Source organism: Periplaneta americana, chromosome 17 (genome assembly GCF_040183065.1).
Source record: "Periplaneta americana isolate PAMFEO1 chromosome 17, P.americana_PAMFEO1_priV1, whole genome shotgun sequence".
In the NCBI taxonomy this organism is placed as follows: domain Eukaryota; kingdom Metazoa; phylum Arthropoda; class Insecta; order Blattodea; family Blattidae; genus Periplaneta; species Periplaneta americana.
The window spans coordinates 122,344,590-122,416,678 of NC_091133.1; the positions used below are offsets into that span (position 1 = coordinate 122,344,590).

General features: G+C 35.0%; 2 non-coding genes across 2 annotated transcripts; both read right to left on the reverse strand.

The window, feature by feature from the left end:
• Positions 1-3,756: 3,756 nt before the first annotated feature.
• Positions 3,757-3,838, reverse strand: TRNAS-CGA (transfer RNA serine (anticodon CGA)). The gene has a single exon. It is a non-coding gene; the product is annotated as a tRNA-Ser (tRNA).
• Positions 3,839-9,602: 5,764 nt separating this feature from the next.
• On the reverse strand, positions 9,603-9,684 carry TRNAS-UGA (transfer RNA serine (anticodon UGA)). Its single transcript has one exon. It is a non-coding gene; the product is annotated as a tRNA-Ser (tRNA).
• Positions 9,685-72,089: the final 62,405 nt, after the last annotated feature.

Genomic DNA, 72,089 nt, shown 5'->3' on the forward strand with positions numbered 1-72,089 from the left:
TTCATTCATTCGTTCATTCATTCATTCCTTTTCGTTCAATCACTCGAGTAGCTCATTCACTTCCATTCATTTACTCATTCTTATTTTCAGTATCTCGCTCGCACTTTGAATTGTTTAATAAATTGTATTTTCATTCCTTCATGCATTCTGTCCTCCTGTCGGTAGTAGTAGTAGTAGTAGTAGCAGTAGCAGTAGTAGTAGTAGTAGTAGCAGTAGTAGTAGTAGTAGTAGCAGTAGCAGTAGTAGTAGTAGTAGTAGTAGTAGCAGTAGCAGCAGCAGCAGCAGCAGCAGTAGCAGCAGTAGCAGTAGCAGTAGTAGTAGTAGCAGTAGCAGCAGCAGCACTAGCAGTAGCAGCAGTAGCAGTAGCAGTAGCAGCAGCAGTAGCAGTAGTAGTAGTAGTAGTAGTAGCAGTAGTAGTAGTAGTAGCAGTAGCAGCAGCAGCAGTAGCAGTAGCAGTAGCAGCAGCAGTAGCAGTAGCAGTAGCAGCAGTAGCAGTAGCAGTAGCAGCAGCAGCAGCAGTAGCAGTAGCAGCAGTAGCAGTAGCAGTAGCAGTAGCAGTAGCAGCAGCAGCAGTAGCAGTAGCAGTAGCAGCAGTAGCAGCAGTAGCAGCAGCAGTAGCAGTAGCAGTAGCAGCAGTAGCAGTAGCAGTAGCAGTAGCAGCAGCAGCAGCAGCAGTAGCAGTAGCAGCAGTAGCAGTAGCAGTAGCAGTAGCAGTAGCAGTAGTATTAGTAGTAGTAGTAGCAGTAGTAGTAGTAGTAGCAGTAGCAGCAGCAGCAGTAGCAGTAGCAGTAGCAGTAGCAGCAGCAGTAGCAGTAGTAGTAGTAGTAGCAGTAGCAGCAGCAGCAGTAGCAGTAGCAGCAGTAGCAGTAGCAGTAGTAGTAGTAGTAGCAGTAGCAGTAGCAGTAGCAGTAGCAGTAGCAGTAGTAGCAGTAGCAGTAGCAGTAGCAGTAGCAGTATCAGTAGCAGCAGTAGCAGTAGCAGTAGCAGTAGCATTAGTAGCAGTAGTAGTAGTAGTAGTAGTAGTAGTAGTAGTAGTAGTGATTCACTCACTCACTCACTCACTCATATACTTGCTCAATCCCTTTTTATTATGCTCATCTGTCGTTGATTAATTAGTTTATTCGGTCATCTACACATTTAAGAATGGTTCAGTTTTTTCGTTTTCTATCTTTCACTACATAAGCTATTTATCCACTAATTCGTACTTACTTACAAATGGCTTTTAAGGAACCCGGAGGTTCATTGCCGCCCTCACATAAGCCCGCCATCGGTCCCTATCCTGAGCAAGATTAATCCAGTCTCTATCATCACATCCCACCATCCTTAAATCCATTTTAATATTATCCTCCCATCTACGTCTCGGCCTCCCAAAAGGTCTTTTTCCCTAACACTCTATATGCATTTCTGGATTCGCCCATACGTGCTACATGCCCTGCCCATCTCAAACGTCTGGATTTAATGTTCCTAATTATGTCAGGTGAAGAATACAATGCGTGCAGTTCTGTGTTGTGTAACTTTCTCTATTCTCCTGTAATTTCATCCCTCTTAGCCCCAAATAACCAATTAACTCGTTCGATTATTAAATTCACCAATCTACTAACTCATCCATTAATCCGTTCTCTCACTTAAGAGATCGCGTGTATTTGAATTTCTGTACATCTTCTTGTGAAGCAAAGCGATAGCGAAGAGTGACGCGTGTCAGGTGTCGATCGACGGGTCCTAGCGGCACACAGCAGACATGTTGTTGAGCAAGAGTGTGGCGCGGCACTAAACTTGACAAATATTGACGATGCATTAAGCAGAGCTGCCGTGTCACGTGACAGAGGCAGTGCGGATTACTAGTGTTTGTCACGAACACGATCTTGAGAATAAGTTCCCATCTATCCTTAGATTCCAGCATTCGTTTGTCAGGTCTGCGTTACACCAATAGGATGGCGGGACAGGAATTGGTTATTGACATATCTTCATCTAACTGCTTTTAAAGTTCAGATACGGTAACACAATAACTGATAAATTTAAGGCTGGTTCACAATAAATCGGGAACGAGAACCAGAATGAAAACGAGAAGCAGAGGACTGACCATGAAAATTTTTGATTCACAATAAACCGAGAACGTAGACGATTATGCATATCGATATGCATGTCAATAACGATATGTAAAGTCGATATTACGCATTCTGATGTTATTTGTGTATAATTGACCAATGGCGTTCTCTCATGAGTACAAGGCAGCCAACATAAACACAGGTTAACCAACTTCGACATTTCAACTGAAACAGTTCATTATAGTCCCGTCGCCCTAATTTCCGGCAGCCAATCGCGTTGCAGGTCGGCTACATTTAAACGTGTCCGTCTTGTGATTCGCTGATTCATTTCTTAAGGCTCGATAAATACTTAATATAATCGCCAGCCATTTTAGCTCTTTTTTTGGCGTTCGCAGAAAGCACACGAAGACGTTATTTGCCGCTCAATTATTTGCTGAATTACAATGCGTTTGATTTATTATCATAGGAGCTACGACATGATAATGTTTAACGGTGTGGCAAATAGATTCCTCGTATGGTAGCTCGGCAATGTGAGAACAAAAATGGCGAACGATACTACCTACCTACTACTACTAGTAGACTTTATAGAGTCTTTACTTTCTAAGACGTAAGCAAAGGGGCGGAGTCACGCCGGAAATAACAGCGTCGGGACTATAGGTACAGTACTATAAATATGTCCATGCATCTTTATTATCACAACCTATTTTAAGTCTACCATAACGTAAAATAATTAGGGAAGAAACTTTTGTAATAGAGCAAAAATGAACACAACAGTAGTTATTGAATTGAAGCATGAATATGTAGTGTGTAATACAACCAATACAGTAATAAAATCTAATTCTCTTAGGATCGGTGTTCAAAGATGCAGCTATCGAAAGCCACGTATTCTCCTTTATTTTCTCATCTTTATACGAGGCGCGCCGCTTATCGTAAACGTGAGGATTTTCCTCAACACTCAATATTAGAATCTCATCAAATAAAACTTGCTCCATGATGCACAGCACAGAACAAAATAATGCATAGGTTATGTCACGGTCTTCTTGCTACAAAATATACGACGACAAAATAGCTTTTAGATGGCAATAGAATGAATCTAATGGGCTGTGATCGGAAACGTGAACGCCAAAGTTGAAACTTGGCCAACTCTTCGTTCCCGATCCCGGGCTCCGGCAAGCTTTTCGTTAATTGTGAATGCTCACATTTAAATGTACACATTTTAACAATTTTAGCGTTTTCGTTTTCGTTCCGATTCTCGTTTCCGGTTTATTGTAAACCAGCTTTTATACTAATTTCTGTTAGAAGCCATAGCACAGCACAGTAAAAATCCATAATTTCATCGGAAATCAAACCCGTGACCTTCGGATTTGTAGGCTAACGCCTTAAAAAGTACGTTACTATGTACTTCCATTGCGTATTTGTAATATTTGAAATTCTTGTTTAACTATTAATTGATAATACTAGTGATGATCGACGATTATGATGATATTTGTTTATCTCTAGAAAACTTCAGCTTCAACAACCAGATGGTGTGTGTGATTGTATTTACATGACGTCGCAGCAGCAGCAGAATCAATAACGAAAAGCATTTGCTTTACCTGCAAAGCAATACATCTTAAATACACTTTATTTCTGTCATACGTAACAAATCATATAACTTGAGAGCTATATTACGTCATAAATAGGTTATTTAGAGACAATAAAATTTCACCATCGCTGCGGACAGGATTCGAACCTGTGCGGGCAGAGCCCATTGGATTTCGAGTCCAACTCCTTAACCACTCGGACACCGCAGCTCGTACTCAAAGCGCCTCATATACTGGTTTCCGTTACCGTAGAAATACATGGAATGATATTTCAAACGTCAACTGTTTCATGAATATTTCTTTAAGCAGTAGGCCCTATATAGTTATGTTGTCGTCAATTAATCATATTATTACATCTAAATTACATTCTGTGATGTTCCATCTCCAAAAAAGAGTAATATTACAAAAAAGAGTAATTAGAATAATAGTAGGTGCCAAATCTAGGGAATCTTGTAGGACTATTTTCAAAAAACTACAAATAATGCCCATGGCTTGTCAGTATATCTTTTCATTAATAGTCTTCCTCGTATGTAATCGTGAAAACTTTGTAACTAATTCAACAGTTCATAGCATAAATATACGTCAAAAAAATAACTTTCATACTCCATCGGGAAGTCTATCGTGCTATCAAAAAGGAGTGCGTTATATGGCAGTAACAATTTTTAATAGCCTCCCTATAGATATAAAAAATGAAACTCAAAACATAAGATTATTTAGGGCCAAATTAAAGAAGTACCTAATTTCTCACGCCTTCTATTCTGTAGGTGAATTCATGACATTCAATAACACTTCATGAAATTGATACTAAAACTTTGTGTTGTACTAGTAGACTATATTGTAAATCTCTTCTGTATATATTTCATCTAGACTGTGACTATAAATTAAGATTTTATAATAGTATTAAGTTTTTTGACTTGTTCCATATTCTAGCTGTAAAGCAATGTATGAATATCATGGAATGTTAATAAATACAATACAATACAATACAATCCTGTTTCGCCTATCCGATTCCCATCTTATCCAGTTCCATCCCATTCCTTCTTAAGCAGCGCTAACCCCTACGTCCTCATATTCGCCTCATCTTACTTTTCCCGTCCCGCAAGTTTTGTCCCATTAGTCAAATTCCATCATGTTTCGTTCTATTATTTGAATCTTATTGAATCACGTCCAGTCAGTCCTGTCCCATTCGTCCCATCTCTTCAAGTTTCGTCACATTACTTTCATTTTAATTAGTCCTGTCCCATTCCTGCCATCCCATCATGTTTCCTCCTATTCTTTACAATTCTATCTCGTCCAGTTAGTCCTATCTCACTCGTCCCACGCCATCACATTTCGTCACATTCCTTCCATCTCTGTAAATTCCGACCAAATAGTTCTGTCCCCTTCGTCCTATCCCATCACTTTCTATCCAATCAATCAAATTATATTCTGACTTACTTACTTACTTACAAATGGCTTTTAAGGAATCCGAAGGTTCATTGTCGCCCTCACATAAGCCCAACATCGGTCCCTATCCTGTGCAAGATTAATCCAGTCTCTATCATCATACCCCACCTCCCTCAAATCCATTTAATATTATCCTCCCATCTACGTCTCGGCCTCCCTAAAGGTCTTTTTCCCTCCGGTCTCCCAACTAACACTCTATATGCATTTCTTGATTCGCCCATACGTGCTACATGCCCTGTCCATCTCAAACGTCTGGATTTTAAGTTCCTAATTATGTTAGGTGAAGAATACAATGCGTGCAGTTCTGTGTTATGTAACTTTCTCCATTCTCCTGTAACTTCATCCCGCTTAGCAATTATATTCTGACTAATAACAAATATTGTAATCCTATTAACATGAATTGGAGCACCGTCAGTATTAGATCCTTATATTATTACTGGACAAATCTTAACAGTACTATATTTTTTACATTATCCACCCAACAACAATAAAGCTTTCTTTCCAACTCTATCCCGTCCAGTTAGTCATGTCTCACTCGTTCCACGACATCACGTTTCCTTCCATTATTTTCATATCACTCAATACCATCCAGTCAGTCCTGTTCCATTTGTCCCACTTCATTACGTTTCGTCACGTTAATCAGTCACGTTAATCAGTCATATCCCATTCGTCCCTTCTAACTCTTTCACCCGTCTCATCTCGTCCCATCAATCCTGTCCCATTAATTCCATCCAACTTTGTTCGGTCCCGTCAATCGTGTCCCATTCGTCCTATTTCTCCCATCACACTCCGCCCCGTCCAGGTCCTGTCCCATTCGTCCCATCCAATCACTATTGTCCCATTCTTTCAATCTCAATTAATTCCGTCCATTCATTCCATCTCATCAAGTTCTGTCACATTTCACCTCAATCAGTCCTGTACCATTCGTCTCTTCTCACTCTCCAGTCCCGTCTCGTCCCGTCCCATTAGTCCTGCACCATTCATCCCAACCAACTTTGTTCGGTCCCGTCAATCCTGCCCAATTCATTCCATCCCACTCCTCCTCGTCCCGTACGTCCAGCCCATTAGTCCCATCTCATCACGTTTCGTCCCATTCCTCCCATCGCATTCCGTCTCGTCCAATCAATCATGTCCCTTCCATTCCGTCCTGTCTTGTCCCGTCCCGTCCCGGATTGTCACATGCACCATGCTTTCAAATTCAAGGTCTTCAGTTTTCTTCGTAGCTTACGTTTCATGAACAATTTCAGCTATTTTACTGAAGCTGAAAATAATTTTCGTAAATTTTATTTAGTCACGTGAAACGACTTAGTCGATGTTTAAATCGAATAAATACAAATAAAAATGTAATAATGGCTCACCGGAACAGAGTTGTAACTGACATTTTTCGTAAATGTGAAATAAATAGGAACACCGTTGTACTTTCTATGGCGGATGTGTTGGCGAAGTTTTGACTTCTGAGTCACGTATTGGTAACACTGTTTTAAGTTGAAAGTAACGCTCGGAAGTACAACAAAGTAGCCTATAAAATGTTTTTTTGCACGATCGTTTTTTTTTTACAGTTATTGTTGTTAGGCTTTGGAAGTTAGAATTCTTACACAGAAACTTGTTGCTAGGGAAACCATTCTTCACAACATAAAACTATAGGCCTACTGAAATAGATTTATTTCAGTGCACTTATTGTTACTTAGCTACCATAACAGTGCAGTTTTGCGAAGATTTCGGAATAATATTGCTCTAAATTTTCAATGCAAAATATATTGTATTTACAATTTTAAAAATATAATCGTGCAAAAATGTTGTACAATATACGTTTGTGAAGTGCATTACAAATCTCGAAAATTGGAAAACTCTCTCTGTAAAAAGCATTTCCCAACCTTGTATCGTAATATAATATTATTGCATCTCCTGTAAACGTTTCCTTTTATTGATTACGACGTTGTTTGCGTGAATCATTATTATGAAACAAAAAAAAAAAATAAGTTACGTAACTGGAGTGATATTTATTTATTTCTTTATTTAATAATGACTTTATTTATTAATTCAGTACGTTTGTGCTGTAACTTCTTTTATATTGTAGCGATGGAATTAAAAAAAAGAAGAGCTTAATATTCTCGGGGCCAGTGGCGTTCGATAGTCAATATTCTTAAGAAATTCTTACAAAAATCGTACTTTAAAATGTTCCTTATAGATCTCGAACATTATGAGAAGTATTCTTTACCTGCAAATCTAGCTTTCAGGTATAGCTCTCTGTGAAGCTGATTTGAATAATTCAAGGGAAAAATTGTTTCCTGGCCGGGTATCGAACCCGGGACCTTTCGCTAAGCGCACCAACGCATATTATTCATTATTTATCTCTTTGCAATATTCTTCAAATTTCTTGATTGTTGATATATGGGTTAACATTTCAAAATGCCTTTTTTATAACTCTTGTTTTCCAGCAAAACGCATACTAGGGGTCTATTAACCCTAAAAATTGACAAAGTATCCTATAGGATACAATAGGTTAATAGGCTATACCATAATTTTAATAGAACAATAGAAAAAAATTGGTAGGAAAATTAAAATTTCACAATAATATAATACTAGTGGCTTGTGCAGCAAATGCTGCAAATTAAGTTCGTTAGACGTTCAAATAAAAATGTTTCAGATTTATTTTCAGTGAAGAATACTTGTCTTTTTAATAGTTATTTGCTTCCATAATAATGAAACATACTCCCTCTGAATGGATTTTTTTAGGCCAAATACTTTCCCTTGAACCTATCCAACTTCAGTTTTTGAGTTTCAACGCGAAAACGCAAGTATCAATGTCAGGACGATAGCAGTAGCTATTTCAGGTCATTGTGGATTGTAGGCAAAAGTTAAAAAAATGTCAGGTTTGCTAAGCTTTCGAACAATACCATTTTCGTATAGCTGCTGCATGTAGAACTTGAAATGTAGAGCGTAAAATCATTTTATCCTACTAAGAGATCTTGCTGAAATGATATGGAGTCTACAAAATTTTCTAGGCCTCTTATTTTATCAGTAAGTAATACCTTTTGATCTTTCCTTAGGAACTGTAATTTTTGCGCTCTCTCGAGCCAATACTGAAGACAATGACACATATCAATATCTACACTACACCGCCATTAAGTATATGAAAAAGAGCCAACCCCACTGGGTTAATAAGTATAAAAATATTTGATTTTTAATAACAATATAATTATCTTACTTAAGTTTTGTAGTTATATATAGCAGCCACTCAGTAAATTATAGAAATGAAGATCTAAATTAAGATATTCTCTACATTTACTTACATAACCTCAAACGTTTCACTTTCATGTCATCAATATAGCATCAATATTATGTACAATTAATGAAAAATAGATGCATCATGATATTAACTATAATAATATTTAATTTCTAATGATAATAATGTCATCAAACCATCTCAAGTTTCGTAGATTTGAATATCCAGTACACAGCTGTACTCAGAAAATTGTTATTCACTGCAGAATCAGTTTTTAATAACAAATTGAATTGAGCTCTAAATATGTCGGCAATCCTGCAGGTCATGGCCTTCGTGTAATAGCCTATTGTTTATTGTAGTTTGTGTTTTGTTCTGAAATTCAATGAAGTCGGCCGTGATTCGATAAAATTAGTTCTCAAAACTGACAACAGATGGATTTTGGAAAATAGAAAATTATGTAGGAAAATTGACATTTCACTGAAAACTACTATTTTTCCGAAAAACTATGGATTCCAAGCTTCAAAATGAGGGGCCATTTATTAAAATCCGTTCAGCCGTTTTCCCGTAATTTCCATTACCAGTTCAAATTATATATATAGATTGTACAACATATAAAAGTATGGACATTGTGATAGTTGTTTTCTTTACGGTCCGACAAGGTTTAATAAACTAGTGTGAGAAATGAAGTTTTGCCAATTTAAGGGTTAAAAGGAATAGAATAAAATAGTTTTGGATATTTCGGGAAAGAAACAATAGCCTAATCAAAATCGCTTGTAACAGTTGAGCTCTCTTCAGCCACTTTGCCAGCTATTGACTTAAAATGCGTATTCCTTTCCATTTATCCCGCTTTACTCTTGCTTTGTCCACCAAAGGCCTCTGCAATCTCGGGGATGTCATGTTGGCCTTCAGAGACATCTATCCGTAAATCAGGGACAATTTTATTATGAGAAGAGAAGAACTGATATTTTGCCTCGATTGTGGTAATTTTACATCGAGCAAATCTATGTCATAAGTTTTTCGTTTTTTTTTTTTTTTAATTATTATTTCTTGTAAGAGAAGCCGTACTAACGAACAAACATACGACAGACGGACACTAAAAGCGTGTATTTGTGTGAAAACTTGGATATCAGTTTCTTTACCCACGGCAATGCAGCCTCTTTCTTCTTCGTGCTACAAAAATTGAATTCGGATTATGCATACGTATTCTATTTGTGTAATTTAATGCGTTGATCCAACTCACAAATTATTGTTAATATTCCGACTAACTCGTGTAGTTTAGCCAATACCCTAAATAAAAATTTTCGCTGCGGACAGGATTCGAACCTGTGCGGGTAGAACCCATTGGATTTCAAGTCCAACTCCTTAACCACTCGGACACCGCAGCTGATGAAACTCCGAACCTTCATTTGTTATCTTATACAGGTTATGCTGATGGTATTACATTGCTGTATGTTGCATTTGCGTTGAGTGAGCTGCTTTAAAATTCATGTGTTAGATTAATACATATATTAAAATATGGTATCAATTAGCACCAGGCATAAAATTTATGATAACAAGCCCTGGTTTCAAATCCAGCGTGTCCAATTGTCCTTTAATGGTGCGTAATTGCCCGATACATTCCTGATTTCCTTTCCATAATTTTATTGATTTTTAATAATAATAATAATAATAATAATAATAATAATAATAATAATAATAATAATACTAAGGAACAGATGCATTATAGGGCCCACCCTAAAAATAGGCCTAAGAATCTGCAAAGCCACGAAAAATGGTCAACGAAAGTAGCGTTTCGAACAATTAAATTATCGATATATATCGTTTTTATTACGTTGCCAACCAATGAATATTGTTGTAAATTAGTTTGATTTTAATCATGGCTGCAATTTCGAATGCTATAGGCTAGTTAAATATAAAAAAGAAGTGGATAAAATTCTTTCTGTTGGCTTAAAATGTAAGTCTAGAATTGTAAATTATGGAATTATAACGAGAACTTTTAACATGTTTTATCCATGAATACAAATATGTTGTATGGTTTTTTATGTGATTATGGTTTATTTAAGAGTGAAATGTTCTGCGGAACATGTAATTTCGGGATGAGTTTGAAGAAATGTAAAAGTAAACGAGATGCACTTTTGTGGAGATGTCATCGGAAATTACAAGATATTAAATGACAAACACAGGAAAGTCGTATCATAGTACTTTGTGAAATCACTTGGATAACGGAGAAAATGAAACGGAACATCTCCACTGAGGTCCATGGTAAAATGATAATTTTCCAACAATTTTTTATTTAAATTTTTGGTCCAGGGAAAATACTAGTAAAAATGTGTGTTTGGAAAGACTAGTATTTTCCCAGGACTAAAAATGCAGCATAAATGGAGTAAAATTAGTATTTTACGTGGACCGTATTAAATTTCACATAAAATATTTTCAGTTTTAAGTTTAGCTTTGGTTTGTTTGTTTAACTTCATTTTGAATAAAATATAATATATTGCACAACAATGGTGATTAATATGCGCTTGATTTCATTGTTGGTTTTATTAAATGATACATGTTTGTAGTATGCTTTAGTTTTGTTAAGATGGCAGACTTGATATAATAATCGAAATTATACAATATATAATCAATACTATGGTATACTCGGGGTGGGTCCTATAATGCATATGTTCCAATAATATTAATAATAATAATAATAATAATAATAATAATAATAATAATAATAATAATAATAATAATAATAATAATAATAAAACTAACGCTGAGTTTGTTCCTCGTACACCGCTACCACACCTTCAGCTGTCTCCTCTGCAATACCAACTTAACATTGGTGACATTACGAAAGTTTCACACTAGTATACACTCACTCTATCCATTGCATATTATACAAATCTGTGACAGGTTAGGTTAGGTTAGTTTAGGCTTTTATTATTCCTTGCATGTAGGTCTAGGCTGAACAAGGACTGGTGATTTTTTGCCTTCTTATGTTGTCAGTATTAAGATAATGTAATAACGGATTTCCCCTTACGAAATCATCGGAAGAAACTCAGCTCTAGTAGTTTCTGCATAATAATAATAATAATAATAATAATAATAATAATAATAATAATAATAATAATAATAATAATAATAATAATTATTATTATTATTATTATTATTATTATTATTATAATTTGTATTCGACAGATATTGGAGAAAAATGAGAATAAAAGGGTATAGTACATCAGATCTTCATAGATTTAAAAAAGGCATATGATTCGGTTAAGGGAGAAGTTTTATATAATATTCTTATTGAATTAGGTATTCCCTTGAAACTAGTTCGATTAATTAAAACGAGTCACAGTGAAATGTGCAGCAGAATCCGTATTGGCCAGTTTCTATCTGATCCTTTTCCAATTCTCTGTGGGCTAAAGAAAGGAGATGCAATATCAACTTTACTTTTTAACTTCGCTCTAGAATATCCCATTAGGAAAGTACAGGATAACAGAGAGGGTTTGGAATTGAACGGGTTACATGAGCTGCTTGTTTATGCGGATGATGTGAACATGTTAGGAGAAAATCCACAAACTATTAGGGGAAACACGAGAATTTTACTTGAAGCAAGTAAAGAGATAGGTTTGGAAGTAAATCCCGAAAAGACAAAGTATATGATTATGTCTCGTGACTAGAACATAGTACGAAGTGGAAATATAAAAATTGGAAATTTATCCTTTGAAAAGATGGAAAAGTTCAAATATCTTGGAGCAATAGTAATAAATATGTATGACAATAGGGAGGAAATTAAACGCAAAATAAATATGAGCAATCCTTGTTTTTATTCAGTTGAGGAGCTTTTATCATCCAGTCTGCTGTCAAAAAATCTGAAAGTTAGGATTTATAAAACAGTTATATTTTATCGGTTGTTCTGTATGGTTGTCTAACTTAAACTCTCACTTTGAGAGAGGAACAGAGATTAAGAGTGTTCGAGAATAAGGTGTTTAGGAAAAATTGGGGCTGAGAGAGATGAAGTTACAGGAGAATGGAGGAAGTTACACAACGCAGAGCTGTACGCATTTTATTCCTCACAGGAAACCAGCAAAAGTGCATTTAAAAATGTCCTATTTCAGTGGGTCAAAGTAACCCCGGTTTATGGTACAGTTGAAGGCGATCCTCACTTTTGGAATTTGAGAAAAGTTGCGCTAAGAAAATGGTGACAATGACAAATAAAAATTAATCATAACTTACGGCACTAACAATAACTATATCGTGTGGCATATGGAAATCCCGCTTTTGGTGACGGCTGTACCATCAACACCTGCTGCAGAGGAGAATAACCCCTCGCCGTCATAAATCATGAAACTCTGTAATCTTTCCACAGTATATTGCATATACCAGCCAGACTTTCATCAATACTTCGCGATTATATCAAAGCTAACAGTCCTGCGGGTGGCCTATGCGACTTGTTTTCTTCATTTCGCTTCAGTTTCAATGTGAAACGTGCTTCGCAGAACTGGACTGGACGTTTCGACATTCACAGCTCGTTTAAGGGGGACGACGGGTGAAATTTTGTTCTTTTGAGTAAAAAAATTCGCATTTTTATTTTCTTGTAAAAGTGAATCAGCACTCTCTTATTTTTATGTTGAGCAAATTTCAATGCTATGCCGCGGTCGAGAGCATAAAAATTATGCAAAATATAAATGGCTGCACCCTTGCAAATATTTTATAAACTTTTTTCTCACACTTTCTTTTCAGCACATTTCGTCAGGTTGCAAGTGTAAAGGCTCTTACAATTTTGATACCAGGAACATTGAAATTTTTACTGCATGTTCTATAAATAATAATAATAATAATAATAATAATAATAATAATAATAATAATAATAATAATGGTTTATTTTAACTGGCAGAGTTAAGGCCATTCGGCCTTCTCTTCCACTCAACCAGTATGATAGAAAATTACTACAATGCTATGAATATAACATAATACAATACAATACAATTCAAAGCAATACAATACTACAATACATAGCTAATATAATACATAATTAATATAATACAATGACAATTCTTTTCATCTTCACAACACCAATAAAATAATTATGTAATAATAATAATAATAATAATAATAATAATAATAATAATAATAATAATAATAGTAATGATAGTAAACTTGTACTTGCTATTTGGGAAAAGGAAATTGTACCAGAACAATGGAAGGAGTCCATAATTGTACCTATTTTTAAGAAGGGGGACAAAACCAACTGTGGTAACATTCGAGGAATATCACTTTTGTTGACGTCGTACAAAATTTTGTCCAATATTCTTTTGAGAATATTAACTCCGTACGTAGATGAAATTATTGGGGATCATCAGTGCGGTTTTCGGCGTAATAGATCGACTATTGACCAGATTTTTTGTATTCGACAGATAATGGAGAAAAAATGGGAGTATAAGGGTACAGTACATCAGTTATTCATAGATTTCAAAAAGGCATATGACTCGGTTAAGAGGGAAGTATTATATGATATTCTTATTGAATTTGGTATTCCCAAGAAACTAGTTCGATTAATTAAAATGTGTCTCAGTGAAACATACAGCAGAGTCCGTATAGGTCAGTTTCTATCTGATGCTTTTCCAATTCACTGCGGGCTAAAGCAGGGAGATGCACTATCACCTTTACTTTTTAACTTCGCTTTAGAATATCCATTAGGAAAGTTCAGGAATATCCATTAGGAAAGTTCAGGATAACAGACAGGGTTTGAAATTGAACGGGTTACATCAGCTTCTTGTCTATGCGGATGACGTGAATATGTTAGGAGAAAATCCACAAACGATTAGGGAAAACACGGAAATTTTACTTGAAGCAAGTAAAGCGATCGGTTTGGAAGTAAATCCCGAAAACACAAAGAATATGATTATGTCTCGTGACCAGAATATTGTACGAAATGGAAATAAAAAATTGGAGATTTATCCTTCGAAGGGGTGGAAAAATTCAAATATCTTGGAGCGACAGTAACAAATTTAAATGACACTCGGGAAGAAATTAAACGCAGAATAAATATGGGAAACGCGTGTTATTATTCGGTTGAGAAGCTTTTATCATCCAGTGTGCTGTCCAAAAATCTGAAAGTTAGAATTTATAAAACAGTTATATTACCGGTTGTTCTGTATGGTTGTGAAACTTGGACTCTCACTCTGAGAGAAGAACATAGGTTAACGGTGTTTGAGAATAAGGTGCTTAGGAAAATATTTGGGGCTAAGAGGGATGAAGTTACAGGAGAATGGAGAAAGTTACACAACGCAGAACTGCACGCATTGTATTCTTCACCTGACATAATTAGGAACATTAAATCCAGACGTTTGCGATGGGCAGGGCATGTAGCACGTATGGGCGAATCCAGGAATGCATATAAAGCGTTAGTTGGGAGACCGGAGGGAAAAAGACCTTTAGGGAGGCCGAGACGTAGATGGGAGGATAATATTAAAATGGATTTGAGGGAGGTGGGATATGATGATAGGGACTGGATTAATCTTGCACAGGATAGGGACCAATGGCGGGCTTATGTGAGGGCGGCAATGAACCTTCGGGTTCCTTAAAAGCCATTTGTAAGTAAGTAAGTAATGGTAGTCATACCTAAATTAAATTAAATTATTAAACTCGATCACAATTATAACTTCAATTTGACTGCTCCCGTAAGAAATCGTTTAGCCTTTTCTTGAAAGTGGTTATTGTCTGGCAGCCCCTAGTCTTGTGAGGTAGAGAATTCCATTCACGGGGGACTGAGACAGTAAAAGAGGATGAATAGTGGGATGTTCTATGGGCAGGAATTGCTAGGATTTGGCTCTCCTGTGACCTGGTGTTTAGATTGTGATTGCAGGATAAGTAGTTAAACCGGGAACGAAGATAATTTGGAGCAGAAGTGTGGAGAACTCGAAACAGAAGAGAGAGCGAATGAAGTGTTCTACGGTTACTAAGTTGAATATGATTAACAAAATAGCACATGGGTTTTATGGTTGATTAAATAGTTTTGAAATAAAAAATTAAATATTTATAGTGGCAATGGAAAATTTCGTCCCGCGCCGTGGCGTCGTGGTCTAAGGCATCCTGCCTAGAACTCGTGTTACGGAATGCGAGCTGGTTCGAGTCCTCATGGGGGAAGAAGTTTTCTCATGAAATTTCGGCCAGTGTATGGGACTGGTGCCCACCCAGCATCGTGATACACTTGGAGAGCTACGATAGGTAGCGAAATCCGATTGGGAATGCCAGCTATAAAGGCTGGGGGGATCATCGTGCTAATCACACGATACCTCCATTCTGGTTGGATGATCGTCCACCTCTGCTTCAGCATATGGGCGTGAGGCCAGCAGCCGACTGGTCAGTCTAGGCCCTTCATGGGCTGTAGCCCCACGGATTTTTAATGGAAAATTTCTATTTTTAAGGTATGCAGTGGTTATAAAAATGTTTTTCCCCTTTTGTAGACTTAGTAAAGATATAGAAAAACTAATGGGTGATGTTTTTATAAATATCTCACTGGTCTTGCAAAAATTTTGAAACATTTTACTGAAAAAATTGAGCGACAAATTTCATTTTGAGACATGCAAATTTTTCAAAATATTTTTGTTAATAATTCAGAAACTAATTGACTACAGAAACGAAACTTCAGCATATCATTATCTACCACACCGTGATGATATGTACAAAAAATTAAGGATGTAGCTTGAAAAATGTATAAAATAGAAATTTCACTCATCATCCCCTTAATGAACTTAAAAACGCGCACTTCGTACGTATAGAAAAACATGAGCATTGTGCAAAATGTGCGAGTTAGCACGCTATTAGCTCACGAAGGCTTCCATTGTCCACATTGACACGATAATCTTTGGAATTTAGAAGTGATTGCATAATTTTCGTGTTCAATGTTATGTTTTCATCCCATTTGTATATAATAATAATAATAATAATAATAATAATAATAATAATAATAATAATAATAATAATAATAATTACTTACCTACAAATGGCTTTTAAGGAACCCGAAGGTTTATTGCCGCCCTCACAGAAGTCCGCCATCGGTCCCTATCCTGTGCAAGATTAATTCAGTCTCTATCATCATATCCCATCTCCCTCAAATGCATTTTAATATTATCCTCCCATCTACGTCTAGGCCTCTCCAAAGGTCTTTTTCCCTCCGACCTCCCAACTAACACTCTATATGCATTTCTGGATTCACCCATACGTGCTACATGAGCTGCCCGTCTCAAACGTCTGGATTTAATATTCCTAATTACTGTATGTCAGGTGAAGAATACAATGCGTGAAGTTCTGCGTTGTGTAACTTTCTGCATTCTCCTGTAACTTCATCCCTCTTAGTCCCAAATATTTTCCTAAGCATCTTATTCTCAAATACCCTTAATCTCTGTTCCTCTCTCAAAGTAAGATTTCAAGTTTCACAACCATACAGAACAACCGGTAATATAACTGTTTTATAAATTCTAACTTTCAGATTTTTTGACAGCAGACTGGATGATAAAAGTTTCTCAACCGAATAATAACAGACATTTCCCATATTTATTCTGTGTTTAATTTCCTTCCGATTAGCATTTATATTTGTTACTGTTACTCCAAGATATTTGAATTTTTCTACCTCTTCGAAGGATAAATCTCGAATTTTTATATTTCCATTTCGTACAATATTCTGGTCACGAGACATAATCATATAGGCCTACTGTGTCTTTTCGGGATTTACTTCCAAACAAATCGCTTTACTTGCTTCAAGTAAAAAAAAAATAATTTATATAACAAATCAGATTATATCGAATTGCACGATAAAATTATTATGCTCTGTCTTGTAAATTTATATTGGCTCATGTTGTCATTATTCCTAATAAAAGTTTTAAAATACTTTATTTATAGAGCTTAATTTCCGTGTTTTCCCTAATCGTTTGTGGATTTTCTCCTAACATAATAATAATAATAATAATAATAATAATAATAATAATAATAATAATAATAATAATAATACTAACAATATTTTTTTTAGAATAAAGATACCTACATATTGTTTCTTTTAATACCCGAATATTTCCTTAACAACTGAAACTTTGGCAAAAATTGGAGTCTTCATGAAAACCAAGCAAGGTCAGGTAATACAATAAACACAGTTATGATGATGGTGACAAAAGAAAACAGCGCTGTTACCTAGCAACAGGCCGGATTGAGTAATGGCGCCGCTGCACATGTTGCTCGGGCCTTGTCCGCTGCAGTAAATCGTGCGATTCTCAATTTAATTAAAAACCTGCACATTGTGCGTTCCCATGCCAAAATGCATAATATTGAAGTCGACAGATGTTTTATCACGTCCAGCGATTCGTTATTAAATTTCTCGCCAATTAAAAAACCTTTATGAATCGCCAGTGTCCGGCCGGGCTGTTATTATTGATGAATTTGTACGAAAACCAGTAAGAGTAATTCCACAGGCGATTCAATAATGACGGCATGGGTTCGCACCCGATAAACTGCATTTACATTGCACTGGCGATTCTATTTTTTAAACTAAAAATGGGATTTTAAACGCCAGTAGTGAACAGTTGTAACTGTAACACGATGTGATTACGGGCAGGAAATTCATATTCGTTCAGAATTATAGATAACGAAGTTGTGGTCCTCACTTCATGAAATACATTTACATTAGTTTTCTATGTGTACCCTGTCCGGATGCCGCTAAAAGAGCTTTCACTGTCACGTAATGCGAAGTATGGAGGCTTTGTGGTATTAAAAATTATAAAAGTTTTTAGGCAGCCATTCCTAATAGTAATACTTTTAATGCTAGGCAAACGTGTTAAAAATTGACTTTTATTATGTTTTAGTATGCAAAAAAAAAAAAAACTTAAACACTAGGCAAGTGTGTTAAAATTGGACTATTATTATATTGTACCACAAAAAAAAAAATAATATTTGGCAAGCGTGTTAAAATTGACTTTAATTATATTGTAGCGTGCAAAAAAATACTTTTAGCATTAGACAAGCGTGTCAAAAATTGAGTTTTATTGTGTGCAAAAAAATATTTTTAACACTTGACTAGAATGTTAAAATTGACTTTTATTATATTATACCGTACAAAATATAATATTTTAACACTAGGCAAGCATGTTAAAAATTAACTTTTATTATACTTCTTAGGGATTATTATCATACACAAGGACAGATTGAAGTATGTGGACTATTTATTATTTTAATGTACCGAAGTACATATGATATTTCCATGCAGATATTCTGCGTCATCATACGATGAAAGAGTAATGGAACGGAGAAAAATTCTCTCCGGCACCGGGATTTGAACCCGGCGCTTATTCCGTCGGATCCCGGCCAACTAGTCACTCATAACGAGTTTACCTCAGCACATGTGTGGACTTCAGTCCTACGTTCATAGACATCTATGACGTAGTGCAGAGGGCGGCCACTAAAGGGAACCCAAGAGTTGGAACTTAATCTGAGAGACGATTCTGTCCGACGCCGGGGTGGGTATCCGGTGTGGCTTAGGGGATAAAGCATCAGCACGTAGAGCTGAAAACCCGGGTTCAAATCTCGGCGCCGCAGAGAATTTTTCTCCGTTCCATTACTCTTTCATCGTATTTGGACTATTGTTCGGAGCAAGAGGAACAGTTCCAAAATTCTCAGTTGAAAGTTTGGAATTCCTTTAAAAATTTTGAAAATTATTGCTATAGACGTAAAGAAATATTCTGTTCAGATTTTACGTAATCACCTGTACACCTAAATTTTTTTATATTATGATTACTTATTTACTGGCTTTTAAGGAACCCGGAGGTTCATTGCCGCCCTCACATAAGCCCGCCATTGGTCCCTATCCTGAGCAAGATTAATCCAGTCCCTACAATCATATCCCACCTCCCTCAAATCCATTTTAATATTATCTTCTCATCTACGTCTCGGCCTCCTCAAAGGTCTTTTTCTCTCCGGCCTCCCAACTAACTATTCTGATTACTAATTGTTAGTGAATAAAAGTACATTCCCAAGGGTAGCTTCCATTCGAAAATAATAATCATAAATACTGATAACACAAATGTTTATTTTATTTTTACTTATTTAGTATGCTGTCTCTTTTGATAAAACTTACTGACGGGCAGCTACCCTTGTGGGATTTATATTTATACTAGTGGCTTGTGCAGCAAATGCTGCTGCAAACTAAGTTCGTTAGACGTTCAAATAAAAATTTTTCAGATTTATTTTCAATGATGAATAGCCTACTTGTCTTTTTGATAGTTATTTGCTTTCATAATAATGAAAAATTCTCCCTCTGGATGGATTTTTTTAGCCAAATACTTTTTCTTGAACCTACCCAACTTCAGTTTTTGAGTTTCAACGCGAAAACGCGAGTATCAATGTCAGGACGATAGCAGTAGCTATTTCAGGTCATTGTGGATTGTAGGCAAAAGTTAAAAAAATATCAGGTTTGCTAAGCTTTCGAACAATAACATTTTCGTATAGCTGCTGCATGTAGAACCTGAAATGTAGAGCGTAAAATCATTTTATCCTACTAAGAGATCTTGCTGAAATGATCTGGAGACTACAAAATTTTCTAGGCCTCTTATTTTATCAGTAAGTAATACCTTTTGATCTTTCCTTAGGAACTGTAATTTTTGCGCTCTCTCGAGCCAATACTGAAGACAATGACACACATCAATATCTACACTACACCGCCATTAAGTATATGGAAAAAGACCCAACCCCACTGGGTTAATAAGTATAAAAATATTTGATTTTTAATAAAAATATTATTATCTTACTTAAGTTTTGTAGTTATATATAGCAGCCACTTAGTAAATTATAGAAATGAAGATCTAAATTAAGATATTCTCTACATTTACTTACATAACCTCAAAACGTTTCACTTTCATGTCATCAATATAGCATCAATATTATGTACAATTAATGAAAAATAGACGCATCGTGATATTAACTATAATAACATTTAATTTCTAATGGTAACAATGTCATCAAATCACCTCAAGTTTCGTAGATTTGAATATCCAATACACAGCTGTACTTAGAAAATTATACACTGCAGAATCAGTTTTTAATAACAAATTGAATTGAGCTCTAAATATGTCGGCAATCCTGCAGGTCATGGCCTTCGTGTAATAGCCTATTGTTTATTGTAGTGTGTGTTTTGTTCTGAAATTCAATCAAGTCTGCCGTGATTCGATAAAATTAGTTCTCAAAACTGACAACAGATGGATTTTGGAAAATAGGAAAATTATGTAGGAAAATTGACATTTCACTGAAAACTACTACTTTTCCGAAAAATTTTGGGTTCCAAGCTTCAAAATGAGGGGCCATTTATTAAAATCCGTTCGGCCGTTTTCCCGTAATTTCCATTACCAGTTCAAATTATATATATATATATATATATATATATATATATATATATATATATATATATAGATATACTGTGCAAAAAATACTTTTTACATTAATAATTGACTTTCATATTGTAGCGTGCGAAAAATACATTTAACACTAGGATGTGTCAAAAATGAACTTTATTATAGCCTATTGTAGCGTGAAAAAAATACTTTTAGCACTAGAGCGAAAGGTATATTCAACAATGACTTTCAACTGTTCGCGCCGACTGGAAATTGTTTCCCACCAGATGTGCAAAGGCAGTAATCGCAACAGACCAATAAAGCGAATCAAACAATATCAGACTTACTTTAAAAAATGAAACTTTTCGACTGAGTAACAAAAATTAAATAAAGCGCTTATAAAACTGTTTTATCGGTAAATAAATATATGAAACAATAAAAAATTAAATGTTATTTTAAAAAGTTAGGGAACACACGGATTTGAACTGGGATATTTCGATCTGCAAATAAACTTTTGCATGAAAAGATTTCTTTGTATGAGAGTATATTAATGTTTCATCATGTTTCAAAAATCTATAGTGAGGAGAGAGAGGTTAGAGATACTCGCAAGTTCCCATTGGTTGGTAGTACTTTTTGCGGGCTAATGAGTGAAAACAGGCTACTCAGTTTTAAGTTGAAATTATATTTTTCAATTAGGGATTTTTAATTGGAACCTAGGGGAAAAAATAGCATGTAGTTTAGGGATTTTTAGTCTAAACAAGTTGGCAACACTGGTGCACATTTAATATAATAATGACGAATTATGTAACGAAAGATCTCGAAGTCACGATATGTTTTAACACTGTCGCTGATTTTTTCATATCTTTATAAAGTTGTTATAGTAATTTAAATCTTTTGAAATAACAGTGGATACCAACAGCTACTCGCTTTACCGCTAGTTATATACAGCTGTGACCCCCAAAAGAATCGTGACGAAACATTTTGTAATTTTCACATTATCTAACAAAAATAAAATTGTAATAATGTGTAGGCGTATAACCTATCACGATATCATATTTCACATGTCAAACTACACGAGTGCCACAGTTATCAACCCTCAACGGGTATGCTTTCTTCTGCTGGCAACGTAGTCTTTATCTTACCGCATGAAGGTGATCTTGCTCAAATTGCGTCCTTTGCAAAGTCTATAATTATATACAACTTCACAGGCCTGCACGAACGTTTATGTATTGACGTCACTGCGGACAGCTTGCTACAAGCTGACATGAATGAAGTTGGAGTCCTTTGCTCATTTCATCATTGAAGGCAGCGTTTCTCAAACTTTTCTGAAGTGGGGACCACTTTTTTAAGTCAGAACAGTTTCGTGGACCACCTTACTCTTGTTCCCTTCGAAAGCAAATTTATCATTTATGTAGCATATTTTAACATCAATATACTTACATTTTAATGTAGAAATAATTAATTAAAATTAATTTAATTCAATTAATTTTATATTGGTATTAACTAATTAAGTTAAGAGAGAAGTTTTATATGATATTCTTATTGAATTTGGTATTCCCAAGAAACTAGTTCGATTAATTAAAATGTGTCTCAGTGAAACGTACAGCAGAGTTCGTATAGGTCAGTTTCTGTCAGATGCGTTTCCAATTCACTGTGGCCTAAAGCAAGGAGATGCACTATCACCTTTACTTTTTAACTTCGCTCTAGAATATGCCATTAGGAAAGTTCAGGATAATAGACAGGGTTTGGAGTTGAATGGGTTACATCAGCTTCTTGTCTATGCGGATGACGTGAATATGCTAGGAGAAAATCCACAAACGATTAGGGAAAACACGGGAATTTTACTGGAAGCAAGTAAAGAGATAGGTTTGTAAGTAAATCCCGAAAAGACAAAGTATATGATTATGTCTCGTAACCAGAATATTGTACGAAATGGAAATATAAAAATTGGAGATTTATCTTTTGAAGAGGTGGAGAAGTTCAAATATCTGGGAGCAACAGTAACAAATATAAATGATACTCGGGAGGAAATTAAACCCAGAATAAATATGGGAAATGCCTGTTATTATTCGGTTGAGAAACTTTTATCATCCAGTCTGCTGTCGAAAAATCTGAAAGTTAGAATTTATAAAACAGTTATATTACAGGTTGTTCTGTATGGTTGTGAAACTTGGACTCTCACTCTGAGAGAGGAACATAGGTTAAGGGTGTTTGAGAATAAGTTGCTTAGGAAAATATTTGGGGCTAAAAGGGATGAAGTTACAGGAGAATGGAGAAAGTTACACAACACAGAACGGCACGCATTGTATTCTTCACATGACATAATTAGGAACATTAAATCCAGACGTTTGAGATGGGCAGGGCATGTAGCACGTATGGGCGAATCCAGAAATTCATATAGAGTGTTAATTGGGAGACCGGAGGGAAAAAGACCTTTAGGGAGGCCGAGACGTAGATGGGAGGATAATATTAAAATGGATTTGAGGGAGGTGGGATATGATGATAGAGGCTGAATTAATCTTGCACAGGATAGAGACCGATGGCGGGCTTATGTGAGGGTGGCAATGAACCTTCGGGTTCCTTAAAAGCCATTTGTAAGTAAGTAAGTATTAAAACCTTCCCTGGCCATTGCTATCCTCCTTTTGACTTCCTAGCAGCAGCTCATGTTACTGCTTATAGTACACCCCAAGTATTTGAAACTGTCCACTTGCTCCACTGCCTCATTTAGAATTCGCAAGTTTACCTTCTTTACTTTTACCTATGACCATGGTCCTAGTCTTGCTTGCGGAGACAAAGAGGAAAGTAGAAAATAAGAAAGACTGGAGAATGGTGGGTTCGCAGTGAAAGATCTGCCCTTGGGTAGAACACTATGAATGAATGAATATCCACGTGGTCGAAGTGTTCCCTTAGCCGACTCTACATTGGAGAAAACCTGAAACCTACGAAACAAACGGAGATGATTATGAAAGAGGGGAAGTGTAATTATGATGGCAAAATGAGTCTGAAGTCCAAGCCGATTGGTTGAGGGAAAACCTCGGAAGAAACCTCAAGTAGGTAACTTGCCTCATCCAGAATTTGAACCCGGGCCCGCTCGTTCCACGGTCAGACGTGCTAACTGTTACTCCACAGCGGTGGACGGCAGAGTGGTTTAACCTCTTCCCTTACTATATATTTTACCAGTTTTGTGAAAAAAAGTGTCATTTTTTTTTATTTTCGTAAAGAAGTCATTTAATATTACAGAATCACTGTACATCACTAATTTTCTTACATACCTAAAAAATCACTATGAAATAGACATACATTCATACCTGAATTGAGACTCGCAATCCAAGAGGGGCCCAATATTTAATCATTTTCAAAATTTATTTCTCATGCAAAATAATTAGTAGAAGCTTGTTGCCATGGTTATATGAAAAGATGTAATGGAGATGTACTTACGAAACAAAAAATAATTAGTCCGAGGCATTTTGTAGAAACAGCAAACATTTTTTTTCAATTTCCCAAACGTTTGATGTAATGGACTTGGGCCCCTCTTGAATTCCGGGTCTCAATTATTATCCCGAGTTATCTCGTGCACCTTGATTCCAGCTCTGGTAGTTGTCCCACTTTGATTTTCTCCTCAACTATTTACCAACTTATGTTTTTTTATGGATTAACTAGCCGTACCCGTGCGCTCCGCTGCACCAGTTAGATATAAATATATAGTAATTACATAATTGAAATAGGACAATTGATCCAGGGAACATTCGTGTTTGATAGAAGGATAAATCGTTTATTATGTTACTTAATTTATATTGTATTAAAAAAATTAAAATGCGATCATTTTGATCCTGAGACCACTCATTTGGTCATAAAAATTATTTTAGGAAATACAGGAAACGAATGCCTATCAAGTTTTCTGCGCATAAGAAGCTATTTTAATCTTACCTGTCCTCGATTCACTCACAAGTTACTGTAATAACATTATAGCATTATGTCCATCTAGAGAAACTACAGTTTCCAATGGTGAAATAATAATTAATTATACAAATCGGTTAATTTAGCTTCCGATATTACTTCATACAAACACAGAAACATTCTCTGTAGGCTATCTTTAATAGCTTTTGATTGTTGATGTCCAAGGCCCCTTATAGACCAAGTCATTTGTTTTTTATTTCGTTACATGGCCTTAGATGGCAGTTATTTTAATTTTAAAACTCATTTATCTCATTAAATATCAGTCCTATCAAAATTTTTAAAGAATAAAACTTATCGGAAATCATTTTTAAAGAAACTTTTGTTATGTAACATTTTTCACAAAAATCAATAATACGCGAGATATTTCGATTTATTTAATTCAGGCCCCCTTATAATCCCCCTTTTAAATAACGTATTTTGAATGCCATATAGCCTAAAATCTAAGTTACAACGAACTTAATTTATATTCCAATTTTCTTCTAAATCCGTTCAGCCATTATCGCGTGAAAAGGTAACAAACATACAGACAGACAGACAGACATACAAACAAAAATTTCAAAAAAGCGATTTTCGGTTTCAGGGTGGTTAATTATATATGTTAGGATCAATTATTTTTGGAAAATCGAAAATTACCAGAAAAATTTCGGCTACAGATTTATTATTAGTATAGATTTATGAGGTACAATACCAGTGCTGTTATCAAGGCGTTAAATGTTGCTTGTCGTGTGATAGACTCGAAAGCAGGGTATTACGCACAGTGGTACATTGCATTCCGGACAGTAGTATCTGCTCTCCTATATGAGAGCGTTTTGAGAAGAATGGTGTAGCAATCATTTGAATATTTGTATCAGTACATCTGTTCTTCAGGTTTGTGAATAATGTTCTGTAGTATCACTATGCCCAAAAGTACACGTATTTCAGAGTCTGTAGTAGGCCGCTACGAATTATTTTCAGCATTGTGTGAACATTTATTAGCATGCCGAATCGTCTCCTCGAATATAATGTTGATGAGGTCATTATTAAAGAATAATTAAAAAAAAAAGAATTATCGTTATCAGAAAGAATGTTAAAATTACAGGGAATGGGGACCTCGGAGGTGCAGAAGAAAAGGTGCCAGATGTCTTCTATTCAAACCACTGTCGAAAAGACGCGACATCAACTGATCTGAATTTGTTTGTTGGTCAATAACTTCGTCTTCTGATACCGATGTTTCATTTCCTAATCTTCCACAGGAATATATTCCTGATCAAAAGTTTCGGAATCACTAACTTGATCCATCCTTACACAAAACAACACAAAAAACACTAAACACAAACAGAAGACGCCAAAACTAACTAGCATCTACTCACTACTGTGTGTGAATGCTATATGAGCATAGAATTCCACTCGCAAGGAAGAAGTACAAAAAACACCACCAGATATAGCAATATCACTAACTTCTTGCAGCCATCTAGTGAGGAAAAGGTTAATGAAAGAATGGAAACGTATATATTCGGGATACAATCCTTAGCAGCGAAAATGGGATTCAAACGAGTTAACTCGGGTTAATAAATTTTGACACAAGTTAGCAATCCGAGTTAACTCGGGTTAATAAATTTTGACACAAGTTAGCAATCCGAGTTAACTCGGGTTAACCAGGAAAGTGGTTAAAAGAAGAACGTTATTGAAGGTTTGATGTAATTGATTGAAATGTAGTAAATAATTTTCAATTCTTTGAGTGTATCAGTTCCATTCGACTATATCCATCCGAGCACGGGCCGAATGTGACTACAAACTCCATCACATTTCTTTACAGAAAGTACAATGAAGTATAATTAGGTTCAAGATGATGAATGGGACGCATGCAACACGCTGGCTAGACTATCAGCTAATTTGAAGCGGGATGGTAGTCGACAGTAATGACTCACCGCCATATCGTAAGAAAATATGGATCATTACCTCCGCGTCTGCTTCATGTCACAAGACGTACTTCACAATCATGTGGGAGAAATTTTACAGCTAACATGTGTTGGACATGCGAGAAAGAAATGGGCTGTAAATGTTTGAACGTGTAGGAATATACCACGGCGTTTGTTGTTTTCTGGTCGGTTTAAAAAGTCTTTTCTACTTAATTTCTGATATCATTTAGATTAAACAAGATGTCTTCCTTCGCTGTAGTTCAAGTGGTAGGCTCTTTGGCTGCAAATTTGTCGGTCCGAAGTTCAATTCCCAAACAGTACTGTATAGTGGAGAGTTATCTTTGTCCAAAGGCAGGAAGATAAATCCTTAGAATGCATTTTTTTTTTTCGGAAAGAGAGTAATTCTAAGGCTCTCGTATTATAATCATATAGGTCTTTCTTAAAAGATAAAGTCAGCTTTTGACGACTTCCATTACTGATGTGAACAAAATTTTATTAAACCTTTTTGTTTGAAATATCTCAATCAATAACTCTCTGAAATTAATGATATTACATACGGTCCACTCTGTATATATAATATACAGGGTGTTAAAAAGTATCCAATATTTTAGGAGGTGATAGTATGCATCAAAACAAGAAAATAATGTCTTATAAACATGGCTCCTACAAGACGTAGACTACTTTCTGAGATATGAACATTTGTTCATAGGAGGTGCTCAATGTGACGTCCATTTATGGCAATGCATTTTTCTGTCCTACAATACAGCAGATTACCAGATAATCATACCGTAGTTGACACCCCTGGCATGGAATATAGGAAAACAAAAGTTTCGATGCGGATATGAGAGGAGTTCAGCAGAGATTATTATGTGAATTTTCGTAATCAGCATTTGTGGGCTGATGAAAATCTCCATGCAGATGAAGAAATAAGGGATTATCACCGATTCTCGAACAACGTATGGGCAAGCGTTCTTAGCGATAGATTAAGGGCCATACGTGCTACCACTGAGATTAACTGGGGATCGTTATCAGGACTTCCTTATTAACGTATTGTCTACCTTGCTGGAGTATATGCCATGTCAGCAAAGACTACAGATGTGTTCATGCATGATGGCACACCAGTAAATTTTTTTCCGCAATGAGCGTGGATACCTGACGCTGACATTTCAGGACCTCTGGATTGATTGGGGAGGCCCCACACCTTGGCTTGTTCGTTCCACAAACCTAAATCCCCTAGACTTTTGATTATCAAGAACAACCAGGTCAATTTCAAAGAGTGCGTGATTCCTTATGCCGAAGGGCAGAGGAATGCATTGCCATGAATGGACGTCACATTGAGCACCTCCTATGAACAAGTGTTCAGATCTCAGAAAGTTATGTTGTAGGACCCATGTTTATTAGACATTATTTTCTTGTTTTGAGGCATACTAGCACCTCCTAAAATATTGCACCCTTTTTTAAACACCCTGTATATGTCGATGTCGTTGAAGTGAACGAGTCTTAATGTACATTTAGAAATTTAAGGGAGAAAATAATCCTTCAGTTTTTCATCATAATTGCGTAGTCCCATTCAGTTTTAGTATACTCCTACATAGATAACTACAGAAATATAGCACTGCTTAGGGACATTTCTAAAGAGCAAGATTTTTATGAAAAACTTACTATTCAACTGATAATAGTACTGAAGCTATGAGAAATGTATTAATTTTAAGTATGACGTGATGACAGGTACCGGTAATTTTAGAAATTATTTCTAAAGCCTCTTTTATGATCTTATTGAGACCTTAGGCATCAGAAATCTAATTTTTAGAGCCTAATGGCGAAGTGCATCAACATCGGTTAAAAACGCAGTAATCGTAGGTTATAAAATGACGGTTAAACAGTAACCATGGTTAAAATGTAATTTCTGTGCACCATTCATAATCACCGATTACTTAACCCTTTCCAGCCCAATGATTCCATATGGCATCATACACTTTACCTGCTCTGAGAATGCATGTAAAATGCCAAATGACTCCATATGCTATCATAGCCATATTCTTAGTTATATTCAAGATAGCTGGCACCCCTGAAATCCCCAAACAAGATACTATCGAACAAGCATTTCTCCTTCACGTCAAAAATATATATATATATATATAATTTGAACTGGTAATGGAAATTACGGGAAAACGGCCGAATGGATTTTAATGAGTGACCCCTCATTTTCATGCCTGGCATCCAAAGTTTTTCGGAAAAGTAGTAGTTTTCAGTGAAATGTCAATTTTCCTACATAATTTTCCTATTTTCCAAAATCCATCTGTTGTCAGTTTTGAGAAATAATTTTATTCAATCACGGCCGACTTGATTGAATTTCAGAACAAAACACACACTACAACAAACAATAGGCTATTACACGAAGGCCATGACCTGCAGGATTGCCGAGCTCAATTCAATTTGTTATTAAAAACTGATTCTGCAGTGTATAATTTTCTGAGTACAGCTGTGTATTGGATATTCAAATCTACGAAACTTGAGGTGGTTTAATGACATTATTACCATTAGAAATTAAATATTATTATAGTTAACATTCATGATGCGTCTATTTTTCATTAATTGTACATAATATTGATGCTATATTGATGACATGAAAGTGAAACGTTTTGAGGTTATGTACGTAAATGTAGAGAATATCTTAATTTAGATTTTCATTTCTATAATTTACTGAGTGACTGCTATATATAACTACAAAACTTAAGTAAGATAATAATAATATTATTATTAAAAATCAAATATTTTTATACTTATTAACCCAGTGGGGTTGGGTCTTTTTCATATACTTAATGGCGGTGTAATGTAGATATTGATATGTGTCATTGTCTTCAGTATTGGCTCGAGAGAGCGCAAAAATTACAATTCCTAAGGAAAGAGAAAAAGGTATTACTTACTGATAAAATAAGAGGCCTAGAAAATTTTGTAGTCTCCCGATCATTTCAGCAAGATCTCTTAGTAGGATAAAATGATTTAACGCTCTACATTTCAAATTCTACATGCAGCAGCTATACGAAAATGCTATTGTTCGAAAGCTTAGCAAACCTGACATTTTTTTAAACTTTCGTCTACCATCCACAATGACCTGAAATAGCTACTGCTATCGTCCTGACATTGATACTTGCGTTTTCGCGTTGAAACTAAAAAACTGAAGTTGGATAGGTTCAAGAAAAAGTATTTGGCCTGAAAAAATCCATTCAGAGGGAGTATGTTTCATTATTATGGAAGCAAATAACTATCAAAAAGACAAGTAGGCTATTCATCATTGAAAATAAATCTGAAAAATTTTTATTTGAACGTCTAACGAACTTAGTTTGCAGCAGCATTTGCTGCACAAGCCACTAGTATATATATATATATATATATATATATATATATATATATATATATATATATATATATATATATATATAATTTAATTTGGGCTGGAAAGGATTAAACATGATTAGCTGACACCTCACTTAACAGCATATAGTCTATGATGATACACTGTTTCTAAAAAATGATTAAATGAAAGCATCCATTCCTCTGTAAACATAATAATCAACATCTAAAAACCACTACGCTTACTCCATTCTACATGGAAACGATGTGTCCTATATTTTCGCACTGCATTTGTTTGCCTTTGGGCGTTGTTGTTTGCGAGTTGCATTTCTTTGTTTTTCAGCGCTGTTAGGTTAGAATCGTACAAAACTGAAAATTAAATGCCAAAAATGATTATATCCCAAGTGTGTTTGAAGTATTGATAGACTTAATTACTATATTTAAATATATTATATATGAAAAAAATGGAATATCGATAAAGGAAAAGGATGAAGAAGATTAGTACGAATGTGTGTACGATCCAGAACCCCATTCATACCAGGGAACTGTGCATTATCCTAAGATCCATCCATAACCTCTCTTCGTTCAGTCAGGGACGTAGAGAGAGATACTCGAGTGTCCCCTCTTAAAATACAGAAAATATAGAATTGCAATATAAGTAGTCGATCCCTAGGAGAAATAAGACTGTTTCTGTGTTGTTTTAAGTGATCCTTTTGTAGCAGCAAAATGAAACTGTAGATCTTATTCACGAAATACTCCTGAATTTTCTGTCACCTAATTCCTCGTAAGAATTCTCTCTTTCCACTAAAGAAACTTCACGCTCTCCATCATCTCTACCCAAGTAATCCAAGTACTGTACAATAATAATCGCCTTCGAAATAATCACCTGTAGATCTGGCCGCCATTTTGTTTTACTTGGTCTACTAATCACTGGTTATCTCCTTTAACCGCTCGAATATGGCTGGTTAGAGATTACCGTGGTTAACCTCCTATTTAAGTTCTAACCGAGATCGATGCACGGTAAAAATGCTTAACCAGGGCAATTTTAACTGGTGGTTACACTAACCGACGTTGATGCACGTGGGCCTAAATATCCGAAATCTAGCGCAGAGTCCCTTGGAGCCACACTAACGCTGATCTGTGCACTAAGTTGTGAGGCACCGTGTAGTTGGGAGTCACTAAATCACAGCCGGCCCGGCTATTATAACGCCATTGGCACCTGTTTCGGTCACACGCCTGTAAAATATTGCACTGCTATATGGTCTGCAACCTGCAATTGTCCCGCGTCCTTCCCGCGTTTGAATCGTAGACCTCAAGTAACGGGAGAAAGAGTGAGAGAGAGAGAGAGAGAGAGAGAGAGAGAGAGAGAGAGATCAGTCCATATTGGCGACAATTCGCGACCTCTTGTTTTCGCAAAAGAGAAATACTATATTAAATATCTTAATTCATAATTTTCTAAATAGTGCACAGTTCTTACTATATCATAACAGGAGGTAGCCTATACAGAGAAAGTATTGTGACGATGAAAAAAATGTTTCTAGGGAAACAAGGTTTTCATCATCCTTAATGGGAGAGGGTGGTATTTTTCGGTGAAAAATGAGTAATTTTTTCAATTTTTTTTTCTTTAAAATACTGTGTGATATGTATGGAATAACATTCTGTGAGTATTTATGACCTCATCGGATGTTTAGACGTCATTTTTAAACTTCCTGCGCTATGGATTTTAAAATCACATGCCCGTTTTGATTGGTGTTTCCGATAACTTCATTTTTTTTGCTACATTGCCGGACAGAAATCGATATAATTTCTGAACTATTAAAGATATATGCATGAAATTTAGAACACGCATTCTCTAGACTATTAGAAAACGTTTCTCTGCAACAGAATTTTGCTAATTCATTTCATTTTAAAAATATGTCTGTCTGTTTACAAAAAAGGAAACAAAATAGTTTTATTAAATTTTAATTGTTTATTTTACAAATGTAGGGACTAATATCAAAATTTTGTTACAGACAGATTGTAGAACATGCTTTTACAAGTAAATTAAAAAAAACTGTTGGAATCTGTCTTTAAAAATGGCTTAGATATATCTGTTTTAATAAAATCCTGCATTGGATATATATATTTTTAATCTGGAGTAACGGTTAGCGCGTCTGGCCGCGAAACCAGGTGGCCCGGGCTCGATTCCCGGTCGGGGCAAGTTACCACGTTGAGGTTTTTCCCAGTGTTTTCCCTCAACCCAATATGAGCAAATGCTAGGTAACTTTCGGTGCTGGACCCCGGACTCATTTCACCGGCATTATCACCTTCATCCCATTCAGACGCTAAAAAACATAAGATGTTGATAAAGCGTCGTAAAATAACACTGAACAACAAATTTTTACTTTTTGTCTTGCTCCGAAATAAAAATAGGTGAATATTAGCTACTAATATGTGTGCCCTAAATATGAATTTAAAATTCAAATTGCCCCATCACGTACCATTTTCCGGGGAAAGTGAATTGAATTTTTTTATGAAAAAAGTTTTTGTTTTTATTTTCCACTGCTACTAACACAATTACAACAGACTATGGATTCAAAATGCCTCATAATATTTGAAAAATGTGTACTGGATATAAAAATGATGTTACATAGTTTAAAACACAACAATAAAAATATATGTTGTATGATGAGAAAAATCTCGGAATTTGAACTTACCGTTGAAAATATTTTCTGGATGAATTCAGTTTATAACTTACTAGACCCGGGGTTGTCTTTTACAAGGAACAAACAATAATCTGCAAGCATCTTGGATCGTCTTTCCAGTTCAGATATTTATTGATGAAATCTTTCCCCATGCTCGTCGCTTACCGCTCCAAGATTAGGAGGAAAGAAATCCAAATGAGAATGTAAAAAGTGTATTTTGAGAGACATATTACACCTCATTTTCTCATATGCACTTAACATGGTTTCCACAACTGCGATGTAGTTGTCTGCCCTAGAATTTCCAAGGAAATTTGAGCAAACATCTTTGAAAGAGCGCCATGCCATTCTTTCTGTAACGGAAAGTTTTTCCTCGAACAAAGAGTTAGGCATAACTTTGCGAATTTGTGGACCGATGAAAATGCCCTCTTTTAATTTTCCTTCATTGATACTGGTAAAATTTTCTTTTTATACATCTTGATTACACAACTTTTAACACTGTATCACTTCGGAATAGGTATGATAAGACTTTCTTGTTTACATGTTTCGACCTATTTATGGGTCATCTTCAGAACTGGTCGTTGTTGGTCTTGGCGCCCTCCTATGAGGTGCGTTCGTAGTGTAGAGTCAAAGAGTGTAGGTGTGTTTTGAAATATCGTTGGAGTGTGTTATCGTGTGTCTGTATATTTCATATTGTTCTAGTGTGTTGAGTTCCTGTCTGGTTGGCATTTGTGATGTGTTCTGCATATGTGGAGGTGTTTTGTAATTTTGTTATGGCTGTGATGTGTTCTTTGTAACGTGTTTGAAATTATCTGCCTGTCTGTCCTATGTAGAAGTTGTTGCAGGTATTACATTTGTATACGCCTGTGTGATTGTATTTGTTTGTTTGTGTTGTTTGTGTGTTGAGATGTTTTTGTAGAGTGTTATTTGTTCTGTATGCGATGTTGTAATTTAATTTCTTGAATGAGGTTGCAATTTTATATGTGTTTTTGTTTTCGTATGTTAGTGTGATGTATTTTTTGTGTTCTTGTGTTTGTGTTGTATTCTTCTGTTTTTTTTTGTGGTTTTGTTTTGTCTTACATATTATGTTGTCTATTATGTTGGGGTTGTATCCGTTTTCTTGTGCTATGTATTTGATTGTGTTTAGCTCTTCGTTGTAATCCTGTTGGTTCATTGGTATGTTGAGTAGTCTGTGTACCATTGTTCGGAATGCAGCTTGTTTGTGTTGTGTGGGGTGGTTGGATGTGTTTTGTACGTGTGTTGTTGTGGGTTTTCTGTATATTTTTAATCAAATACTGAGTACCACATCCTTGTTTGTTCCTTGCCTAGACCTTACTTTGAACTGTTATGAAATTTACTTAATAGAAGGGACCAATAACTGTTTGTTTATTTATTAGAAGTACAAAAGAACATGCCAACAACCATAAGAAACCGGAAATAGGTCACAAACTCATAAAATGTATCAGCTTTTCTTTTGGTTTATAAACCCCAACCCGCGCCAGATGTTTCCTGGAGAGCGCTTATCGAAAAGTGAAATCATAGTATATCTTAAAAACCTTATGTGATACGAAGAAAGAAGATACATTTTCGGATTCAGCGCACACCAAACCATAAGGGACACATTGTTTTAAGTCGGAGCAAAATTCTTGTCGTTCAGTGTAACCTTACTTACTTACTGGCTTTTAAGGAACCCGGAGGTTCATTGCCGCCCTCACATAAGCCCGCCATTGGTCCCTATCCTGAGCAAGATTAATCCAGTCTCTATCATCATATCCCACCTCCCTCAAATTCATTTCAATATTATCTTCCAATCTATGTCTCGGTCTCCCCAAACGTATTTTTCCCTCCGACCTCCCAACTAACACTCTATATGCATTTCTGGATTCGCCCATACGTGCTACATGCCCTGCCCATCTCAAATGTCTGGATTTAATGTTCCTAATTGTGTCAGGTGAAGAATACAATGCGTGCAGTTCTGTGTTGTGTAACTTTCTCCATTCTCCTGTAACTTCATCCCTCTTAGCCCCAAATATTTTCCTAAGCACCTTATTCTCAAACACCCTTAACCTGTGTTCCTCTCTCAAAGTAGAGTCCAAGTTTTATAACCATAAAGAACAACCGGTAATATAACTGTTTTATAAATTTTAACTTTCAGATTTTTTGACAGCAGACTGGATGAAAAAATCTTCTCAACTGAATAATAACAGGCATTTCCCATATTTATTGTGTGTTTAGTTTCCTCCCGAGTATCATCAATACAGGGTGTTTCAAAAATACGGGGCATAATTTCAGGTATGTATTTCCCACATGTAGACAATCAAAATAGTTCATTACAACATGTGTCCGGAAATGCTTCATTTCCGAGTTATGGCTTTCACAACATTGGAATTCACCGGAACGTTTTTCTTTCCGCAGGTCGTTGCCGTGAAAGGAGACATTAAGTTCATTCCGAGGCGAAGGTTACATTCAGTGTTGTGTAGGCGTTAGACTGTGCGACATGTATTCAAATCAAGAGCTGGCAGAGATACACTTCATGTACGGTAAGGCGGAAGGCAATGCTGCGCTGGCTCGTCGTTTGTACCAGGAGAGGTACCCACAGCGACAATGTCCAGATCGGAAGACATTTGTACGTCTCCATTGCCGTCTGTGCGAGTATGGAAAATTTAACTCTCCTGGTTTGGGAAGGGGACGACCAAGATCTACAATTCCAGAAGTACAGGAGAGATTGGGAATTCTGGAGGCTGTGAACATGACTCCTTCTATCAGCACACGAAGGGTAGCGTTGCAAGTCAATGTTCCTCATACGACTGTCTGGACACTGTTGAAAGAGTATCAATTGTATCCTTATCATATGCAACGTGTACAGGCCCTGTCACCAGCAGATTACCCTGCACGAGTTAGGTTCTGTCAGTGGTTCTTGCAGCAGTGTGGTGTAAATCCGAACTTTCCTGCCTTAGTATTATTTACAGATGAAGCACAGTTCACACGAGACGGCATAACAAATTTCCACAATCAGCATGTATGGGCGTATGAAAACCGACGTGCAACTGTTCCATCTCATCACCAGGTGCGGTTCTCCCTCAACATATGGGCCGGTATCATTGGTGATCGATTAGTTGTACCCCATGTACTAGTAGACAGACTTACGGGGCAGGCGTACACAAACGTCCTGGAAAACACCATACCTCATGTTTTAGAAGACACTCCACTGATCAATCGTCAACACATTCACTTCTTGCAAGATGGCGCTCCTGCACACTTAAGTCGTACGGCTCGTCGGTACTTGGATCGAAGGTTTCCTGATCGATGGATAGGTAGGGGTGGCCCAATTGCTTGGCCTCCACGCTCACCTGATCTGAACCATCTCGATTTCTACTTGGGGCCATTTAAAATCATTGGTTTATTCGTCTCCGGTGCCTGATTTGGAATCCCTTCGGAATCGAATTGTGGCATGTTCTGAGGACATACGCAATACTCCTGGAGTTTGTGGATCGTGTTCGCAGGTCAATGAGACATAGATGTGAGGTCTGTATTCAAGCAGGAGGTGGACATTTTGAACATCTTCTATAATGACAACGACCTGCGGAAAGAAAAATGTTCCGGTGAATTTCAATGTTGTGAAGGCCATAACTCGGAAATGAAGCATTTCCGGACACATGTTGTAATGAACTATTTTGATTGTCTACGTGTGGGAAATACATACCTGAAATTATGCCCCGTATTTTTTAAACACTCTGTATTTGTTACTGTTACTCCTAGATATTTGAACTTCTCCACCTCTTCAAAAGATAAATTTCCAATTTTTATATCCCCATTTCATACAATATTCTCGTCACGAGACATAATAATATACTTTGTCTTTCCGGGATTTACTTCCAAACCTAACTCTTTACTTGCTTCCAGGAAAATTCCCGTGTTTTCCCTAATCGTTTGTGGATTTTCTCCTCATATATCACGTCATCCGCATAGACAAGCAGCTGATGTGTTCCGTGTAACCTAGTAAATTAAAAAATAAATTTTTAAAGCAGGTGGCAACCCTGCTCTGAGCATAGCATCTATCGACGGATATCATACAATAAAATGTTAAAGACAGTCTAACCCCAGAAATATCTTGTATACGAAGTGACAATAAGGAACCCCGACTCGATGGTTGAGGTTTGGAGGCCTTCTCCCCCAGATCCAGCTTGAGAACTGAAGAATTGAGAACAAGAAGGCTGCATTTATGATACAAAAAGTTGCAGTATAGAGTGAGGGGAGTTGATTTCCCAGACACGAGGCAGAAAGACATCTCTGGGTTCTCAGAGACCTGCCATATGGGCTGCAGCCACTTCTCAGTCATCTTGACACTTTGATGAACGAGCGCGCAAATGGCGCGGATTTGTTCCTGCGACGAGGGGTGAGTGTGGTGTGTTGCAGGGGAAGCAAAGGTACAAGGGGGTGTCTCGTGTACCGGGGGAGGGGGAGTTGGGGCGACTTGCTGATTGCCTTGCTTGTAATGACTGCGTGCAATCACACCTGATCGGGATTAAAATTTAATTGAGTGATTCAGAAAGTTACGCAGAAAGTGATTATGAATTAACTTGCGGATCCGTGACGTCATATGAGTATAAATTATTTTACGTAAGTCCCGAAAGAGAATAACAAAGAAGTCAGACAAGGTTTCCGCTACCTTTTAAATTATTAATAACTGCATGAAACGATTAGGGAAAACACGGAAAATCTACTCGAAGCAAGTAAAGCGATCGGTTTGGAAGTAAATCCCGAAAAGACAAAGTATATGATTATGTCTCGTGACCAGAATATTGTACGAAATGGAAATATAAAAATTGGAGATTTATCCTTCGAAGAGGTGGAAAAATTCAAATATCTTGGAGCAACAGTAACAAATATAAATGAGACTCCGGAGGAAATTAAACACAGAATAAATATGGGAAATGCGTGTTATTATTCGGTTGAGGAGCTCTTATCATCCAGTCTGCTGTCCAAAAATCTGAAAGTTAGAATTTATAAAACAGTTATATTACCGGTTCTTCTGTATGGTTGTGAAACTTAGACTCTCACTCTGAGAGAGGAACATAGGTTAAGGGTGTTTGAGAATAAGGTGCTTAGGAAAATATTTGGGGCTAAGCGGGATGAAGTTACAGGAGAATGGAGAAAGTTACACAACGCAGAACTGCACGCATTGTATTCTTCACCTGACATAATTAGGAACATTAAATCCAGACGTTTGAGATGGGTAGGGCATGTAGCACGTATGGGCGAATCCAGAAATGCATATAGAGTGTTAGTTGGGAGACCGGAGGGAAAAAGACCTTTAGGGAGGCCGAGACGTAGATGGGAGGATAATATTAAAATGGATTTGAGGGAGGTGGGGTATGATAATAGAGACTAGATTAATCTTGCACAGGATAGGGACCGATGGCGGGCTTATGTGAGGGCGGCAATGAAACTTCGGGTTCCTTAAAAGCCATTTGTAAGTAAGTAAGTAAGTAAGTAAGTAAGTAATAACTGCATGAATGAAATAACAATTCAACAAGTTTCTTCTTTTTTATACTACAGGGACATCATTTTATTTTGACTTCAATTTGTATTGTACCTGGGTTTATGAATGTACTTCACTCCCACTCCTTCTAGTAGCAAACTTCCACACACAACCAAAGCCGCAAAGTCGTCTTACGGTCATAGTAAACAGTACAGAGTGAGTGATATAGTATGTTCCAGAAATATGATCGCATTTTTCAGTGAAGAAATGCATTGCCATGAATGGACGTCACATTGAGCATCTCCTATGAACAAGTGTTCAGATCTCAGAAAGAATGTGTTGTAGGACCCATGTTTATTAGACATTTTTTCCTTGTTTTGATGCATACTAGCACCTCCTAAAATATTGGATACTTTTTTAACTCTCTGTATAAAAAATTGACTGGAACATGGTAACAGACTATGGGTCTACAGTAAACTAAAAAAATGCTGTTTTTATACCCAAATTACTGTATTACCCACTCTATAGGAGATAGGGACTTAACACTGCCATATGAAATCTATGTAGGCTATGGAAACATTGAATAAATAAGCTAATCTGTGGGCTATGTTTACAAAAAAACTAGCTAGCAGGCTTTGACAAATTTGTAAAACAAGTGAACATCAGCCTTTGACTTAGCAACCATAAATGCTGTTCTCTTATTTTACAAATTGTGTAAGCCTGCTAATTTCTAAACATGGCCACCGATTAAGTTATAAATAATTTATTAAATGGCCATCTTACTCGTGTTAATTATGTAAGCATGTGTGGCTTACAGCTGTTTCGGTGCTACTTGACACCATCCTCAGAGCCTACTAGATCTCGGCGCTATCTCAACTTCGCTGCCTGTTATGTGGGTGCGTTCGTGTGATGAAGAGTTGTGTCAAATAGTGTGTGTGTTCTGAAATTGATAATTAATCAATTATTTATATTCAAGTGTTAAAACTAGTGCACGAAAGATTCAACAGTGATTAACTTATTTCATCATTGCTTTTATATAGATATAGGTTTCTTTAGTAGGTTATTTTACGATGCTTTCTCAACATCTTTGGTTATTTAGCGTCTGAATGAGATGAAAGTGATAATGCCGGTGAAATGAGCCCGTGGTCCAGCACCGAAAATTACCCAGCATTTGCTCATATTGGGTTGAGGGAAAACCCCGGAAAAAACCTCAACCAGATAACTTTTCCCGACCGGGAATCGAACTCGGGCCACTTGGTTTCGCGGCCAGACGCGCTAACCGTTACTCCACAGGTGTTGACTATAGGTTTCTTATGTAGTCTAAATGTTAAATATATTTGTCCTATAAAAAAAGTAAAGGTAAAAGTGAAGGTATCCCTGTAACATGCCATGAAGGCGCTTGGGGGGCATGGAGGTAGAGCCCCATGCTTTCCATGACCTCGGCACTAGAATGAGGTGGTGTGGTCGGCACCACGCTCTGACCGCCTTTTACCTCCGGAAAAGACCCGGTACTCAATTTTATAGGAGGCTGAGTGAACTTCGGGGCCGTTCTGAACTTTGGCAACGAGAAAAAAATCCTGTCACCACCTGGGATCGAACCCCGGACCTTCCAATCCGTAGCCAGCTGCTCTACCAACTGAGCTAAGGAGGTACCTTTGAAAATGTGCGAAAACATCGACCCCGACGTCTAGAATATTAGGTATGTATGCATACATGAATATAAACTTTAAATTTTCCCGTGACCTGTCTCTAAACGCGAGTTAGTAATATGGAATCGTAGAAGTTTTTGTGAAATCAAAGAGCCATATCTCCGTAACCGTTCGAAAATGGACCTATATTCATATGAACTTTTTGACTCAGAATGACTTCAGAATTCACATCCCAAATTTTTTACCTTTCCTCGTGAATCACCCTGTATATATAGATTTCTTATGTAGTCTAAATGTTAAATGTCTTTGTCCTATACAGAAAAACACACTGTATTTCAAATTGTTTTTTTTTCAATCGTCTCTTTATTTATTATACATATTCCATATTCTTTCTCTGCTTTCGAAGTTGAATGTTCTATCTAAATTGTCTAAGTCAATGAATGCCGGATACATATGCTATTGATTTAAACTCAATGAGTGATATGTTATTTGCAACAAATTCTGAAGGATGGAAGCATTGCTTTGTTAATTTATTTTTGAAGCCAGCCCCAGGGAATAAATACACATTTCTTTGCAAGTAGAACAGCCACATAAAAGGAAGTCAACAAATTAACGATTCGCTTATCGTGTAGTCAAATCACTAATGGAGAGAGAGAGCTCTTTAATGAAAAAAAAAAGCACGATATAACATGGACGTCGACAGAAAAAGGCTACATCTATATTAGTGGTGAAAATATGGGTTTGGCCTGCTTGATAACATAATCACAAGCTTGTGACATCCTTGATATATCCCAGGCGGAATAAGCTGATACATGGCCGGCGGGGGTGGGGTGGTGAAGGAGGAGAAAGCCTTGTTAACACGGACAGAACAATTTGTTCCCAGATCATAAACTATATAAAACATGTGTGAAAGACAGATAATAATTCCAGCATTTCCTTGTTAAACACAGCCTTCAATCTCTCCGAGGTGAAATCGGATACCGCGAGGATCCAGATAATTTCAAGCTACGCCCAATGTATCCCCCTTAAAGTCAATCCGTGTGAAATACTACAAGGACGACCGTGTGAAGAGAGAGAGCTAATCCCAAATTCAGAAAGTCTTCAATGGGCACCCTTCCATCTGGTTGGCACTCTCTCTTTGTCTGTCTTAACATCGTGATGCGTCCTTCTCACACGACTTGGGTACAAAAGTGTCTTTAAGCAAAGAAATTATCCGTCAACTGGGGTAACATTGGTCCAGTTGTTTTAGTGTGCCATTCTAAAAGTAAACTTTTGTAATTTATGTGTTTGTTCACTTATTTTAATGAAATATTTTACAAGGAGTTCTGTATGAAATAATAATGGCTCCTAAAGCATTGCAAAATATCTTGCCGTTATCTGTTATCTGAGTTCGTAATTTGTTAATAATGTGCCAATGTTACCTTGACTTTGCCAAAAATTTCCAACTTGCATAGTGCGCTATATTTAGGATCATCTTGGGCCGCTTTAATCCCAAGTGAGTGCTGGTTTACCCTACTTATATGATAAAATGTACATAAATGACACTCACATGGCAATTTCATTAATAGTGAATATTTTATTAGGAAAACATGCAAACTGAAAGTCATATTAGAAATCATATATTATATTATATTATATTATATTATATTATATTATATTACATCATGTTATATTATATTATATCATATTATTTACTTACTTACTGGCTTTCAAGGAACCCGGAGGTTCATTGCCGCCCTCACATAAGCCCGCCATTGGTCCCTATCCTGAGCAAGATTAATCCAGTCTCTACCATCATATCCCACCTCCCTCAAATCTACTTTAATATTATCTTCCAATCTACGTCTCGGCCTCCCCAAAGGTCTTTTGCCCTCTGGCCTCCCAACTAACACTCTATATGCATTTCTGGATTCGCCCATACGTGTTACATCTTCTGCCCATCTGAAACGTCTGGATTTAATGTTCCTAATTATGTCAGGTGAAGAATACAATGTGTGCAGTTCTGTGTTGTGTAACTTTCTCCATTATCCTGTAACTTGATCCCTCTTAGCCCTAAATATTTTCCTAAGAACCTCATTCTCAAACCCCTCAATCTCTGTTCCTCTCTCAAAGTGAGAGTCCAAGTTTCACAACCATACAGAACAACCGGTAATATAACTGTTTTGTAAATTCTAACTTTCAGATTTTTTGACAGAAGACTAGATGACAAAAGCTTCTCAACCAAATAATAACAGGCATTTCCCATATTTATTCTGCGTTTAATTTCCTCCCGAGTGTCATTTATGTTTGTTACTGTTGCTCCAATATTATATTATATTATATTATATTATATTATATTATATTATATTATATTCATTGATAATCGAAAGTCCAGGATAACAGAGAGGGTTTGGACCTGAACGGGTTACATCAGCTGCTTGTCTATGCGGATGACGTGAATATGTTAGGAGAAAATCCACAAACGATTAGGGAAAACACGGGAATTTTATTTGAAGCAATTAAAGAGATAGGTTTGGAAGTACGAGTAAATCCCGAAAAGACAAAGTATATGATTATGTTTCCTGACGAGAATATTGTACGAAATGGAACTACAAAAATTGGAAAATTTTCTTTTGAAGAGGTGGAAAAATTCAAATACGGGAGCAACAGTAACAAATATAAATTCTACACGGGAGGAAATTAAACACAGAATAAATATGGAAAATGCCTATTATTATTCGGTTGAGAAGCTTTTATTATCCACTCTGCTCTCAAAAAATCTGAAAGTTAGAATTTATAAAACAGTTATATTACCGGTTGTTCTTTATGGTTGTGAAACTTGGATTCTCATTTTGAGAGAGGAACAGAGATTAAGGGTGTTTGAGAATAAGGTGCTTAGGAAAATATTTGGGGCTAAGAGGGATGAAGTTACAGGAGAATGGAGAAAGTTACACAACACAGAACTGCACGCATTGTATTCTTCACCTGACATAATTAGGAACATTAAATCCAGACGTTTCAGATGGTCAGGGCATGTAGCACGTATGGGTGAATCCAGAAATGCATATAGAGTGTTAGTTGGGAGACTGGAGGGAAAAAGACCTTTGGGGAGGCCGAGACGTAGATGGGAAGATAATATTAAAATGGTTTTGATGGAGGTGCGATATGATGGTAGGGACTGGATTAATCTTGCTCAGGATAGGAACTGATGGCGGGCTTATACACCATTCCTGACGTCATCTAAGCATTGGTTTAGTTTCCCTTCTGAATAATTTGCATATGGCCTAGTTCCTGGCACATCTATATGTGTTTAGTCTCCCTTATTTTTCGAAATATTATCAATACTACTACTTAGGCCTACTGGCTTTTAAGGAACCCGCAGGTTCATTGATGCCCTCACATAAGCCCGCCATTGTTCCCTATCCTGAGCAAGATAAATCCAGTCTCTATCATCATATCCCACCTCCCTCAAATCCATTTTAATATTATCTTCCCAGCTACGTCTCGGCCTCCCTATAGGTCTTTTTCCCTCCGGCCTCCCAACTAACACTCTATATGCAGTTCTGGATTCCCCCATAGGTGCTACATGCCCTGCTCATCTCATACGTCTGGATTTAATGTTCCTAATTGTGTCAGGTGAAGAATACAATGCGTGCAATTCTGTGTTGTGTAACTTTCTCTATTCTCCTGTAACTTCATCCCTCTTAGCCCCAAATATTTTCCTAAGCACCCTACTCTCAAAAACCTTAATGTATATTCCTCTCTCAAAGTCAGAGTCCAAGTTTCACAACCATAAAGAACAACCGGTACTATAACAGTTTTATAAATTCTAACTTTCAGATTTTTTGACAACAGACTGGATGATAAAAGCTTCTCAACCGATTAATAACAGGCATTTCCCATATTTATTCTGTGTTTAATTTCCTCCCGAGTATCATTTATTTTTGTTACTGTTGCTCCCAGGTAATTGAATTTTTCCACCTCTTCAAAGGATAAATTTCAAATTTATCATAATCATATAGGCCTACTTTGTCTTTCCGGGATTTACTTCCAAACCTATTTCTTTACTTGCTTCAAGTAAAATTCCCGTATTTTCCCTAATAAATATAACCAATACGGCAAATAATGTGTATTATATGTCTTTCTGTTGTTAAATTTTACCGCCTGTTATGAGCCTGAAGTTCTTGAGTTTCTGAAGATGGCCCATAATAAGCCGAAACATGTTAACCAGTTACGGTAAAATTTAACATAGAAAGACATATATTACATATTCCGTGTGATATAGTGTTAAAAGTTGTGTAATCAAGATGCAAATAATGTACTGAATTTCACATTTAAATTACTTTGTCAATCATATTTACCAACTTTCTTAATACATGTCAATTTTTTACTGCTGAAAATATCGTTTCACCACAGAAATTTTCAGAATATTTTCACACTACCAAACAGTTGATCGACTTAAAACAGTGCTGCTGCCTACAGGTAAGTTCTGAAAATACTTGGTTCAACTGTTTCACTGGCTGAAGCTATCATTTACACAGTACAGTTGAAACTACTAAAATATACCACATTTTCTGGGAGACAAAAATTCAAATATAGTCTACATTCTCTGTTGAGCCAAAGTTACCCTTAACGGGTCAACGGGTATCAAAAACTGTGGTACGAGATTTTAGGAAATCCATATTATTTTGATTGCGTGTAATGTATGTACAGGAATCACTACAATGAATTTAAGATAAATAAGTCTTTCATGTCAGGAAGAAAGAGCATGAATCAAAATAACAAGTTTTCAGGACAAAGGTTTGAAGTTTCCAAATTAGTTATACATAAAAAAGCATATTTTTTTTCTTTGAAGTAGTTCTCCACTACAGCTTGAGCAGTAGAGTTTTCAGCTATATTCCTGCTGATCAGATCTCGATTCGGTTATTTAACAACTGTGTGATTATCTTGGGAAGATGAGAGAAAGAATTCTCTAAGGAACTGCCAGAAATTCACTTTACGATTGGGTAAAATCTAGAGGAAAATCAATCAAATAATGGCTGAAGTGGGATTCGAACTGACGCCTCAGTGTAGTGACTGAATCCAGCTTACCCACCCCTAGATCACGATGACGGTCCTTTCCTTTTTAATCCAATATCATCCATAATTGAAGCGTTGGGTCGAATAACGGTCTACGTCACAACTTTTCAAAATCGAGTTTTTAATGGAATAATGCTCTGTATTCCTTTATTAATTATTCCTATACTAATTAAAATGTGTCTCAGTGAAACATACATCAGAGTCCGTATAAGTCAGTTTCTATCTGATGCTTTTCCAATTCACTGCGGGCTAAAGCAGGGAGATGCACTATCACCTTTACTTTTTAACTTCGCTTTAGAATATGCCATTAGGAAAGTTCAGGATAACAAGCAGGGTTTAGAATTGAACGGGTTACATCAGCTTCTTGTCTATGCGGATGACGTGAATACGTTAGGAGAAAATCCACAAACGATTAGGGAAAACACGGAAATTTTACTTGAGGCAAGTAAAGCGATCGGTTTGGAAGTAAATCCCGAAAAGATAAAGTATATGATTATGTCTCGTGACCCGAATATTGTACGAAATGGAAATATAAAAATTGGAGATTTATCCTTCGAAGGAGTGGAAAAATTCAAATTTCTTGGAGCAACAGTAACAAATATAAATGACACTCGGGAGGAAATTAAACACAGAATAAATATGGGAAATGCCTGTTATTATTCGGTTGAGAATCTTTTATCATCTAGTCTGCTGTCAAAAAATCTGAAAGTTAGAATTCATAAAACAGTTATATTACCGGTTGTTCTTATGGTTGTGAAACTTGGACTCTCACTGTGAGAGAGGAACATAGGTTAAGGGTGTTTGAGAATAAGGTTCTTAGGAAAGTAATTGGGGCTAAGCGGGATGAAGTTACAGGAGAATGGAGAAAGTTACACAACGCAGAACTGCACGCATTGTATTCTTCACCTGACATAATTAGGAACATTAAATCCAGACGTTTGAGATGGGCAGGGCATGTAGCACGTATGGGCGAATCCAGAAATGCATATAGAGTGTTAGTTGGGAGACCGGAGGGAAAAATACCTTTGGGGTGGCCGAGACGTAGACGGGAGGATAATATTAAAATGGATTTGAGGGAGGTGGGATATGATGATAGAGACTGGATTAATCTTGCACAGATAGGGACCGCTGGCGGGCTTATGTGAGGGCGGCAATGAACCTTCGGGTTCCTTAAAAGCCATTTTTAAGTAAGTAAGTAAGTAAGTATAATGCTCTGTATAGTCTTACACAGCTGTGACAAAAATTGTTTTTCAATATCTGTATCAGAGGCATTTCTAGACTAGTTACAACCATGAATTTCTTGGTTGGAACGACGGTCTATGTCACCAGTCACTTCTAGCGTATCCAGTTGTTTACATCGTATCGGGAGTTATTCCACGGGAATTGTTCTCTTTACGAATACTGGGTACTTGAACTGTCTGTGTCAGGTTGCGGTTGATCTATTACGTAAAATGGACGACTGCAATACAGTGACGATTTCTACGGTAGATATTGATCGGCTAAATAAATCTAAAAAAAAGGATCCAGATTCGAGACAAATTAATATTAATAAGTGGAAAGAAATGTCACGAAAGTCGCGGAGAGATAGTGGTCTTGGGTATACAACAAGGAAGACGAAGTCGCAAGATAGTCCGAAAGATCCCCCAAGTGATGTAAGTTCCTGTCTGTTATATTTGCAGTACTTTAGTTGTATTTTAATTTCCACTTTAACTGCGATCCAGATCTGGAATGTCCAATGCAAAAATGTCCACTTTCCTTATTGGCTAATATGTATTATAGTTCAATGTTATAAAATGTCCTGAGTTTGATGTCCTCTCGTAGTGATGGAGGAAATCAATTAAATACCGATATATTGATATTGCAATATATTGCAAACCTAATTTCGATAAACGATATGTATCGCAAGGAAACATATCGTTATATCGAACGATTATCGATATATCGCTATTCCGTAAGGAAATTGCATTTTCAGGCGTACATTTACTATATTACAATAAAAATACTTAAATTTTAATATTCTTTTATGCTCGACCATGCCGAAATGTACTAATTATACACCCGGTAGCAGTCCTTTAATGCATGTCATTAAAGTACACCTACTCATTAAAGTACAGGTCTTCAGCTTACATGTGTTCAGCCAATGACAAGTCAGCTTTGTACCGTTATAAAACCGCAAGTATAGATTATTCTCGGATATGCAATCGAAAGAGAATTAGCGAAAAGTCACGGAGGCTGGAAATCCAATACTGTCGCAGAAGGTTATGTTCTGTTACTATAATAATTAGCGTTAATTGTAAATAATATTCAAATAAATTCAATTTGTCATCTCGTTTTTCAATGTCGAATTCAATAATCAAGGTTATAATATTATAATATTATCAAGTTTAACGGGACTACGTCAAGGTCAGTGACATTATTGTTCCTCGGAAAAAATCAATACTTTCGCGTCTGCGCACATCTCACAATTCACGACCTAGAACAAGGTCACTTCCGATCTTGTCAGATACCTACAAATAAAATGTATACATCTGAATACCGGTAATTTCAAGTTAGAAATATGGTCGATCATAAAAAGTCGTATGAAACTCGCCTATAATGATAATTAAGAAGCTCGATTCTTAATTACTATCATTATAGGCTCGTTGCATAATGTACTATTTTACCATTGAAATTAACAGCATAACAGTCAAAAGCATAAATGTAAAATTGTAACAATAAACCATACATTTTCATTACCATATAATGTAGGTTCTAACCTAAATCAAAATTATGGTGGAGGCAAGGGAGCTTAAATGATACAGTGGGAAAGAGGTAAGTGAATTCTGCATGGTTGAGTATTTGATAACGATTCAATTATTCTAATGTTATATAGGATTCAATCCAGGACACAGATATAATGCTCTTTTCTACCTAACAATGTAATCATTTTCAAAAGTAAGTAAACAGAACTAGTAATTATTTTTAAATGTAAGTAAACCGTACTTAGAATGTTACAAATCTTAACAAACTTCACAGTTGATTTGATACATTCTTTCTACAGTAAGTTCCATTGCAAGTTATTGTTACACTCCAACATTCCAAACAACAATGGTGATGATTATAGGGAGAGAATGTTATGCACTAAAATATACAGGGACATCATTTTATTTTTACTTGCATTTTTATTGTACCTGCATTTCTGAATGTACTTCACTCACACCCCTTCACTAATGTCCTTGCTCCCGTCAGACACACAAACTTACGGCCGCTGTTGCATTCGAAGTCTTCAAGCACTGAAGTGAACACTGCAGTGTATAGTGTGTTTCAGAAATATGGTTGCGTTTTCTATAGAAGAAAGAACCTATATTAATAATATCGTACTAAAAAATTATATTCAAGAAACGATAAATTCAATTTCAGAGAATATGCTTCAAAATGTTTTTAATAATATGCGTAAAGAATTGAAGCCTGCATTGTAATGAACGGCAACTATTTTCAGCAACTTGTTTAAGAATTCAGATTAGCTTATTTTGAATTGAGGTGGCTAGAAGCAAAGGAATGCTAGTGGCATTTGTAATAACATGAGTTAAGTGCATTCAGTGTAAGCTAAAGTATCTAAAATTTTAGTGGCAAAGGGATATTTTAATCGCATCATATATTAAAATTTAAATAAAAATTTCATTGATTTTACGAAATATTTAAACCCCATTTTCTCAAAAGTAACTTAAGTGCACTTACAGCCCTTTACTTATGAACCCCTCAATTTAAATGCACTCTCTATATTGTATGTTAACACCAATAATTAATATGCTAAATGAAATAGACATTACATAACGAACATAGCCACCTGAAAAGTTGAGTTTTTGAAAAAAAAAAATGTTACTACTCTGCTGTATTTTGATAAATTCCGTAAAAGTGGTGATCAAACTGAAAATCGTAATATCGTATTTCCCTACAACATAAATGGATACACTACTTTTCTCTCCTCCTATACCTAGTAGAATGATTTGTTTACATATTGCACTAGTAACATCAAACTCCTATAAATAAAGGGGGCAACAGTGTTCCCGAGTGTAGCCAGGTTAATGTTAAAAATGTTGGTAAAAATAAAGTGATGTCCCTGTATAATAAGAAAACAGAATGTGAGCACTAGGTTGTGCATAGAAATCATAGACGTATACAAATACTGTATCACATCGGTATTAAATTCTTGTTTCTCTTTCCATTTCAGACTATAGAAATAAAAGTTTTGGTACCCATTTTGAGGTCAGACGGTTCCCTTTCAGGGTGGGAGTTGCTCTCCTACCTTGGAGAACATTAATAACAATATTAAAACAGTAGTAGATAAACCTCCCGTCTGTCTCACGTTCGAACACGCTGCATTTTGAATTTGGTGCTGCATAATAAACAGTTTGAATTCGAATACCAGTCCAGCCAATTAGATCAAGGTATTGAGTGAGGTTGCACAATTATGTAACTGTCCACCTTCAGTAGCGCCATCTCTCGGGAATTATCGGAGTTGTCTAGTGTGGATTTTGTTGTTAATAATGGTAATAACCTACAAATAAAAATCGATAAATTTAAGAGAAAACCGATCTATTATACGATATATTGAATCAAAATTTCGATATCGATATATCGGTATATCGTAAAAACTGATATCCCATCACTAATTGTCTTCATTATTAATAAAACTTATACTTAACAGATAAGCCATTTGTTGGGATGGATACTGCATATTCGGAACAGGGATTTAAATTCCATTCCCCAACAATTTCTTAACTGTAATATTTAATTTTCTTTATTCATTTGCTATTGTTACAACTTTCATTAATTTAATGGTGTCCCTAAATCCCATTTTTTACTTGGTTATTTAACGACGCTGTATCAACTACGAGGTTATTTAGCATCGATGAGATTGGTGATAGCGAGATGATATTTGGGAGATGAGCCGAGAATTCGCCATAGATTACCTGACATTTGCCTTATGGTTGGAGAAAATCTCGGAAAAAACCCAACCAGGTAATCGAACCCGCGCCCGAACGCAATTCCGGATCAGTAGGCAAGCGCCTTAGCCGACTTAGCTACTCCGGTGGCTCCTACATCTCAATACTGCAGTTATTTTCTAATAATAGTGTTATTATATCAATATTGTATGTTTATTCATGATATAACATTGAGTGTAACTTTAATAAATTACATGGTGTTAATTCATATTAACATATAGCATTTAAAAATAAATGTCTTTATCATTTTGTTCATAATTCAACCTTTTTATTGATTTTGTATATTTCATAATATTCTGATTATATAGAACTGTTTATTGTCTGTATTCCCTAGTACCATTTCTGTGGAGTTAAAAATGATACAAATTTCTATGATGTGTAATACTTACTTACTGGCTTTTAAGGAACCCGGAGGTTCATTGCCGCCCTCACATAAGCCCGTCATTGGTCCCTATCCTGAGCAAGATTAATCCAGTCTCTACCATCATATCCCACCTCCCTCAAATCCATTTTAATATTATCTTCCCACCTACGTCTCGGCCTCCCCAAAGGCCTTTTTCCCTCCGGCCTCCCAACTAACACTTTATATGCATTTCTGTATTCGCCCATACGTGCTACATGTCCTGCCCATCTCAAACGTCTGGATTTAATGTTCCTAATTATGTCAGGTGAAGAATACAATGCATGCAGCTCTGCGTTGTGTAACTTTCTCCATTCTCCTGTAACTTCATCCCTCTTAGTCCCAAATATTTTCCTAAGAACCTTATTCTCAAACACCCTTAATCTCTGTTCCTCTCTCAAAGTGAGAGTCCAAGTTTCACAACTATACAGAACAACCGGTAATATAACTGTTTTATAAATTCTAACTTTCAGATTTTTTGACAGAAAACTAGATGACAAAAGCTTCTCAACCGAATAATAACACGCATTTCCCATATTTATTCTGCATTTAATTTCCTCCGGAGTGTCATTTATATTTGTTACTGTTGCTCCAAGATATATGAATTTTTCCACCTCTTCGAAAGATGAATCTCCAATTTTTATAGTTCCATTTCGTACAATATTCTGGTCACGAGACATAATCATACACTTAGTCTTTTCAGGATTTACTTCCAACCCTATCGCTTTACTTGCTTCAACTAGAATTTCCACGTTTTCCCTAATCGTTTGTGGCCTTTCTCCTAGCATATGTTGCTAAAGAAGCAAACCTATTTGAAATTTCAACCTGATGACGTTGCTTAGTTTCCTCGTCCTTTAATTTCAAAATATTGAATCTACTAATATTAGCTTGTTGCTCTACTCGCTTGGCTACTGATAGTTTTTCTCTTAATTCTCCAATTACCAAATAATGGTCAGAATTACAGTCTGCCTCCCTGAAAGTTCGAATGTCTACTATACTAGTGTGCCCCCTTTTATCTACCAAGATGTGATCTATCTGGTTATGTGTCATTCCGTCATGATGTGTAATATGACTTTGAATAACATACAATCGTATACTTCGCTTTCGCTTAGCTTACAAAACATATTGATGGAATAATGGTCTATGTTGCTCATCCGATAGTAAATTTATGAGCGGAATTACGATGAACATTAGCAGATTGTAACCTACACCGTTATTCGGCCCAACGCTTCAATTAGAAATTTGTTCTTCCTCATTCGAATCTGTACATCATATTTTTCAAGCATTAACAAGCCTACATAAAGAGGGAGCGACACAGAAGCCTATATTTCATCCAAGACATACGGAACCTGCTATGAGGAACTTGGAACTAATTATTCGTTTAAAGCCCTTAAGCAAATACTAGAAAGAGGCGGATATCAAAGATGGCAATTACACAATGACAGACGAGACTTTATCCTTCATACTTATACAGGTTTAATGAAGGTTTGCAAGAGTAAGTTGTAAGAATTTAGTAATGTAATGGTGATGCTTAGATAAAAATGTTGTATCCGTTGGAGGATAAAATCGATATGAATGATCATTTGCAGATAAAAGTAACACCTGCGTCGATGACAGAATGATTATCGATTCTTATCCAAATAAACGTTGGTCTACAATTCCATGAATCATCTTTTAATCATACAAACAAGGGACGCATTTCAATTATAACTGACAGAAAAAATTAGATGTCACGATATAAAAAGGTGATACGTGTTTTATCAATCGTGTTTTACGGTTTCTTAACAATTCAGTTACTTCGTAAATGTTACTGCGAATGACTGGCTAGGACTATTTGCAGTTTATTGTCTGCAACTGTCGAACGATGTAGTCTATAGTAAATAATAATAATAATAATAATAATAATAATAATAATAATAATAATAATAATAATAGTAATAATAATAATGGAGAAAGATACACAACACAGAACTGCACGCATAATAATAATAATAATAATAATAATAATAATAATAATAATAATAATAATAATAATAATAATAAAGATTTATTTTAGCTGGCAGAGTTAAGGCCGTAAGGCCTTCTCTTCCACTCAACCAGCAAAAAGTATACATGCATTGTATTGTATTGTATTGTATTTATTAACATTCCATGGTATTCATACATTGCTTCACAGCTAGAATATGGAACAAGTCAAAAAACTTAATACTATTATAAAATCTTAATTTATAGTCACAGTCTAGATGAAATATATACAGACGAGATTTACAATATAGTCCACTAGTACAACACAAAGTTTTAGTATCAATTTCATGAAGTGTTATTGAATGTCATGAATTCATGTACAGAATAGATGGCGTGAGAAATTAGGTACTTCTTTAATTTGGCTCTAAATAATCTTATGTTTTGAGTTTCATTTTTTATATCGATAGGGAGGCTATTACAAATTTTTACTGCCATATAACGCACTTCTTTTTGATAGCACGATAGAGTTGCCGACGGAGTATGAAAGTCATTTTTTGACGTGTATTTATGCTATGAATTGTTGAATTAGTTACAAAGTTTTCACGATTACATAAGAGGAAGATTATTAATGAAAAGATATACTGACAAGCCATGGGCATTATTTGTAGTTTTTTGAAAATAGTCCTACAAGATTCCCTAAATTTGGCACCTACTATTATTCTAATTGCTCTATTCTTCACCTGACATAATTAGGAACATTAAATCCAGACGTTTGAGATGGGCAGGGCATATAGCACGTTTGGGCGAAACCAGAAATGCATATAGAGTGTTAGTTGGGAGGCCGGAGGGAAAAAGACCTTTGGGGAGGCCGAGACGTAGATGGGAAGATAATATTAAAATGGATTTGAAGGAAGTGGGATATGATGGTAGAGACTGAATTAATCTTGCTCAGGATAGGGACCGATGGCGGGCTTATGTGAGGGCGGCAATGAACTTCCGGGTTCATTAAAAGCCAGTAAGTAAGTAAGTAAGTAAGTAAGTAATAATAATAATAATAATAATAATAATAATAATAATAATAATAATAATAACAACAACAATAATCCGTGACGCTACAGCCCTTTAAGGGCCCAGTCGACCAGACGACTGCTGGCCTCATGTCCACATACCGAAGCAGAGGTAGACGATCATCCAACCAGAATGGAGGTACTGTGTGGTTAGCATGATGACCCCCGGAGCCGTTATAACTGGCTTTCTTAAACGGGTAAATACAATAGAATGAAAGGGAAGAATATCCGGGGAGATGTGTCTGTTTTACTATTAAAAGTGAATATTTTCTTCATATTTACAAACAAAACCGAACATTTCCAAAATATATTTGTCCATAACATGCACAGAAAATTAACTAAAGTCATGATTATTGACACCATTAGAAGAACGAATATAACACGCACGACACATAAAATTGTCGTTCACTTTGGGGTAATTTGAAGGCTGTATACAGTCTTTTATTTATTTATTTATTTATTTATTTATTTATTTATTCCAGTGCAGTTAAGACCATCAGGCCTTCTCTTCCACAACACCAGGAATACAAATACAATAATAGAAATAAACAAAAAAATACACTATATACAAAATAAAGCTACACAAGAAATAAAGAGAGAGAAAAAAAACACTATAAACAAAGTAAAGCCACATAAAAATATACACAGGTTGCAGTCACACAAACCTTAAATGAGTGATTAAGTATCATAATTAATTGTATCCTAACTAATTAACTAACATAAACAAGAAACTTGCAATTTTAATCTAGATTAAAAAAGAAAAAGAAAAAAAAAACACAAATCAATACTTCTAGCAATACCTAAAAAACATTAACTAAGGCAAAATTTTCCAATTTAATTTTGAATTGTGATGAAGTCCGGCAGTCCCTGACGTCATTATGTAACGAATTCCACAGGCGAGGTATTTCTACAGAATAGGAAGATGAGTATAAAGACGTTCTATGATGAGGTATAGAAATAAGTGCTTGATGTCGGTTTCGAAGAGTTGTAAGAAATTGAAAGCGCGATAACAGATAATTCGGAATAGAAGTATGCATGATTCTAAATAGAATCTACTTCTACTTCCTGAAAATAAAAATACTAATTTGGAAACGACCGGTTTTGTTTGCAACCTCCACAATTATAAATAAGAAGAAAAAAAAAACAAAAATGTAAATTTAGACTCCCGTTATTATATAAATGATATTTCAAAGTCTAAATAGACGACTTAGGATTCATAAAGATAATTTATTTACAGATTGTTCTTGGTAGATTCAATTGTCCACATAGAAAAGAAATATAGCTCCCTGACTTTCAACAAACAGGCTCAAAATTTAAAATGTCTCTAGATCAGACGTTGTAGCACAAAACACGCTGTTCTATGGTTAACTTACGATTCACTGTAAGAAACTAGCAGTTATTGCATACAGACGCAACTCAACACAATAAAACAAAACAACAACAATAACAAGACATGACATCGGAAAAACAGTTGACGCAAAACATGGTTGTCAACCCACCACTTATTATACCAGCTAATCGTTTATTCAAGTTACGATATCTGTATACGTGTACAAGTATGAAACCTAAACGCGAATATTTGGGAAAGCGACTTTTGACCCACCTTGAATATTCGATATGTTTCACCCATGTTAAACTAGAGTCTATAAAAAGTCCTAGAAATGTTGTATAGTTTTGTATATTGCCCTCATTTATTAGATGATTTAGGCTAAAAGTTATGTGATAGTCTTTTCTTGATTAAGCAAGAAATTCGAGGATAGACTTTAATCTTAAACAGTGTTGCCAATTCAGCGGTTTTCCTGCTAGATCTAGCGTTTTTCGGCGTTAGTTTAGCGGGTAAAATTTATGAAATTTGTATTGCTGATATAGGCATTTAGCGGGCATTTTTAGCATTTACAGCGGCAAAATAATATAATTTTACATCTACAATATAGGAGTTTGGCGGTTTCTGCACGGCTTCACAGTGGATTTTTAAGAATCGAGTTGGCAATACTGATCTGAAATATTTGATTTCGAGATTTTCCTCTGAGTGCAGATCTGGACATACAGTTTTGTATTTTTTTTTAAATAAGATTTATTGCTATAATTTCAAACATTGAATGCAGTAATGTTTTCGCCTGGAATAACCATAAACATAAATTATTTAACATAACAATAACAACCCGAAGGAAGTCATAGCAGAACAGGTGAGATCGTTACATAAAGAGAAAATTACATTGTACAATGTCCTTGCTTTTGTTGTTTCCGTATAGAAACAATGTGCTATAAAATTAGAGTTTTTAATTTACAGTACTTTGTGGTCTATAGTACCATTCCGTAATGGTGGTTAAAAATATGTTACTGTGTAATTCCAAGCTTTAATTATAAGATTTCTTATTTTCTAATTTCATTACTCACTTCACAGATGCAAAAAGAAAAGCAGCCATGAAACAGGAAGTTACAATATTCATTACGAGGTAACTGCAAGCTCACGACAAGCCAACATCTGTGTAATTTATGCATCCAGACATCGATACGAAAAGATTAATGCCCAATTGTATAAAACTCCCTGACTAAAGATCAATTTTGATCGAACCGATTTCAGACACTTCTTCTATTGTATAAAACTTTTCTGCGATCAAATTACCTAGGTTCAAATGCAATCTAAGTTCACGTGAAAAGGACTTGGCAACATCGCATAAACAAGTGAAGTATGCGATGCGCGGGCCATGTTGTACATGTTTGTTCAGTTTTGCCAATTTAACGACTTTAACTCTTTTTCGACGGCAATTCATTTTAACTTTTATATTGCTTAAATAGGGATTTAGTGACCTTTTTAGCACCCCAATAGTGACAAAATTTAATCTTTCTTTGTTGATAATGAGAAATCTAGCGACTTTACAACTACTTTTTGTGCGACTTTCCGTACACTCTGTTGGAGACACTGGTTTTTTGTGCAATGTAAATAATGGCGGACAATAAGAAGAAGGTTGACTGTTCTCGTAGTTGTTATCATGTTATGGTGTTTGATACTGCTAAACATAATAAAGCTTTATAAAACGACAATTTTCGTTTAGTAATACAGTTAATTGAAGATATATGAATGTACCTACCATATCCATGAATAATTAATGGTTGTTATAAACATAATATAATTATAGGTTATGTTATTTGATACTGCTGAACACGATAAAGCCTTATAAAATATAAGAATGTTTGTGTATTAAGCCAAGAAATTGAAATAATATATAACATAAATGTATCTACCATATAGGCCTATATTAATAATAATGGTTATTCATTTTGCACAATCTGCCACTCGTATATTTCAAACAGAAAAGAAATAACTGAACTTGGATCGTCTAACTTAATCGGAGAAATTTCTTCAGTCAAAGCTGACTTTAGTTTAAGACAAATTAATTTCAAATTAGACTTTATACGACACAAAATTCCAAGTTCAGCTGAAACAAGGATCAATTTAAGCTGTGATCTAAGATTAAATGGTTTATACAATCGGCCCTAAGTGCAATAACACAAAGGAACTGTAATACGAAAAGTTTCATTTTGAAGTTCCTGAATCCATAACGCAGTCACTCATCAGCTAAACAAGAGAAAGGCAGATTTGTGAAGGAATTTAACCTCCAGCCGAAAACAAATGTCTATTGTTCTGAGACATCGCATTCCAACTGTGGGGGTGGAGACAGGATAAAGTCTTCTCTGTTAAACTGACATATGACGTCACGACTTGAACTTGTTGAAGCCTTGTGACACCAGTTCCTGTCGGTGGTGAAAATGTGGCGATGAGAGACTGAAAGGGGAAAAGGGATGAAGACAGGGGGAGGTCAAAAATCTTATTCTTCACCCTCCCCTTCCCAGGGAGAAGAAAAATAAGCCTGGTGGCCTCAGAAAAGCAGCCCTCTCTTTCGCCGTGATTTATGACCCCTCACGCTGGCTTGACGTTGGTTTGACTTTGGGAGCAGCAGCTATAACCTACAACCCTCCCAGATTGTTTGGGGCTGCAGCGTGGTCTTCACTGAACAGCTGTGTCAATGAGCGCCTCAACCAGCAGTGAGCACCTCAAACCTGTCTTGCGTAATTTGCATTGAAATGTGTCAGAACGGACAGCTGCTATCAGAATCAAAGGTGGGTGGTGGTAACATTTATAGACACATGGAAGTAATGCCAATATGCAATCCAGCTCACTCTACTTGTGAGTCAGAGATACAGAATTTAACAAGAAAAAATTAACGCATATTTTCACATTGTTCATTTTACGCCTCTGGGTGCAGTATTTATTCATTTATTTATTTAATTCATTTATTTATTTTATTTATTTATTTAATTCATTTATTTATTTTATTTTATTATTTAATTCATTTATTTATTTTATTTATTTATTTAATTCATTTATTTATTTTATTTATTTATTTAATTCATTTATTTATTTTATTTATTTATTTAATTCATTTATTTATTTCATTTATTTATTTTATTTATTTATTTAGTTCATTTATTTTATTTATTCATTTATTTATTTAATTCATTTATTTATTTTATTTATTCATTTATTTATTTAATTCATTTATTTATTTTATTCATTTATTTAATTCATTTATTTATTTTATTTATTCATTTATTTATTTAATTCATTTATTTATTTTATTTATTTATTTAATTCATTTATTTATTTTATTTATTTATTTAATTCAATTATTTATTTTATTTATTTGTTTAATTCATTTATTTATTTTATTTATTCATTTATTTATTTAATTCATTTATTTATTTTCTTTATTTATTTAATTCATTTATTTATTTTATTTATTCATTTATTTATTTAATTAATTTATTTATTTTATTTATTTATTTAATTCATTTATTTATTTCATTTATTTATTTAATTCATTTATTTATTTTATTTATTTATTTAATTCATTTATTTATTTTATTTATTTATTTAATTCATTTATTTATTTTATTTATTCATTTATTTATTTAATTCATTTATTTATTTTATTTATTAATTTAATTCATTTATTTATTTTATTTATTCATTTATTTATTTAATTCATTTATTTATTTTATTTATTTATTTAATTCATTTATTTATTTTATTTATTTATTTAATTCATTTATTTATTTTATTTATTTATTTTATTCATTTATTTATTTTATTTATCTATTTAATTCATTTATTTAATTCATTTATTTATTTTATTTATTTATTTAATTCATTTATTTATTTCATTTATTTATTTAATTCATTTATTTTATTTATTTATTTAATTCATTTATTTATTTTATTTATTCATTTATTTATTTAATTCATTTATTTATTTTATTTATTCATTTATTTATTTAATTCATTTATTTATTTTATTTATTTATTTATTTAATTCATTTATTTATTTAATTCATTTATTTATTTAATTCATTTATATTTTATTTATTTATTTAATTCATTTACTTATTCATTTAATACATTTAATTAATTAATTAAATTAATTAATTAAGTTCATTTATTTATTTCATTTATTTAATTAATTAATTTATTTACTTTTTATTTATTTACTTATTCATTTACTTACTTATTTATTTATTTAATTCATTTATTTATTTAATTCATTTATTTAATTCATTTATTTATTTTACTTATTTATTTATTTAATTCATTTATTTATTTAATTCATTTATTCATTTAAGTAATTAATTAATTTATTTATTTAATTTATTTACTTATTTATTTACTTATTTACTTACTTAGTTACTTAGTTACTTATTTATTTATTTATGTATTTATTTATTTATTATTTATTTGTAAGAAAGTATAGGGGAGAGTCGGGTAGTACCGGACATCGGGTAATATCGGACAGTGAGTTTCTTTCATCTACCACATGATGATAGTACCTGATTGACATGATTACGTTTCTGTGATGTCGCAAAGAGAAACGTAACCATGTCATTCAGGTACTACCATATGGTGGTAGATGAAAGAAACGCACTGTCCGATACTACCCGATGTCCGATACTACCCGACTCTCCCCTATGACTATGTCTCGTGACCAGAACATACAGCAGTACGAAATGGAAATATAAAAATTGGAAATTTATCCTTTGAAAAGGTGCAAAAATTCAAATACTTTGGAGCAACAGTAACAAATGAGCCTTTCAGAGCAGAAGTGGTGTAAATAAACAATGGGTAATGAGGGTTAAAGTAAACGTTCTGTAAAATACAGTGTAAAGTAGTAATTAATATTCAATTTATTTAAACTATTAGTAGTCAGTGGATAGCACGAAGGACATATTAATTGCTACTCCACGCTGTATTTTACAGAACTTTTATTTTAAACCTCATTAACCAATTTTGACTTACACCACTTCTGCTCTGAACGGTTCAAATGTAAATGACACTTAAGACGAAATTAAACGCAGAATAAATATGGAAAATGTCTGTTATTATTCGGTTGAGAAGCTTTTATCATCCAGTCTGCTTTAAAAAAAACCTGAGAGTTGGAATTTATAAAACAGTTATATTACCGGTTGTTCTGCATGGTTGTGAAACTTGGACTCTCACTTTGAGAGAGGAACGGAGGCTAAGGATTTTCGAAAATAAGATGCTTAGGAAAATATTTGGCTCTAAAAGAGATGTAGACAAAGGAGAATGGAGGAAGTTACACAACACAGAACTGCACACATTTTACTCTTCACCTAACATAACTAGAAACATTAAATCCAGACGTTTGAGATGGGCAGGGCATGTAGCACATATGAATGTTAGTTGGTTGATCTGAGGGAAAAAGTCTTTTGGGGAGGCCGATACGTAGAAGAGAGAATAATATTAAAATGGATTTGAGGGAGGTGGGATATGATGGTAGGGACTGGATTGATCTTGCTCAGGATAGGGACCGACGGCGGGCTTATGTGATGGAGGCAATGAACCTCCGGCTTTCTTAAAAGTCATTTGTAAGTACGGTAAGTATATTTATTTACTTGTTTATTATTTTTTATTTATTATGTATTATAAGAAAGTACGCTCTCTTGATGAAAGCTGTAATAATTGTTATGTCGTGGATATAGCATGTGTGGTGCAATAGGACTAACATTAAAAAGTACAGCCTTATAAACCACGCAATTAAAGTTCTATAAAGTGAAAACATTACCAGCTTTAACTTATGCAAGTGAAATTTGTAATTTTAGGGAAGAGACAGATAATAAGTAATAATCAGTGCTAGGATTTTGATGACCTATAAGTCATGAAAAAAATGTCCTAAAAACAATGTATTTATGACCTAAAAATCTTTTAAAAATGCCCTTAAAATGCCCTAAAAATTGATCTTTCATAATTGGCTTAATAGGAAAAGAGGTTTTGTACTACTTAATATTTAGACTAGTAATTAAATTAAATGTTACATAATTGTTTCTAAGTAGTACACTTTAATTAATTATTTTACCTGATGTAGTTTCTATGTATGATCGTTCACCTCTGCGTAAGAATGTGGACGTGAGGTCAGCAGTCAGCTGGTCGAATGTTAAAAATGTTATGTTATGGTTTATTTAACGACGCTCGCAACTGCAGAGGTTATATCAGTGTCGCCGAATGTGCCGGAATTTTGTCCTGCAGGAGTTCTTTTACATGCCAGTAAATCTACTGACATGAGCCTCTCGCATTTAAACACACTGGCCCGGTCTCGAACCCGCAACCTTGGGCATAGAAGGCCAGCGCTATACCAACTCGCCAACCAGGTCGACCAGCTGGTCGATCTTGGCCCTTCATGGGCTGTAGCGCCATGGATTTACTTTACTTTTAGTTTCCATGTAGTCTACCACAAGGCCACTCTTATCCGGAATTAGCAAGTATAGAGGAGTCTATATTGAAGGGGTGGTTGGACTGATCCATTACATGGGGTGTAGTACGTTAAAATGGCAATATTTGTGTAGAAAAACGATTAAAATATTATACAAAATAATGGGTATTAATGGACAAAATATATAAAGAAAATATCAAAGGAAATAAACATTATTTTACATTAATAATGGGGATTTATGGCCAAAATTAAATGAAAATGCCTAAAAAATGACCGAATATGACAAAAAAAGAAAGCTCTTATGAGTTGAAACAGGCAAAAAATGCAAAAATTCCCTAACAAATATGTGTTAAAGCACTCAGTTTATCACATAACATATAAATACTAAAGCAGCTATGTTTCTGGCTTACTAGAAAAAAGATGCAATTTTTTCATCTAAATCCTAGCCGTAGTAACCTATTACTTGGAGTATTAAATAAGAAATTTCTTTTAGATCTAACCGGAGGGATATAAAATTGAATCATTCCAAGTATTTTAGCGGAATTAAGAAATAATTAAAGCTTGTTCCAAGTTCGAATGGTAACCTAAATGACACTCGTTAATCCGATGCTGACAGATGGGCCATCGTGCCTTATCACAGGTTCCATCTCCAGGTGCCGGAAACTCAAAGTACCGTAATTTCCCATAACTATGGTCCAGGCACCCAACTATGGTCCAAAACGCATTACGTACTACTTAGTCCCCCATGAGTTCGGTGTTTGCCATTTAAGGCGCCACTGTGATGGAATTATGTTCACCATAGATGCTTCTATCTACCATTACAGGTGGCAATGATATGGATGCTTAACAAGGTCAGTGTGCATCGTTCTATTGAATGTGTGAAGACACGAAATCATTCAGTTTGTGATTTTCTGTTTTATTAAGCTCTCCTCTGTAGAACTGGTACTTTATAGATATATGATTCTTTGTACAATTAAACCTGGCTATATAGTGTTTACTTTCACGTAATAATTACACTGGGAGAGGTTAAGGACTCTGCGTGAAAAATGTTTAACCTCAAGGCTAGAAGTCAGTCCTCAACTATGTACCACAATTTTTCGTGGACCATAGTTGTATTTCATTTTGAAATATTTGTTTCAATAAAATGTGATCAATGTGATTATTTACTTCTGCAAATACGGTATCTCAGTATATTCTAAAACAGCATTTAACATTATAGTCAAGCAAACAAAGAAACAGGTTGTTCCAGCATCAATGGTACTAGCACGAATGATTGTCCGGTAAAACGAAAACTTCAGGGTAGAAGGAAAACAACCGTCCCTGTGAGTGACTATGAGAGCGATGAAATTGAATTGGATACAGATTATGATTCAATTTCAGAAATACAAGAGAAGTGGAGATTCAAAGGATCGAAATAAGCCTAATGAATGTAGTTCTCAGTACGATAAATAAACATTATCAGTGAATTTATTTGCATAATATTTTGCTAAGAATGTGTTAGTTTATTTTGATACCGTACTTTTGTTCTTAAATATACAGTAGTTGTTCATTATTGCAGAAAAATGACTTTCAGATTTCACTTGTTTATTGAGTGTTTATGTAATGTGTACTAATAAAAATAATCCATGTACTTTTCATTTATTTTTAATATTTCTGTGCTAGATTATGTTTCTACCCTTAAATTAGAAACTCAATGTATTGATTTACGAATAATTACAGCTCCAGCTATAGATCATTCATGCTTACAAGCATGAATATATGAGTGGACCATAGTTGGGCAACTAGAATACAACTATGTACCAATGCTTATTATTTTTTTAACACTTGTATTTAAATAATTTCAAACACATATGTCAATATTTAATTTAATATAAACTTACAACAGTCCGAAGCCAAAATTTAATTTAATCTGGATGAATAGTATTGAATATACAAAGAAAAATGTGACAAATGTGGACCATAGTTAGGGGAAACTACGGTACTTAAATCCTATATCAGCCTCGGAGTACATAGCGGCTGGTGGTCAAAATAATGAGTGTGCTACAATTTCTATATTGGCCTACTGTATACACTTATATGTATTTATCTTAATTTGAGACTCGCCTAGTGACGAAATATGAAATCCATACGACGTTCCTTCCTACTGCCGAACCTGTCAATTACCCTGGTGTTAAACCCTTCAACTTGGATATTATACTCTTTTCTATTGACAGTGTTACTTCACAGAATGGATCCTGTGAATTTATGTATCGTAACAATTGAACAGCTCCATCTATATTCCGAAAGGCAGATGTTCCGTATAGAACTCAAAGTTGTGTCTTTAACACTCTTTTGTTCAGTACAGTATAGCTGTTGACAGCAACTTCAAGTTCGCGTTCAGGAAAATTAGGCTATCCAAAAATTGCCAGAAAATTTGCTGTTTAACAATTTTGTTGCATCTAGATAGCTTAAAGACTGGAAATGATGAGTAGTTTTCTGAATTATACGGTCACATACTTCCTTGGCTTCAGTTTTCTGGGATTCCATTCTCCGTCGCTTGCCGACTGATTCAGGAGGAACCTCAAAAACCAGGTAGATGGCAGCAGCAGTCGGGCACTTGAATTACCAAATAGGCCTACATTGTAAATAGTTCCGAGTTCTTCCACAAACAAGCATTCTCTCGTTACGCTTTACTTTTGCAATCTCCAAGCTGTGTTGTGCTGAAGCTGTCTACAGCACTTCCCCGCGTAAAAATAGCCAATCAGGGCAGTGATTTCAGCTTCGCACATGCGCATTAATTGTCTACATTTTCATTTAGAGTTCTGAGTAGCACATTGTACCCCCTGAGGCACCAAAGAGCTAAGAGCGAAGACTAAACACTCTATAACGCGTCATGAACATAACCACAGAAAATTGTCAAATGGCAGATCAGATACTATAGTTGTATTGCAAATACATTATTTGAGCAAAAATTATCATTGTGCTGTAGCACTGTAGAACATAAGGACGGGCCGCCCCTGCTCGGAGACCCGTACTATTATTATTAATTGTTAATAGAATAAAAGATACTGTCCTATGCAATTTCGTCTAGAAATGTATTTTATTGCCGGAGGAACCGACGGAGAAAACTGGAGTGAAAAGTATTTCTGCTAAAGACGCCCCCTTGATGTGCATCCGAGGAATTTGCAGCAATCCATAAGACTCGACATCGCGCTGTACTCACATCCCAGCAGGTGAAATACAAGCCGGGAGTGTGAGATAAAGAGGCGGCGTAACTCAACGGGCGACGCGGCGGGTCATCCTTTGCATGAAACTCAAGACGTGATACAATCAGCAGATTCAACAAGGTTCAACATTATTTTTTCCACTTCCGCATGCAATGCTTTACATGATCACGTAGGCAAATGTTGACTTAAACTACATAGTATACGAAACTGGAGTGTTATCTTCTTTTTTAAGTGCTTCATCATCGGAAAAAAATTTGATTAATGGTGGAACGGGAAGAAATTGCCCCAAAAGTGCTCCGCAGGGTTGGATCTAATTTTAATTCTAACTATTACAAGGAAAGGGAAATAAAAGAGTATACTGAAAGTTTCGATCTCTGCTGAAAGAGTGAAATTATAGGGCCTATCTCATTATCATTAATTCCGTGCTGACAACATGACAAAGAAGGCTCAAAATGAGTAACATGTTAGGTCAGTAACACATTCTAAACCGAAGACAATAACAATTTTAACACAGTTTAAATCAAAGACGCAATAGCCCTAATAATTTTAACACAGAACTGAATACCGGTAACATGTTGTTTACTAACATACAGACGTGGACAAATTATTAGACTAAATTAATCTTATGTGCAACGAAGCTGTATTTATCGTTAGAAATAATGAATAAAAATGTATTTTACACAGATATAATGAACAGAATTTTGATTATGGAGGTTACTAATATTTTGTGAACATTCCCTTGTTCTTTATTAACACGTTGATTTTGTCAGGGATGCTGGAAACCAAAGTTTGACACTTTCTTTGAATATCAGCATCATTTAGCCAGATATCAGACAGTGCTTAAATGAGTCCATGTTTTGTTGTAAGCCTCTTTTTGTTCACTTTCTTCTTCAATATAGATCACAGATTTTTCAATTTCGTTCATGTCCGGTCTTCTTGCAGGCCATGGGGGAATGTCTTGTGCAATATATAATTAAAACACCAGTAGAACCAACATAGCCAGAAAAAATATACTTAACAATTGGGAAAATATACCAGATGATGTAAACAACTATATTTACAACAATAGACACTCTGTGAATTATACTGATAGTTGATATGACGAATTATATTATGTTCCAAGAAAAACGTTTTAATCTAATAATTTGTCCACGTCTGTATTCTAAACTATACACACAATACTAATTTTAACACTAAACTGAGTAACATATTAGCTCACTAACACATTCTGAACCATAGATATAATAATAATGCTAACACAGAACTGAGTGATACATTGGCACACACCGGAGTGGCTCAGTCGGTTAAGGCACTTGCCTGCCGGTCTGAAGTTGCGCTCGGGCGCGAGTTCGATCCCCGCTTGGGGTGATTACCTGGTTGAGTTTTTTCCGAGGTTTTCCCCAACCATAAGGTGAATGCCAGGTAATCTATGGCGAATCCTCGGCCTCATCTCGCCAAATACCACCTCACTAACACCAATCTCATTGACGCTAAATAACCTCGTAGTTGATACAGCGTCGTTAAATAGCCAACTAAAATATATATATATATATATATATATATATATATAATTTGAACTGGTAATGGAAATTACGGGAAAACGGCTGAACGGATTTTAATGAGTGACCCCTCATTTTCATGCCTGGCATCCAAAGTTTTTCGGAAAAGTAGTAGTTTTCAGTGAAATGTCAATTTTCCTACATAATTTTCCTATTTTCCAAAATCCATCTGTTGTCAGTTTTGAGAATTATTTTATTCAATCACGGCCGACTTGATTGAATTTCAGAACAAAAAACACACTACAATAAACAATGGGCTATTACACCTGCAGGATTGCCGACATATTTAGAGCTCAATTAAATTTGTTATTAAAAACTGATTCTGCAGTGTATAATTTTCTGAGTACAGCTGTGTATTGGATATTCAAATCTACGAAACTTGAGGTGGTTTGATGACATTATTACCATTAGAAATTAAATATTATTATAGTTAATATCATGATGCATCTATTTCTTCATTAATTGTACATAATATTGATGCCATATTGATGACATGAAAGTGAAACGTTTTGTGGTTATGTAAGTAAATGTAGAGAATATCTTAATTTAGATCTTCATTTCTATTACTGAGTGGCTGATATATATAACTACAAAACGTAAGTAAGATAATAATATTGTTATTAAAAATCAAATATTTTTATACTTATTAACCCAGTGGGGTTGGGTCATTTTCATATACTTAATAGCGGTGTAGTGTAGATATTGATATGTGTCATTGTCTTCAGTATTGGCTCGAGAGAGCGCAAAAATTACAGTTCATAAGGAAAGATCAAAAGGTATTACTTACTGATAAAATAAGAGGCCTAGAAAATTTTGTAGTCTCCAGATAATTTCAGCAGGATCTCTTAGTAGGATAAACTGATTTTACGCTCTACATTTCAAGTTCTACATGCAGCAGCTATACGAAAATGCTATTGTTCGAAAGCTTAGCAAACCTGACATTTTTTTAAATTTTTTCCTACAATCCACAATGACCTGAAATAGCTACTGCTATCGTCCTGACATTGATACTTGCGTTTTCGCGTTGAAACTAAAAAACTGAAGTTGGATAGGTTCACGAAAAAGTATTTGGCCTAAAAAAATCCATTCAGAGGGAGTATGTTTCATTATTATGGAAGCAAATAACTATCAAAAAGACAAGTATTCTTCATTGAAAATAAATCTGAATAATTTTTATTTGAACGTCTAACGAACTTAGTTTGCAGCAGTATTTGCTGCACAAGCCACTAGTATTATATATATTGGCTTATTAACACATTCCACAACGATGTATGAATACTTCTGACCTGTATTAAGAATCGATACTATCCCCTTGTGTTATAATAGTATATTGTAGAACTCTTCTGTATATATTTAAACTAGACTGTGACTATAATTAAGACTTTGTAGTACTATTACGATTTTTTACATGTTCCATAATCTAGCTGTGAAGCATTATATGAATACCATGGAATGTTAATAAATACAATACAGTACAATACAACAAACATAATAATAATTTTAACACAGAACTGAGTAACATGTTAACACGTTCTAAACCATATATACAATAATAATTTTTAGTTGGTTATTTTACGACGCTTTATCAACATCTATGGTTATCTAGTGTCTGAATGATATGAAGGTGATAATGCCAGCGATATGAGTCCAGGGTCCAGCGCTGAAAGTTATCCAGCATTTGCTCTTAATGTACTGAGGGGAAAAACCTCAATCAGGTAACTTGTCCCAACTAGAATTTGATCCAGGGCCCGGTCGTTTCACGGTAAGGCAAGCTAACCGCTACTCCACAACGGTGGTCAGCAACATGTTAGCTTACACATTCTAAAGAAATGAAACAATAATAAATTGAGCACAGGACTGAGTAACAAGTTAGCTCTCTAACACATTTTAAACTAAGGACTCATTTGTAATGTTCGATACTATGATCATATCTCACCTTCTTTCGAGAAGTTATCATGGCTTAGGTTACATGAGAGGAGAAATCTGCACTCACTTTCTCTCCTATATCGAATTATGCACACTTCATCCCCCTATTATTTATTCGCTCGTTTTCATACTCTCTCTCGCTATCATGATATTAATACTCGATCACAACGCGATAACACGCTAGAAATTCCACTTCACACATCATCTCTGTATTCCTCATCTTTCACTGTTGCTACCTCTCGTCACTGGAACTCTCTGCCGCCTGAAGTCAAGGGCTGCCGAACATTGAAATCTTTCAAATCCAAGTTAGAAAATTATCTTATGACGAGTTGCCAAACTAACTTACTATTATGACAAGTGTTGTATTGCATGTTTCCACGTATTCACATTTTTTTATGTTCTAGTGATATTCAACTTATTTTATATTTTTGTTTTCATATTTTCCGATAACGGTATATCTCTAATGTGATAAGTTGAGCTATATATAAACATAATTTTCCTTACTGTGTATACTTGAAAATATTGTATTCATTGTATGCTTTGTACTGCACGATTGTATTACTACTATTGGTATTATTATTAATATTATTATCATTACTATTCTTATTTATTATTATTATTATTATTATTATTATTATTATCAATAATTGTCTTATTTTTTTATACTTTGTAGGCCTCATTTATTTTTGACCTGCTGTTCACATTTTATTATGCTTTTTTCTTTCTTTCTGTATGTTATATATTATGTCTGATTTCTTCTTACTTGTTGTTTACATTTTCTTATTATTATCTTATTCAGTTTTGTGTGTACTTTGTAAATTTGTAGTGTTTCTAGCACGTGCTAAATTAAAGATATCATAATAATTGTAACACAGAACTAAGCAACGTGTTAGTTAGCTAACACAATTTCTAAAGCAGGGCATGTAGCACGTATGGGCGAAACCAGAAATGCATATAGAGTGTTAGTTGGGAGACCGGAGGGAAAAAGACCTTTAGGGAGGCCGAGACGTAGATGGGAAGATAATATTAAAATGGATTTGAGGGAGGTGGGGTATGATGATAGAGACTGGATTAATCTTGCACAGGATAGGTACCGCTGGAGGGCTTATGTGAGGGCGGCAATGAACCTTCGGGTTCCTTAAAAGCCATTTGTAAGTAAGTAAGGACATAATAATTTTAACACAGTCTAAATCAAAGACACAATAATAGTTCTAACACAGTTTAAACTAAAGGCACAATAATGATTTTAACGCAGAACTGAGTAGTAGTAGTAGTAGTATTTATTCATATTTATAAACCCTATTTTACATATAGTATATTAGGGTTATATTTTAAACTAATCATAACAAATTGAAACTTACAGACTACCATACAATAAATATACACTTGTAAGCGTAAAACATATACAAATTAATTAGATAAGGCCTTGAAATTACAATCGGAAAACATAGAGAATTTAACATGAATAGACATGTTGCACTTATAGATAATATTATGACCAGGGAAAGGATTTATATGTAAATACATATTTACTTATAAAGCTAATATAATTTATATTTTGCATTATCTTTATGTTTCACAATGTGTAGGGTTGAAAAATCCTACTTTTATTTTCCATATTTTTCCATATTTTAGAGTTTAGTACATATTTTCGTTAATTTCCATATATTTTCCATATTTCATATAAAACAGTCCATATTATATTAGGTTTAACAATAAAACAAAACAAAATTCCATTAACTTTTAAAAATACATTTCAACAATAGAGATTTAAACACATGTTCAGTAATCCCTTTAACATCAGAGTTATTTGAAAATTAGCAGTCCTATCAACAATGGGAAAGTAAGTTACAAAACTGTATTAATTTAATTTAAAATTTTTAACAGACTTCAGTTGTGCAGCTCAACAGTTAAATGCCAGTCAGAGTACACATAGGTTCAGTTTTGTAAATCATACTATAAAGACGGTAAATATGCCAAAAGTACGTCATTCAGTCAATTTAAAATCAAAACTAACAAGTTACATTTCAGAATTTAAAGAAGATGGTTTATCAACTGACAATAAAATATTATTTTGTAATTTGTGTCAGTGTGCAGTATCATCTACACAAAAGTTCCTGGTGCAACAACACATTACAACTAGTAAACATCAGGCCAACAAACAACTAAATTCCAAGCAGAGACAATTGTTTTTAACACAACCAACAACATCGAATGTAAGATCTGAGTTTAACATCGACCTGTGCCGTTCTCTCATCTCTGCTGATATTCCTCTCTACAAACTAAAGAATAAGGTCTTCAGGGAATTCCTTGAAAAATATACTCAACATACAATCCCGGATGAGTCAACACTTAGGAAGACGTATGCTCCATCCATCTACGATGAGACAATACAGAAGATAAGAGATGAAATTAAAGATAGTTCAATTTGGGTTTCCATTGATGAGACTCCCGACAAAGAAGGTAGACTTGTTGGTAATGTAGTTATCGGTTTGTTAAGTGAACAATATTCTGAACGAATTCTTTTACATTGTGATGTTCTAGAAAAGTGCAATAACAAAACTATAGTTAAACTGTTCAACGAAGCTATGGGTATCCTGTGGCCAAAGGGTATTATGTACGATAATGTGTTATTCTTTATTAGCGATGCTGCCCCTTATATGGTCAAAGCTGGACAAGCATTATCTGTTGTATATCCTAAATTGACTCATTTTACTTGTGTGGCGCATGCATTTCATCGTGTGGCAGAAGTGGTCAGAGACAATTTCCCTAAAGTAGATTTGTTGATTTCATCAGTGAAAAAAGTATTTCTCAAAGCTCCCAGTAGAGTTAACGTGTTGAAAGAAATGTACCCTGAAATTCCATTGCCACCAAAGCCAATTTTAACTAGATGGGGTACATGGCTAGAAGCAGTTGAATATTATGCCGAACATATAGACTCTATTAACAATGTTCTCCTTGCATTGGACTCTGAAGATGCAGTCTCAATTGATACTGCGAAAACAGTTACCTGTGACATAAGTGTGAAGAATGACTTAGCTCACATTCAGCATACATTTTCATGCATCATAAAAACGCTCAAAAGTCTCCAAAATAGGCACCTTTCACTATCTGAAAGTTTTGAAATTATAAATAGTACTGTGGAACAACTGAATCGTGGTAGAGGTAAAGTTGCAGATGCAGTAAGAGCTAAGGTGGACACTGTACTTTCAAAAAACCCTGGATATGAAGAACTACAAAAGGTTGTTGCTGTGATGAGTGGTGAATCAACAGTGAAGATTAACTTGGACTTATCCCCAGCAGACATTGTGAAATTGAATTATGTACCAGTTACTTCTTGTGACGTCGAACGCTCTTTTAGTCAGTATAAATCTATCCTCAGAGACAATAGAAGAAGATTCACTTTTCAGCACTTGAAAGAAATGTTTGTAACCTATTGTTATGGTAACAGACAATAAAAATTGTGTTTTGTTGAAACTACATTGGAAGATAAGGTACGTCCATTATATTTTTTGTTTAGTTTGATTAAAATGTACCAATATTTAACGTACATAGTCATTTTTTTATAATTTTAAGTCCATATTTAATTCCATATTTTGGTAAAAATCCATATTTAATTCCATATTTTGGTAAAAATAACTACATATATATTTACATATTTCATATATTTTTAGTCCATATAAATCCGTTCCCTGATTATGACACTTTGCTAATATACACACATACATACATACATACATACATACATACATGCTTATATACATACTTACTTATGTAGAGACATAACATATAGATACATACGGTGGATAAACATTAATTTGATTGAAGGCTTGAAATTATAATCGAAATACCTAGAGAATTTAACATGAATAGACATGTTGATCTTGTAGATCATATTAGGACATTTTGCTAATATATGTATATTTGTAGACATAATATAATAACATGTAGACATATATTTATAAATATACACATGCATGCATACATACATACATAGACTCAGACACACACACATATATATATATATATATATATATATATACATCTTGCTGTGTATGTATGTGTATATCACATACATACACAGCAAGATGTACCTCAGTAACAGATAATTGGAAAGAATGAACAATATTAAATACCTTGGACATTCATTATCATTTACACATGACTTTGATATACAAAATAAATTTACCAAAACGCAGAACTGAGTAATATGTTAACTTATTAATGCATCCTAACAAAAAAAGAAGAACAATAACTTTAACACAGAACTGAATAATATATTAGGTAACTAGCACATTCTAAACCAAAGACACAATAATTCAAGCAATAATAATATTAACGCAGGTCCGAGTGATAGGGTAAAGGTTGGTAATATCGTCATATGAGTAATATTGTCATAGTTTTATTTGAGAATTTATTATAATTTTACTAACCGAGAGGAAGATCGGTTTCTTGC